Source organism: Myiozetetes cayanensis, unplaced genomic scaffold (assembly GCF_022539395.1).
Source record: "Myiozetetes cayanensis isolate MyiCay16 unplaced genomic scaffold, myiCay2020 scf3, whole genome shotgun sequence".
Taxonomy (NCBI): Eukaryota; Metazoa; Chordata; class Aves; order Passeriformes; family Tyrannidae; genus Myiozetetes; species Myiozetetes cayanensis.
In genome coordinates, this window is record NW_026087521.1 from 13,517,174 (window position 1) to 13,589,262 (window position 72,089).

The following is a 72,089-nucleotide window of genomic DNA, read 5'->3' on the forward strand; positions in this document are numbered from 1 at the left end:
AGCCCTGTGTTACCCCACAGGGATCTCATGGGGGCTGCAGTGGGTGTGTGAATACTCCCGCAGAAAATGAACCCTCCTGTCTCTGAGTGAGCAAGCAGGGCAGGAGAAACCCAGGGAGGCAACCAGGGCAGGCTCTGGGAAGTGTATTATGATGCATTATCTCTGATGCACTACAGGTAATCCCAAAATACAGCACACATTTACATTTGAGCTGCTCTAAACAGGCACAGGCTCCTCTCCCAGAGAGGTTAGCTGAGCCACTGTGGGTTGTCAGGTCTTGGTTGAAGCAGTTCAGCCTTTGAGCTCCTCCCTTCACAGACCTGCTCTCTCTGCAGGTAGCTGGCTGGCATGGGGGAACACTACATTTATGTTCATTTCAGAAACTTGAAATGTTGCTGGAGCAGGGACAGGTGAACTGCCAGGTTCTGGGCTGTGCCAGGCAGGACAGTCCCAGGGTGATGGCCCCCATTTCTCCTGTGACGTTACCTAGCTAATGCACATATCCCACTTCTCCTCTGGGGATGTGTTTTCTCCAGCCAAATATTCCCAACAAATTCCTTACCTAATGATATTTCTTTTCATCATTAGGAATTGCAGGAGAAACCAGGATTTGGCCAGCAGCAGGTCCTGCTGAAAGCTAAAGGGAGAAGGAGATCCCAAGTGGAGAAGGAGATTATCCTTAACCTTCCATTCCAGAGCAGTTTGCTGGCTGGTAGTAACAAAGGGAATGAAATAAGGCTGTTGCCTTTTTCTTTCATTATTTTACTTTTCCAGGTGTGTTGAATAAAGAAAAACATAATTATTTAATGTTAATTCCTCCAAGGCATTAGGGCAACATTGTGTTTGGTTTTAAAAACTCAATCAATATGTAATTTTCAGGTAACTAACTATGTGGATTAAAAACTAGTTCTTTCATTGATCTCAAAATATTGATCACTGGGATTCACCAATGAGCAGGACCATATTTAGCAGTGGTGCCAAAGGACTGAGGTCTTGTTGTCACAATTTGTTTGTTCATCGGTGACCTAGACAATGACATAACACTTCTGTTGATAAAGCCTGTGGAAGACATGTAAATTGAAGAGTAATAGAGCGACAAAGACAGGTTATTGTTATGCAAACCTGACTTGTCTGATCACAGTCCCATGACATCCACTGGCAGGTAACTAAATACCAACTTACACAACACCAGATACAGACACGTAGACTCTCTTGGCAAGCAGTAAACCAGAGACAGATTTAGGAGTAATCATAGATGATCATTTCAGCATAAGTTGCCAGTCAGGCAGTCGCTGAAAAGGCTGCTTACACAACCTTTTCATATATAAAATGAAGTTATCAGGAAGAAACAGAGCAAGGATCCCTGTACACAGAGTTTAAGAAAGATCTTAGTGCATGAACAATCACTATTAGAATGTCCTTAGTATTAATGAACATTTCCTGTGTGTAAACTGTATATGTATATATATATACACATATAGTTATTTGCATGTGATCCCTGTACAGTCAGTATATGTAAAATACCCATGGCCAGTGCTCACTTGATGCCCAGCAAACACGACAGAGGCACCTGCACTGAAACTTCTGGTTTCAATATACCCTTGAAACAAGTGACCAGAAGTATTCTGGAGTCTGGTTGTAGCCCAGAGTCCCTTGTTGAACAGAAGAATTTTTTCAGAGTCCAAGAATTAGCACTGTGCAAATTAGGCTATCTCTGCCACAGTGTCTGGTGGGGTTGCCTCTTTTATTATGTCAAGATTTCCTGTTCATGGAAGTCCCTGAGAAGCATCACCAGGTGACAAGCCTCCCACAAGGTGGTCTGTCACTTGGTAACTGTTCCTCTTTAATTCAAACCTGAGGAACAGATTTGTCCTAATGGCTCACTGTTTTTCTTATCCCAAGGTACTCCACTGTAGAATCTTACCAGCATTATGCCACTCATCACTGAGCACTGTACTGCAAGATAACAAAGACAACACGAGAAAAAGAATCCATTTCACAAGTTCCCTGAGTTGTCTGGAGTCAGATTTTCCAAATTTTCAAAAGACCTTTGATCTTGTGGACAAAAACACAGTAAGACCAAGGGAGAAATTACAGTGGAAAGAATGAATTTAAGCTCCTGAGGAAGATTCTGACTGACATAAGTACAAGAGAAAGTTACTTTTTTGAAGTCCTTTGAAAGAATCAACAGGTGTGTGGATAAGGGAGACCCTTCTAAAACAACCTATTTTAATTTCAAAAAAAGGCATTCAACAAAGTTTCTAATCAAGCCTAGAGGGAAGCTAAGATGTTTTGAGACATGAGGGGACATCCTTACATGGATACAACTTTGATCAAAGGATAGAAAATAATAGGAAAATTACTCAGCTTTCTCAGAGAGTGTGAAACTCAGTGATCTATGCTGGAGCTCATGCTGCTTAACATGTTGCTAAACAGCATAGAGAAGGATGGGTAAGTAGGTGACAGCTTGCTGGAGATGCTGAGTTACTCAGGGTAATAAAGGTGGGAGCTAATTGTGAAAAATTGCAAAAGGACCTTATGAAACACAGTGACTGCAAATTAAAATAGATTAAATTCAGCATAAACTGATGTGTACAGGAGAAAATAATCCTAACCTTGCATGAAGTGACATGTTATGATTCATCTACTACCTCTTAAATAGAAAATCCTGGGGTTATAAAAAATAGCTTCATAAAAATGTCAGTACAAAGCTCAATAGCACTAAAACCAACGAAACAAAACCAAACCCAGACAATTCAAATGTTAGTGAAGAACAAAGACTGTAACACAGAGCTTTTCCATTGTAGGAAAATGATACATGGCTGCTTGATGGTAGAGGTCCTTCCCAAAGTCCATGTGTTTTAAGAGAGTAGTGAACAAAAAAAGTGAGTTGGAAAAGAACCAGAGGCAGCCTTAGCTGACACACAGCTCGACAGCCTTGTTTTTGCTGAGCTGTTGTAAGAACCATCCCAGTGACAGCACCTGTGTCTAATCAATTGACTTGGGAAGGAATTATTATTTACAATCATACCAAACCCCACAAATTCACTCCTCCTCTCATGCTGGTTTACAGCACACCACATTATCAATAAGCATATGTGTTCTTGTCTCTTTAGGCATCACTGCATTGAAACTACTGAAACTCTTCCCAGGTCTTGCCTAACCCAGCATGAGCTGTGAAAGACCAGGGATTAATCACCTACATGCTTTCTTGAAACAAAACAGCCATGGCAATAGTCTCCACAGCTGTAAGCAGAGCTGGAGCTGAATTAGGCTCAGCAAACCCACCAAAAATGCATTTTTTCCTTTGGGGTCCAGGATGGCAGTGGGACAGGTATTTCCAGTGGTGTGGGACTTGCCCAGCCCTCACCCAGACCCAGCATTCTACTGAGTCTTTATCTCCAGAACTTTGTCTTGCTACTTTGTATGCCAGTGCAGCCTCTGTCTGATGGGAAGATCTGTGAGCAACCTGCTGGAACCTGGGTGGGACTGCTCAGCCAAGAAGCACCTGCAGAAAACAAGCTGAGGTGCTTGAATATTAAGCAGTGCTTCACTTCTTACTGTAAAGGTTCTAAGCATATATTTTCTTATACGGCTTTTACAAGGAAACCAGTTTTCAAGAGAACAAATTCTTATTTTTGCCAGATTCTCTGGTGTCTATTCACATTTTCATGGTCACAGCTCAGGACACAAAAGGCAGCAAAGGGTTACCTTTCTCATTTGATTTTAGTGCACAAATCTATTTGCTTTTGTCAGAAGGTGTAAGGATTGCAAAACCTTGTACAGAGGTGAAATCTTTCTTTTGATCTTCTGGAGATTTACAGTAGCAATAAAAACAAATAATGGCCTTCCAGCAGCAGTGCTGGAGGTGAGACTGCAAAACCCACAGTGTGTGGGAAGAACAGGAGCTTTAATGAAGTTTGTCATTGGCATTTGGTTTAACAAGTAGCTACAAGCCTTGAAAAATGGATTAAGGTTAGACTGGGGCACAGTAACAGACCACTGCTTTGTTATCACAGGGACTCGGCAACACTGTTTTGGTTGAACAGATTCAATGTTTTCACAGCAGATTATAGGATAGACTTGAACCTGCTCAGCCGAGACAGAAATGGCAGGGAGGCACCCCCACCAGAGGGAGATTAGTTGTCATGCTCTGACCTTTCTGTGACTTACAGACATATCTCTAACCAAAGCCATTTCACCCAGAGATTATCCTATTAAATTGCTGGGGTATGTCATCCTTCTGACACGACCAACAACAAACCACAATTCCTTACGCTTAAAATTGGGTAGCATCTTTTGGAATAGGGAAGAATTCCTTGAAAGAGAAGAGTACACCAGCCTTGTTCTTCACAGCCAGAAAGCTGAGGAAAGCACATCCCAAATGCTCTGAGCAAAGTTTTTTTTCTTCTCCCAGTTGTAGGAAAGGGAAGGAAGTTTGAGACTGAAGTTCTTCCCTTCACCTTAGAAGACGCAGTTTGTCTGACATGTGCACTATTTTTTTAATATTCTGGTGATATGAATACTCAGCCATTATAAAATAAGTTTCCTTATCTCCTTTTGTATAAACTAGCTGATGTGAAAGCTTTAAATAGTTACACTAACAACCTAATGACAAAGAAGTAAAAATGTCCAGCCCTCAGATCCTTTATATACCTTTCATATACCCACCTGAATTTCTCAAGTGCTGTAATGATAAAAAATTCTGAAGTAATTTTCAACCTTTTATAATCACATGGCTATATACAATATATAATATGCTTACTCGCACAAGCATTGAAACAATTACCAAAAATCAGATCTTCAGATCTCATAGTCCTCAAGATTATCCAACGAACCACTAGAAAGTGTAAATAGTTACATGTATTAATAAATTAGAGCACGCTTGTGCAAATTTATCTAGTAAATTTGTGAAACAGCTTGATTTGATTTATATATAAACTGAACCGTTGTGGGGGGAAGAAGAGTTACAGAACCCAAATTTACGGGTTTTTTGGCTCAAATACAAACAAACAATAAACTTGCCCATCTGCTGAGATTTATAAGAAGGAAGTAAAAAACTTGCTGGAGGCATGATGGTTCCTTAAGAGCCATCCTTTATGAGACTTCTCAGCTCCAGCCAGGAGCAGGAGAGAGGACTGCCATTTTGACCCCAGGAAACCTAACTTGAAAGTTCTTCAAATTGTGTTCAAAAAGAAGTTAGGAGTCCTCAGACAAAGATTAGTAAGGAAATTATATGGAACAAAATACGCTACTTTAGAAGAATCTTGCTAACTACCCTCCCCCAGCCTCTGAATTGCTCTGGATTATGTTATAGCAGGCATCAGGGTACCTTTCAGCAAAATACTGTGCCACGGAAAGATACTTTTTAGGAATGCTCTAGTGCTAAGTGCTTTTCATCTTTTACCATGAATTAAAAGCAAATACCTTTAAATACCTCTGAAGGTGTTTAAAAATCATCAACAAAGTCAGCTGTGCTGCTGGTAAAACAGGAAAAAAACCCCAAAGAATGCAACATCCATGGTTAACAACTGTGATTTCAGCAAGCCTGACTTTACAAAGCATCTTTAATCTCAGTGTTTCCTTATTTTTGATCATCAGGCTATTTAGAAGGCATGCAGCTCTCCTCATAAAGTCCACCAGGTTTAAGGTAAGAGGATGACCTTTCACTCAGGTGTTTGCAAATTTGACATTGATGATGTGCAGCTACAGGATCCTGGTGGGGCTCTCATGGACAAGGAAACCCCAAGGTTACCAGATAGAGATGCAATTACCATTGTTCAAATGCACCCTCACAGTCCCTGCCTTGAGCAGCTCAACACAGCCACTATTTAATTTTTACAGTGGAATTGGAGGACATAAATCTCTTCCTATGAGTCTCTTGCCTTCTATGCAGTCTGAGGCCTGGAGTTTCCCTGCTGACTCCTTGCAGTAACCTGGGAGCCACCACTGCACACTCACACAGGTAATTACTTTTAACTTGCACAAAGGGTGACCAGAGTGAGAAAATCTGGAGCATTGTAGCTGGTGGGTTTTACCAGCATGGAAAGGAGCCTGCCTGACACTTGGGCTGTGCATGTTCTCCGTAGATAATATAACAGGCTTTAAATTCAAATGCTAAAAGGCTACAAGGGCACCTTTCTACAGTACAGCATGAGCTGAAGGGACCAGCAACAAATGATGACAAATAACAGATGATAAATTACAGGAGGTGCCTTATACACCCACACTGACAAGTCGTGCAAGGTACCTGCTACGATTTGAAGTCATGCAGGAGTTAAAAGTGTGACTTCCTCTAATTATGAAAATCCCATCCAAAGGGACATGAGATGCTCTCTCTGCCGAAGAGCTGACATTATTTTTCACGGATACTAAAATGAACTGAAGGCTGCAACACTGATGATTAATTTGCTTTTAAACAAGCATTTTTAGGGACTTTAGAGGTAAAGTTTAAACAACAAATCTTCTTTATTTGAGAGAAGATTATGTTAAATACAGAGGATAATTCCTTATATCAAATTCAATTACAAGTGCTTCAGTTTTAAGCACATACAGACAAGACGCTGAAGCACAGATGTGCTCACTCCAAAAAAAAAAAAAAAAAAAAGAAAAGCAGAAAGAAAAAAAGCAGTGCCCAGTTTCCCTTCTCTTCTCTTCTCTAGAACTGAGCTGGTTGCAAATTCAATCACTGTGCCCCAAACTGCCTCCAAGCCAGCGGAGCAGCTCTCCTCAGAGGGCTGCAGTGACAGCACAGCTCTGCTCTGCTCTGCGTTTGGCAACAAAGAGCACAGGAATGACATCTGATGCCCAACATCACAACTTTAAGACACAGTCAGATGGCTATTATTTTCACTGCCAGAACTAAACTTTATTTCCATGTGTGTTACATACCGGTATTTGAAGCCAAGTACATTAAACTTACTTTAACAGAGGATTTAAGTGAGGAATATTTATTCTTCCCTAAACAAGAAGGAATGTAAAAACCTATAAGAAAAGAACTGTTTAAGCTTTGATTTGATTTTGGCAAACCAAACAGTTAAGTATTCTTCTGTTCTCTCCTCAGATCTTTCAAAGTACCAAAAAAAGCATCTTTTTATAATCATGCAGCTGAAGAAAAAAATAGTATTACAAAATCCATTTCTTATGCTAAATATGGTTACAAATCAGAGTATTAAACACAAAATTCCCAATTCTTATTTTTAAATACAAATACTGTATTATATTATGAAATGGGGATAATTAAAATATATCAATGACTACAAATCTAGTAATTTAAAGCAAACAAACATGCTGTTTGCTTTCATGTGGAAGAATTAGGATATTGTATGGTTCAAGCACTGCAGTAATTTCTGTCATCTCCTTGATGCCCAGAATGTCAAACCACCAAACACAGAGACAAGTATTCAAGTCTGAATAGCACCAGGTGTTTTTCTTTTTTTTTCTCTTTTCTCTTTTAGAGATATTAACATTTAATAAAATGAGTGACGTTACAACTTTCTGAAAGTGACATGCACAAGTAGAGAATTTCATTTGAGTTTCCAACTAATAAGCTGAAAGTTTTAGACAATACTGAACAATTACTAATGTATTTCATGGTACACAAGAAAACAGTGCTTCCACAGTATATCCTCAGTTCTCAAGTACAAAAATATCAGTTATGGGTAGTCAATAGTTATCAAAATTTTTATTGGTACAGAATGAAAGCAGCATTTACTTTATTGTTTTTTAAACCATACATCATAAAATTCCCTAGTACACATGTGGAGGAGTGAAATAAACTCTGTACTATTTACCTGCTACTGATCCTAGAGTGAAACACCTGCTACTGATCCTAGGTCCAGATTCAAAATCTTTCCTGGCAAAAACCAAACTATATAATTAATAGCAAAGGGAAGGCAGTTCCTCAGTGTGAAAGGTCAGCATTTAGAGTCTTACTAAAACACTATTTTTGAAACAATACATCACTTAAATGTATAATTACATACACTACAAGTGAGAAACAGGTTTTTATTAACAAAAACTATTGAGACTGGGCATAAATATCTTAACCACAAACCCTAGAAATATTATGGATGCTTTGATGTGGCCATTTTTGGTGAGAGGATAAGAATAATGAAGTATGGCTTTTCAAGCTTCCTCTAAAAGCACATTTTATAAAATTTTGTAGGTTTAAATTATTTTAGAGGACCTCTAACATTTTTCAGTAACACTGTTTACTAATTAGAAGCGTTAATTACATCAATATATTAAGCCATTGGCTGATAGCTGATCACCAGCATAACAGGAGCTGTTTGCTTTTGCTGTAGTTTTTTGTTTCTAAGTAAGGGAGGTACTTTTCTAGTGAGAGCCATCCTACAGTACTATCAAACATTTCAGAGGTTACTACATAGCTTCTCAAATAAAATCCTCAACAGTTTTTTTTTTTTTCCAGCAGATTCTTATATCAAGCATAGGCAGAGAGCAAATACAATCAAGTGCAGACAGTTCAAAACTATCTCTCAAACACACTGTTTTACTGCTACCCTCTGCAGAAAAAAAGCCCCTCCTGGCCCCAAAGAGATGGGGCGAGAAGGGGAAACAGGTCTGCCATTCATGTAGGAGTTTGGCTAGTATAGACTTTTATTAAAGTTGTTAACAAAAATAGTTAAACATTTTTACAATTTAACATCCAGTCTGACAAAAGGCAAATCAATGAAAAAAATACAAAAAAGTAAAAAAGTGCACTACCCAGTCCAGTATTTTGCTTTAAAGTCATGTCACTTACAGCATATGAAAAATAAACCCAGAAGTGTAATTACTTTAAAATACACCGCTTCCATATTTCAGTATTTTACACATATATTCTATAGTGGAAGAGGAGATCTCTTAAAAACTTTACTCTTAAAATATTGAGGTGCATATACCAAGTGGGATAGACTTGGCAAGTTAAGTTGCAGTAGAGAATCCTTTCAAATTTGGCATTTCACTTACAAACCTTACTGTGCCAGCAAGATCTGTAGTACCTAAACCTTCTAGTAAGAACAGTAATTTTGTTTAATGCAGATTTACTAATACAGACAACTACAAGAAATGGTGAGGTCAGCAACTCTACGGGATCTTAAGGAGATACGAGTCCTGATTTAGTTGTCAAATGGAACAATGTCACAACAAACTTTAAGGCCATGTTTTATTTGCTGATTAATGGACAAAAGGCAATGGATTTTCCCCCCCACTAAATATTTTCTTGAAAGTCTGTGCTCATAAAAATCATGAAAAGTTGGAAAGACTTAATTATTGAAACTTTAAATATATTTTACACAATCTTGTTTGTACAAAAATACAAGTTAAATATAAACATAAAGCAATCATGATAATTTTATGTAAATCCATTTTGTGATATTCTGTTATATATAAAAAAGTTTCTCAGCTCTGTCTCATTTGTGAAAAGATCAATACCAGATTGAATCACTACTGGCAAAGGGCCCTAAAAAGCACACTTTAGCATTAAATATGTTTTACAATGTAAGTACCGTTTCCTGATTTCATCTTCTAAAGACTGGCAAAAGATAGGGCAGTATGTCCATAAACCAACAAATAATTTGGCTACAATGTCATAAAACACAAACACACAAATCTGTACAATAAACCAGTAGGTATGCAGTACGAACTTGTTACACACACACATACACAGACATGGAATGGAACTTAGTGAGACGCTGTTTGTAATTCACTGTTCTTCAGCCTGGCATTTTGTCTTACTTCATCAAATGAATATGACTTTGTTACCTTTCCATTCTTAAATACAGTGTGAAGGAGGTCCTGCAAGAAACACCATTGTTTTAGCAAGAGCAATTTGGCAAATGACGAAACAACACAAGTTACGCAAACTCAAAAGTGAACACACAAATCAAGGCTGGTAAGACTAGAGCTTGAACTATCAAGATAATCTTTATAGCTTGTTCCGACATTTTTCACTGATGCTTAGCCAGAACAAGGGACTTGGGCCATCCTGGGCACAGACAACAGCTTTATGCTGGGTAATCCCTTGACTCAAATATCTACACCTGGTCAAAGCCAAATACACACTAAATATACCTTGCTACAGTAGTTTGTAAGAAAAATGACACTCAACCAATCAAATACAAACTGATTTTTTACAATTTTATATTAAATGAAGTATTTTTCCCCACTAGAAAAAGAAAAAAAGATTAAATATCTTTCTTCACAGTGCCTTTTGCTCATATATACTTTGTAAAACAGCACACTGGGAGAGCAATAAGCACAGTGTGGCACCCAAAAGTCAGCACAACAGCAACACAGAGCAATCCCTGTGCTTGGTGACCTACTGCAAGGACCTGGAGCCTTAGGGAAATGGCCCCACAAAAGACATTTCCCTGACATTCCCAGGGAGCCCCAGAACCTGTACCACACAAATGACCCTTTCTAACACCCCAAGACCAAAAAAATTTTAATGAATGATTTCACCTGTCAAAAATGAAGGGACTATATATTGCCTCATCTCAGAGCCAAAGTCTCATGGTTTGTGTTAAAGAGATTTCTCATCATTAGGTCCTATCCCCTCCCACCCTGCCCTACTCTCTCTCTGAATGTTCATCACAAACCTATGTACATGCATGTGTATATATAATTTTGAAACTCTTTTTTCTTAGATCTTTGCATCCAGAGCACAATATCTACAGCATGTATAACTCAGTTTTTTTTAACTTCAAATTTCTCAGAGATCTCTGTTTTATCCTTACTGTTACATAAAACAGTGTGCCTACTAGCACAGAAACAGGCTTCTGTATACCAGAGAACTCTAGAAACTTCCAGCTTCTAAAAGCCAAAGTGCAACTTGACAACTTATTTTCAGTCCTTTTTAATTTGGGAATAAAGTCAACATGCAGTTAAACATTTCAATGTTGCACACTGAAAAGGCAAGAGATACCAAGTTGAAAGCCTGAGATTGGCATACAGTTTGTGTTTATTTCACTGAAATAGCCTTTTATTTTGCAATTGTTAAGAAGTCACAGGGAAACTGCATTCCTGGTTTAAATCTACAAGTTTGAAAACTGAGCAATTACTCTGTGTACAGAGCATTAACCCCTGAAGGAACTATTTAAAGTCTCAGTGGGGAAGTAGAAACAAATTTTAGTTACATCTGTCCCTCTTCCACCTCCAGCTACTCAAATGGTGCAATATAGCCCAAACAAAACTACTTGGCCAGCATACAGTCTGCAACATTGAGACATCAATTTTGGGGAAACAGCAGCAATATTCTCTTGTTTCTGAAGACAAACGAAAGATAAAGATATCTAATTGTAAAGCATGAATATTCTACTGGCATTGTAACATTCTGCTGGTTACCGAATTTGGCACTGGGGACACTTTTGAGGTAATAAGATGGGAGTTGAACAAAAAGACAATCAGAAATAAATTTTTTAGTTATAACCTGCTTTTTTCTCAGTCTATTTTTGCATTACGAATGATGTAACACATTTCTAAAATTCATACCTGTCCATACTCTTCAAGATCTCCCTTGCCCTCTTCAAGTGTCACATACTCTCCAGTCGGCGTCCTATGCAACGACAGCCGTCCTTTCTTCGACCTTTTGTTGGGATCGGCCACGGGATCCTTGAAGACATTTACCTAAAATGAAAAGAATATTGTTTTTAAACAGAAAGGGCTCTGTGGGACTTGTGTACCTAAAGCAGATAGCAGTAATGTAACAGGAAATGTCAAACAGGTTTTCAGGTGGGGAGGCCTGTGTTGAAAGCATAATGGTTCAAGTTGTACAAAGACATACCCCAAGACCGTTGGTCACCACGTAACTACATTTGAAGGAACAGTTTAAGAGATCTCTTGTTAGTTTCTGCAACAAAGCTCCACCAGATCCAAAGGCAATATTCTCAATACTCCATTTATTCTTCTTCATTCCCTCCACAATCTAATAAGAAAAAGAAAATCATGATCGAGCATACTTTTAGGCCACGCCATTTTTCCATAAAAATATTATACTACTTAAACAAAATGCTTTTACAGACAATTAAGCCAACTAACATTCAGTTTCCAGGAGATGTATATAATAATTCAATCAAATACCTGGCACGCTGTTTGCATTATTATTTACAGTTTCTGCATGGCATAATTACAGAAACCTTTTGCTGTAACACTGTTATCATGCCAGCAAATATACTTCCCAAACTAGGGTGGCACAGTAATGCAATGCCCAGAGAAACAGAGCTCTAAAGAAAATAAAAGACTTCATGAGAGTACTTCAGAGCCTTCCAATTTCTCAGAATTGTGGGAAGACTTCAAAGCAGGGCATGTATCCCAAAGCAATGCAGCCATCTTGCTCATCAACTCCAGAAAGTTATTACCCACTCTGACCAATGACTTGTACGGAGCAGCTCTCTTGAAGACACATTGTCTAGAATTATGTTAGTGATTTCGAAGATGGGAAATGAAAATATTTCAAGCTGCTCTAATTTTGCTTTGCCACCTTCTCAGGCAGGTACAGATCAATGTAAACTGCACTGCAAACAACAGTCAAGGTAAAAATTACGGTATCATTTCCCCTTACCCTCATTCTATCCAGACAAACATGACATCCTCTAGCCTGGAGTAATGGGTGCTTGTTTAGTCATGCTCATAAATGGCCAAGATTTATTTCCCTGATCTGTTACCTTTACAGCAGCCTGAAATTATGGTTATAACCCCAATATAGAGTTCAAACACTCTCTTCTCCATACTAACAAAAGCAGGTGAAAAAACCATAGTGGGTGAGATAGCAATACACCATCTACCCAGAAAAAAGGAAAGTGAGAAACAGAATGGAAGGACATAGTTTATAGGGAACAGTGAAGAGTTTTAAAAAGCAGTGTCATTAGAAATCTGTGTCAATCGAAATATTTTGTGTAGTCTCAGCCTCTTGCATCAAGAAGAAATGCCAGAGTAACACTGAACAGGACTGTTTTACAAGCTACTGATGTCAAGCTGCTTAGGGACAGCTAAGGACCATAAAAAAAAAAAAAAGCAACTCCAACTTCAGACCATGGTACACTGGAAGTGTAAACAAAAGAACATACTACTATTTTGTTTATCCACTAAGTCACATGTAGACTGCCTTCAGAGTTACTCTCAGAGTGAATGCCTGGCAGAGGCCAATCAACAGGAGAGGTGGACAGCAGAGTCATAACCTTTTGAGGGCATGCCCTAAACACCTTCTCACTATGTTTCTACCAGATATTTCTCCCCAGCTGAGATCTTATCAACGAGTTTCCATCATTCCAGTAGTACCAGTTTACTCGGCCTCACTCAATAAGTCAAGCAAAATGAATCTCAAGCTCTACCACCATGACTTCTACTTAAGAGAAACCTTTGGAAGCTTTGTATCCTGAACAAATGGCCAATCAAATATGTGGTAATCTTGTGGATTTTAGCAGTAGACATCATATCCTTTCAGTAACCATGTGCAAAAGGAAATTCTATTTTCAAGTGATTAGATTCTCCTGGAAGCAGTTAAAAGAGTACTCGGGGAAGATAAAGGATTAAAATTAATTAATACTCCTTGTAGCATCTCTTAAGCAACTGAAGATGACAAAGGAATGGTAAAAAAAGGGATTTTGTATACCCTCTACTTAAGCATCATGCCCCATAAGAAACAAGACTTAGTTGGGCCTGGATATGGAATTTTCTTATCTACACTGTCTTTTGAAGAGGTAAATGTAGGTAAACTCCACCTGGACTCTGAACAAGTTCTGTCCAGACACTGACCAAGCCTGAAGCCATGTGAACTGCTGGCCAAACCTGAGCCAATATCTTCTGCTCATTTCATTATACAGTTTTACAGCTCAGGTCTGACACTGAACTTGCTTGAACATGCCTACAAAAGGTAGCATGAACTACATATATAAAAACCCTACTCCAAGGCATGTGATTCCTAGACTTCATGTCCACTGCAGGTTAACTTGCAGGTTAACAGATTTTAGTGCAAGTACAGCATAGCTGGTCCATGGCTGCTTAACCTTTCTTGAAGAAATGTGAACCCCCTCTCAACTTCGCATTCCTGCTCTCATTTACAGACGGTTTGTTCATCTTGTGCTACAGGCGTAAATCCTCACCCTGGGTGAAGATCTGGCTTCTAATTTTCCTCTCTCTCAAGGGCATTTCCTTACTCAGACTGATCTTTGTCTGGTCAGGGGTCAAGAGAAATCAGGACTAAGCTGAAAGACAGCTCTGACTGTACCAATGACTCACAGCAAAGCCCAGGTAACAGCTTCCTTAGGTACAGGGAAGAGATGGGAAACAGCAGTAATAGGGAAGAAGGAGGAGATTTGAAACAAGTGGAGCCTCTCCCAAAGGGAGAAACAATAAAGAAGAATTTCTTGTCTCACACTTTCAAACCTATATAGAGAGAACAATTCAGGTGTCAAGGTTTTGACCAGCTTCCTCTGACCATTATGAGCATGATTAATACATCAACTGTGACTTCAGATTAGAGGATTTTGTTTGTATAAAAATTTAAAGATATCTGGAAATTGAATGTTCAAAGAAAATCCTTTGAAAGTGTAGTATATTGTGGAGTTAGCAGATTGGAATGATTTTAAAAAGTGAAAATGCAAAGAAAGTCAGAAAAGTTTCCTTACCTGTTCTACCAGCATCCCCTATTAAAACAAAGAATTTTAAAATCCAGTTTATACTCTGAGTTGTTTTCTATATTGTTGTTTCATACTTTGGATAGCTAAGTGAGACTCTGGATAGCTAATTGTTCATTACTCATTCTAGATTTCCCTATTATACCCATTTCCTTTCCTCTGATCTGTAACAATAAATCATGTCTAGAATCTAACACTGATGCGGAGTAATTAGAGTAACAACTTGCACAGGTTAAAAGGGGGAGGGAAAAAACATGGCCACAACAACACATTTGTTTTGTTTATGTAAACTCCTTTCAGAAAAGAATGAATTATACTTCAAGGGCTGGTTTGGGTTTAGTGGGTTGTGGGTTGTTTTGGGGGGTTTGTTTGTGTTTGTTTTGTTTGTTGTTTTGGTTTTTAAAATGGTAAACAATTACCCAATCTTCTGAAAGTCAGCATGGTAACCTTGGTTTTGCTGACACAAGAGGATGAAGAGACCCATGAAATGTAAATACAACTAAAATTAGGTTACAAGATCATGGTCATTTTGCTCCAACAAAAGTTGCTGCTGTCAAATGAGAAGTGTCTCCTTCCTTCCTGCCTGTTTCTACCAGCTCAAAATAACAGTTTATTTTCTCCTGTATAGTGCTGGCAAGTACTAGCCCCCCCTTTTGGGACAAATTAGTTCACTAAATTTAACTAAACAAAAAGTGGTCACTTTTGGATGAGTCATTTTGCTGCCACATGTGTGGTCTAAATTAGTTTAATGACCAGCGGTTCAATGACCAGCAGCTGCCATGAGGCACAGCAAGATTACAGAGTCAGAAGAGATGAGAAGGTGCCACCAGGCAGCAGGGAGATATGTCTGCTCTGTATGTCTTGTGGAACTGGATCTTCTACTCTCTTCTACAACATCTTACAGGTAGACTTCTCATAATCAGTTGCAGCTTGATGAGGAAAACAGGTAAACAGGCAGATCACCTGAATAAAGAATTGCTCATCGTGTCTCTTATCCTCCCCCAACAGCTGTTGCAATTATTTTCCTAATCTATTTTGAACATGGAGAGTAGAGCATTTTTCACTCTAATGCAAATATTTTAAATACTAGTTTTAATATTTTGACTAGAATCAATGCTATATGAGCATCCTTGAATTTTGTCCAGTATAACCTACAAAAAGTAACCCGAGTTCCCTACAAGAAATTAGTTTCTTCTCTTTCTGTCCTGTGACAACTCATGAACATCACAACCACAACACAGTTTGCCAAGCACCAGCATCAGTCCTGTTAAACCATTGCTGAGAAAAAGTTTAAATAAAGTAAAATAAAATTTACTTTAAAGGGTGTTGGAGGCAGAAGAAAACTGCAGTGCGTGACTGCTCTACAGTTGGCATATCAGGTTACAATCTCAGTATTAACTGCTCTCTAAAGATCCAAGTGACAAATCTGAGTTCTGTCACTGAGGTTACATTATGTGCCCATGCTAGATACACAAATAGTTTTAGACTAACTAAAAACCAAACCTGGTATATCTCTTACTCCTAATTTTGAGGAGCAGTAAAAGTCAGCTTTGTTAAGAAGAATCTAAGGATGTGTCAAGTCCTAGAAAGCTAGGACAAGTGTCAGTAAATTCAAGTAAAATTAATCTTAAATTTATCCAACTTATATTTCTGGTTTTTAGCTCTAATACAGCTGGAGAAGAATTATCAAGGATGAATCTGATAAAGTCAAGTCTTCTTCCTTCTACATGCCCTTTATCATCTGTAGTCACTGCAGTCTGTACCTTTGTAACCATATTGTATTACCTAAGATCTACATCTAGTCAATAGTGGAGAATTTATGACTAGTTTCAAAGACATAGCATCTCCTAAATAATCAATTTTTGTCTTGGTGACATTGCAATTTTGACTCAGACTACAGCCTAATCTGTTACACATATTTTTTGGCTTTTCAGTCATCCTTATTCCACTGGTTGCCAAATCAATGAACTCACTTTCCTTAACCTTGGTTTTAAAAAGTCTCTTTCAAAACTACACCTTCAAAATTTGAGAGCAAACACATATCAGATGGTACATAACTAATGAGCCAAACCAGTTAATTACTCTTGCTGTAGCACAGTGATCATGCACAGTGTGCCTTAGACATCAGTGAAAGGACCAAACACAGATTTTGATCTCAATTAGACTTGACAAGCATGATGAAAGCAAACAAAAGGAGAAACGGTGGAAAGAGAAGGGTTACAGCCAGGGGATTAGAAAATTCCTTTTAGGGATTTTTTTATGCATCTTAATAATTTCCTGTGAGTTTTAATGAATTTGTTTTACACATTATGATAACGCTGCCAGTGTCTGGAATGAAGGGCAGGGATGGGGTCAGCAGTCTCTGCTGCAACATCTGACTAGTCATAACAGAGTCCAGATTAAATACCCACGTTGCCAGTGTAACCCTGACACATGAAGAGGATCTCCTACCTCTTGCAACGTGTTGATATCCACACCATCCCCTTGAATAACTCTGAGATATGGTGGCAACAACTTGTAGCCTTTTGAATTTTCTGTAATGGGAAACTTCTTCCCCAAGATCTCCAAGACCTATTGAAAACAAAAAGGAGACAGTTCAAAATGAAAATAAAAATCTGCCATTCCAATAAAGAAATACAATTTCCACATTTGAATCATTCTCTCTCTAAAAAAATAAAATAAATCCATAAATATACCCACCTAATCATGGTCTAAATCTACCCACATAAATAAAACACATGCCAGTCATTGTGGTGGAAGCCCTTGAAGCAGTCACAGACCATATGGTCTTTATGAACTTGTACCCAAAAGCTAATCAGGACCATGCTTCCCTTCTTTCTCCCTTTGCTTGCTGTGAATTTTTGTTATTAAATGTGTCAGTTGATGATTCTGCTCTTCTTTTGACCTCCTTTAAGACAATGGATGAGGTTTTCAGTTTTCTGTGATTTTGTAAGCCATGAATACTTAAAATGAAACACTTCAGTTAGGAGCTTTTCTTATCAGCTCCAGTAAAGGTCATTCACAATTCCTATTTGTGACACATCACTTGCCCCAAAGGAAAAATAAAAGTGTTAAAGCTGTATAGATCCAATTTGATAGAGTACCAATGTACCTAAAATTGCCCCTGCTTTCTTATTAGGACAGTGCTGACAGCTACTCAAATTCAGAGGTATCAACAGCTTTTATTATGAAACTGCAACAATCACTGTGCTCTCTAAAGAGCAATAAGGCAAGAAGTGTTTTTCAGCTTGGAGGTTGTGTGCCACTGACTTAAATGCACATCTTAAAAAAGGGAGAAGAGCACTAAACTTGCATTTGTAGCACAAAACAGTGATTTAATACAGGATGCCAAGATACCTAAACTTGGTGGTAAGAAGTTCTATTGACCTGCATTTGTTAATAATCAAATGTTTCCCATTGTATTTATCATTAAGTGATGAAAATTTCTCTTTATAGAAGCATTCCAGCAACATTACATCAGCAAAACTGGTAACAATGCAAGAATGTATTATGCAAGAATGGGTTCAGTGAAAAATACTAAACTATTTAGATTGCAGAAGAGTTTCTATATCTATGCTGAGGTGAACTAAACATTTACATTTTTCATAAATCCAAATTAGCCAGCATCCAATATATACGATGCGTATCAAGTTACAGCATTATGTTTCTATGTTTGCTAGCCAGTCATTACAAAACAAATAACTGCCCTCCCAATCTTGTATACAAATGACTTCAAGAAAGGATTACCTTTAAAACAGTGTCAAGGGGATTCCCAGAATCTGGTCTAATAATAAGTGGTGCCTCTGGACTCCGGGCTTCAATTATATGTCTTAGGTCATCACCCCATATTTTTTCACAAGCGTTGTAAATGTCGTAGCTGTCACTAACCACAGATACAGGCACTGAAGAAAACTGTGTTACTATGTGTTCAAAAGCATCTTTTTCATGATCTTTCCCCCAAGCTGTTATGGTACTGCAAAGGCAATTGAAAAATTCATATTAGAGTGGCACTTGTACATAAAATCATACATTCTGTATTTCCTGCCAGAAACAGTTCAAGATAATGATAAGCAACGTGATTACAAGATAGCATAAACTATGTGCTTATCAGCTCTGTGTTGCATGGATAATAAGTCTATATAATAAATAAACAGCACCCTGAATTTATCTTTGGCACTTCAGACAAACACTTGGCACATGAAATTTCTTTCACATGTAAATGTGATCTTTTATTTTATTAACATTTGCAGAGAGTTTCTCTTTTAAGTCTGAAATTCAGACAGTTAGGGAACTACAGATGCAAGAACAGAACATCTGCTCTGGCAACTTCACACTACAAAATGAGAAGTTAAGAATGAAGCACCATATGTTAGAAAAATCCTAAGAAGAAAACAGAATTTATTTTCATTTTTAATAGTGATATAAACCCATTATTGTCACTCATATAAACATTCTTCCAGAGGAACCTCAGGGCATTACCCTTGGTACAAGGGTACAGGCAAGCACATAAACCAGAGTTGCTGAGAGCAGTAATAAGTTACTGAATGCCAGTTGATCTGCAGTAGCTGTTCTGTACGTGGCTGTCTCAGACCAGCTGACATAACTGACTTTAGTAACCTGCACACTAAGACCTAAAAATGCTCTCAAGCACAGCATAAGAGTCAGTGGCATTGAACTTATACCTTAAAATTCCATCATTAACTACTGTGTGGACAAGCCTCAGATCACGGTAGTGAGGAGACGACACAAAACAAACTTGGCTGCACAGAGGTTGAGGCAGTTCCAGGAATAGCCCTGCTGCCATGCCAAAGGAAAGCACCACACTCACATCACCACCTCGCATTGGAGATTGTGGAATAGTATAACAATTCTGGAAAAATTTAGGTCTCTTGTATGAGACCCTTTTTGTGTATTAACTTGGAAAGGGTGACTGCAGTCCGCATGTGGCAATGCAAACTTTATGGAGGGCAGTTTAAGCTGTCTGCTCTAATGTCACCCCTTCAATATGCTGAACAAAAGACGTTTGATCTCGACTCCATGTGTTTGCTTTCATTACAAAAAATTTTATAGTTGCTTGGGCCATCATTTTTTTAATTTAACTGTAGTATTAAGCTAAGCTGAGAGAAGAAACTTCAGACAAAATTTGTCACTTCTACTGATCAAGCAGGAGTTCTAGAACGGCACTAAGGCAATGGTACTCAAAGTTCTGTGAAGCAGTGCTCCTTTAAAGGTGATCACTACCCTACAAGGACTATTCAGGTAAGCCTTTCTATTACCTGTCCTGCAATCCTAAGTCAATGCTATTAAACTGGCTTTTGTGCTCAATACAAAAACCACAACCTTCTTTTATATTCTGCTCATTTCAGTGTGTAGCTTTGCAATTGAAAACCAAGGATTTGCATTCACTCCTAACCTGGTACAGCATTTGGATATAAAAATAATAGGAGTTCTCCATCTCAAACGTCTGAGATCAGTTCCTTACTCTTAAAAACTCATTCACAATTCTTAGTGAGAGATCAAGGATTTACCATTGGTTGAAGTGGTTATGCTGATGGGAAGCTTAAGAGCAACTTCTTCTGGAGGGAGAATATGATCTGTGAGAGTTCAGAATTGCAACTTACATGTTTTTTGAATTTATGATTTTATGTTTAAAACCAAACTTGAAGTTCATAATTTGAATCCTCAATATCTACAACCTATAAGCCTTCAAGTCTATTTTAAAAAGAATAATCCAAATTTACTTAGACCTGATAACAAGGTTATAGTTAAAACATTTAAAACACATTTGTAGTTAAGACCAATCATGCCTAGAACAATGCAGAGGCATCAGTACTCAACTGCAGCCTCTACAGCTGGATGAATCATGGTTAATACTATATGGTATACTTCTGGATACAAAGATGGATAAGAAATAAAATGCATTTTGTTAAGCTGTTTTTAGAAAGGCTTAGCCTAGTATCTTACCTGTGTTCAGCAGCTGGAACAGAATATCCTGGAACTGGATCTTTTGTACCATAGTACTTTTTAATTAACGCAATTCCTGCTACAGTGTCTGTTCCTTTGAAGTTCACCAAATGAGCTGAAGCTCCTATACCTGCAGTCTGAAAAAGATGTAACTTTCAGTTTCCACATCAAATACAGGAACCTAAATGCAGTCACCCCCTAGCACCAGTCTGCAGTCAGCAAAACTCTGACTTAGTTCTTGTTTCACCAATACTCTCTTCATGCATTTACACAGGGAAGACACAGGCAAAAGCTCTCCCAGTCTAGTGCTCACGGTCCAGACACTTACCTACCCACCCCCACCCCAGATCTCCCCCCTCCACAACCGGTCCTCAGTGCTCTGTGCATTCACAACTTCAGTGCAGAACAGGGACACAGATACCTGCTACAATCCGTCATAGTTAAGAACAATTAGAAATTTCAAATTATTAGACAAGCAGTCTTACCTCTTGTGAAGAAACTCCTCTGTAGCCGAAGTCATGCAGTTTATACTCCAGTCCTTCTAAGCTGCCAGAAGTCTCTAGCAAATATTTGGCCAAAATCTTTTTCTGCTCTCTAGAGTTTGTAGCCACTGTGATTGGATACCATGACTGCACAAGAATAGTCTAAAACAAAACCCATCACAATATTAGGTGTATGTTTTCTTAGAACTTAACAATGCCCACTTGGCATTTTAGCAGGCACAAAAAGGTCTATTTATTTTCATTCCCTGTTCAGAAAGTACTGATTCCTCCAGTAGTTTGCTTTGGGGCTTAAGCAATTAGCCCTTACAAGGTAGATGAGGTATTGACCTTCTCAGGAGTTATCACTCCCAAACTACTGACACACAGTTCCTCCATCCTCCTTTTTAGTGGACAAAAGTACTGGTGAATTTCCTGTAAAATTATTACAGTCTCCTGCCAGGTGGCAAAAAAGGTCTGTGTAAGAGGACAACAAAAATGAATCCAGGCTTACTAAAAGCAGAAAATGAAAGTTGCCAGAGATTTCCCTTAAAGCAATAAGGGATTCAGCCTTTAATTTAAGTGCATTAATATTTACTTAGAAAAAACATATTAAATTTCCAAAACTGACCTCAATCCAATTTGTAAGCCAGTAGCACTCTGGATCTGTGTTTTCTACTGTGAAAAGAACATTTCCTCTGGGAATTACAGAGCCCTCAGGAACAGCCTTTATTTCTATAGGAAGATGGCCATCATATTTCTGTGTAAGAAACAATAATATTGTTAGACAATAGGAAAGATTACCTCTCTTTTTTATTTGACTGCAATGAATAAAAGTCAGTTCTATGAGTTTACTGATAAAGCTTTCTTCTTCTTCATTTCTTTCAATCCTAAAAATAATAAACCCACTAGCCCAAATAAACGAGAAAATCCACTTTTGTCAAAAAAGGAGGAAAATCCTGTAACCTAAAACAGTCTCTTTATCAAAACAAATGATGGTTATCAGTTGTATTCCTTGTGCAAACTGAGCCAGGAAGGCTTAAGCATTCTATTTAAATAAAATAGTTCTACCCACAGGACAAGAATATTTGCTACTCAGTTTTCTTCAGTGCCAGCTAAAAAAAAGTGTAGTTACTATCTAGACCTCCAAAATGTCTCCAGTTTTGCTTAGTATAGATGTGTGCTTTGTTAATTTATTACAGCAGGATCCATTTAATAACAATTTTAAAGACTATTTTTCATCCCAATTATTCACTAAACATGGAATCTCATATTGAAGTGTCATTCTTTTGTCAGTCTCTCATCCCTGAAGGACTAAACATTGTATGAAATATGCCTTTTGGAAAGGAGTAACTTGCAAACAGCAACTCTATTAGAGTAATTATAACTTTCTGAAAGAGTTCTGTGAGCTAAACTGGCAATATTGATAATGTTTTGGATGGCAATATTTTTTGACAGAAAGTTTCTCATGAGATATTCTTTAAAGGCAATAAAAATTGCACCAATTCAGAGAAATTACAGATTCATAAGTAGCATCAAAACATATTCTCCAGTGCCCAAAACACATCAGAAATCTCTTCTACACTGGAGTTTAAAAGTCTATCTGAAAGTGTAATAACCTAAAGCATATTGTGTTTATACCACACAGGGTTTAGTTGTCAGGCTTGGAGATATGTGGATTAACAAAGGACAAAAAAGCCTTCAAAAAGGCTCAAAATAATTTATTCATGAATCAGTGAAGACAAAAGTATAGTTAAGTGAAAAAACCCCAAAACAGATTTCAAAGTTACTGTAGGTGTTGATTTTGTCCACTGAAAAAAGCAATGTGGTCATTCCACAGCATTGTATTATAGCCCTTTGCAAAAATTTTAGATAGAATCAACTTGTACAGTTTGGGGCTTACATCTCTATCACTCATCAGTTCCTGCCAACTCCAGCCTTTAGACCACCCCGTTATTCTCCGTGAAATCTGTTCCTTTCTTCCACCCCTTCACCCTGTCAGTATTTACCCATTCATCTCCCCTCAGTACAAACTGATACATGAACATTTCAGATTCATTTTGGCACTTCACTCACACAGCCATTGCACCCTCCATTTTACCCAACACATCTGAGGCAACTGAGCTAGAGAGCAAACAGTGGCAGGTATGTGAACACACACTGGAATTCAGTGAGCAGAAGCAGGGACTCTGTGTGCATTTAAGGGCATACCAAGACCCAAAGGGTACATAACACTTCCAGTTTGAGAGCCACTGGCATCTGAGATCAAGATGTGACAATCATATTTGGGGTTTATATTTACATATATATACACATACATATGATTTTAATAACCAAATCTGACAAAGGAATAAACAATGCATACAGGAGTATGCAGGAAGGCTTATTTTGACTAAATCGAAAGAGGAATGGACTTAGTTAAACCATGTTAAAACTCAGTGAGGACAGACATGCAGCATTAAAAGTTTATTAATTCAGTTTATCCATGGAGGAATCAAGCTTACTTTAAATACAGATGAGAGCAGTTCACAACATATAATGTAGCCTAAACACAAATATGAATCGAACTCACATTTGTAGTTTCTTGAAATGGATGCAAGTCCTCTACAAACCTCTTCATAACTCCCTCTTAGAAAACTGGGAGCTTATTTACCTTGCTGCCATTTGAAACATTTAGTTGAAATTCACTCTTGACTTGCACAGCTATGGTCCACCCCAGTGGCAAGATGACATCCAGATATAATCATAGACAGATGCCACCATAAAGATACATACAACCAGGGTATCCAGGGAAAAAATAAATGCAAAGGACTAAAAAAATGTGCCTTCAAAGGCTAAAAATATCCATTCACCAGAACCCACAATGAAACTTAGCATTTAATTAATCTGCAGAGATTAGAGTAGCTCTGATGAATGCTATTAGTCTGAATCTGCTGCTTTTACAGAGAAGAGATGTTTGCAATTAGTTGAAGTCTGACACCTTCTTAAACTAAAAGGAAAGAGGATAATTGTGGAAAGACTTAATTTGGAAGGTTTTGTGTGTGAGAAGTGCTCAAGTCTTGTATTTCATAATAAACTTCAGCTTTCATATCTCTGAAAAATTTAGGAAACAATTGAACAAAACACGTATTTACTGGAACTATTTATACACCCAAGAAGTTGTAATGCTTTCTGCATTAGAATAAAAATTGTTATGATTAGTTACAGAAAGAAATGTAAATGATGCAAGCAACCACTAAGTGCTATATTACACATGGAGACTTGCCAACAAGCCCCCACTTACATGAGCTGGCTGATGGCAGCCATAAATCCTTATTACCTGCAAAGCCGTATTTGGCATCTGAAAGGACGAAAATTACTTTTCTCTAAAGAATTACAATTATATGATTATTCTTTGACAGCTGCTACTCCCTGTACACAAAACATAAAAAGCTAAATTTATCCAGTCTTTACTATCAAGATTAAAAGGAGAGACTGTTGTATTTATTCTACAGTTGATTCAGAAATCCTTCATGATGATCTCAAACTATTTCGTGATTTTTTTTTTTACCTCCAGAATATAGTTCCATCCCTTTTCATTGAAGACATCATCTTGAAAATGCTCCCTATATACTTCTTTGGCTTCCTTGATTTTCTCTTTGGTCACCACTTTACCTGTAGTTTCAGAAATAGATGAAAGCTTAGAAACTTACAATGTTTGTCAGTTGATAAACTAAATAACAAAATGGTTCAGGCACAGCAAAGTCACCTTGCCTTCAACAAAGACACGAAGAACGTGCCAAATGCTGTATTTAATTTATTATATAGATTAGGATGCTCAAGAAAGCTACAGGGTAAAATACACTTGTGGTTTGCAGGTGACTCAGAACAATTTGAGATTATTATTCTTTTATGACGGTCAAAACACTGTCAAGAGGCTTGGTAGTAGTGCTTTTCCCAGAGGTATGTTTTGATAGTGCAAGTTGACACAAGGGTTAATTCACACTGCTCCAGGGAGAATCCCCATGGAGAGGTGTTACAACCAATCTTTGACTGACCACTTTGTGACAGGAGCCAACAGACAAAGCACATGATTTGAATAAGCATTGCCACTGCTCTAGGGCAAAACATCTACCTTAGAGAACAATCCTCAGATTGCTAAAGACAAAAGAAATAAAATTATCAAGTGTTTTGATCATAAGGGAATTTCAATCTTTGGCAGGATTGGCAGAGATATTTATTGGCTCAAGATAAAGATAAGTAAGCCATATGACTAAAGTTTTCCTTTTAAAGATTGGCAGAAGGCAACCAGCATTCAGGTCAGAACAGGTGATACTTGTACATAATGCAAAAAAGCAAACAGCGCCAAGGAATTTTCAGATGATACTCTTAAAATTAGCACTGTTAAAATCACTTTCACATGTAGCTGCCATATTCCATGATCTAAGCTGGGGGGCATCCAAAATGTAAGGAAAATTAAAATCATTACTGGTTTACACAGTAAACAAACCAGCAAATACAGACTGAAGTTTATGTTCAAAATGCAAAATGTGTTTTCCATTGATAGTTCTATCAGCTTGTGAATCTATACATAGTTTTGCTTTATTTCCATTTATTTCAATTTAGCCCACTGAAGTTGCGATATGAACAACTCTTCATTTTTAATAAACTATTGGCATAAATAAAGGTAGTAGAGAGGCATCTGAATTACAAAGGGAATACAATTCTATGAGGGTGGACAACTTATTTTCAGAATCACATAAATAAGATCTTGTGTGCGTCACTACTTATGGTGTACCAAGATAACCTGGAATTGTTTTAAATACAAGACTACAGGTTTCAGAAAAAATAAGATATTTATTTACAGGTAAAGTTTTACTGAATTTTGAGACAGTTACCTTTTAAATATTTATTCAGAATGTACTGCAAACCATAAAAAACAGTTTCTTCATATTTCACTTTCCTTAGTTTGGAATTTTCAGTCTTCTTTTCACGACATTCAAAGTAGGAATATACTTTGCTTGTGTTAGGTGGATATTGCTTGTAGTGTGTAACCTACATTAAGAAAAACTTCTGTAAGACCTCAAAGCATCACTACAAAGCACAACAGAAATCATATTTGGACATTAAAGCTTAAGAATAACTCACAGCTCTTCAGGACTGTTAATATTTATCCTTTCACATTCTAGTACCATAAGTATTTAGGAAATTTCCACAGTTTTAGCCTCCTTCCATTTTCAGTTCAAAAGACAGTCTTCCATATGGTATTCTTTACATCTTTATCAAGTCTTTTCCCCCTAGAGTAATTTTCACAGTTAGCTCTTCCCCTTCCCCTGATGACTTTGCTTTGATGAACTGGGAAAAACACAAGCTAGGATTTTAGAAGCAGCACTGAACATTGATGTGCCAGGTCAGTTTTTGCTCTCCCACACTTTGGCCAAGGCTAATAGCTACAGGAAGCACAAAATTCCATGACACTACCAAATACCTGCTTGATTGAAGTTTTGAAGGCTACAATCCCATAGTTCAAATAAAACCTAGACTCAAGAAGGCATTGACAACAGCCTTCACCCAAGCATCTCATTCAACATGAGCAGACTGGGTCTCTCAAACCATGCTTACAAACCTGTTGCTGTCAGTAGTGCTGTTAAAATCTACCCAAGGTTTGTACCTCCCCACAATGTTTGCTCGATGGATTTCTTTGCCAAAATTGAAACACTTCCCATTCAACACAAAGGAAGCATGAAAAGTTGCTGCCTGTGTGTATTACATGGAAACTGATCATACAAACACAGAATGCTATTCTGGATTCAACTGTAACAGCTTTTCTTAGCTCCTGATTTTAAATCTAGCCAGAAATTTACTTTGAGTAATAACAGCATTTGAAATAAGTACACTCTAGACATTTAAAAACTGAAACTCACAAAATTTTATCTCCTAATGTGTAAAAAGCAAACTCCATGCAAAATCCATAACTCCATATTAAACAAAAAGAATACACAATGACAATCAATATTTAGACTACAGAACACATAAATCAGTGTAAGGCATCCCCAAAGTTGAAGCTATCGAAAGTTTTCTCAAATTATGATGAAAAGTCTCTGAACAAGTCTATACATTCCATAAGGAAAAGCTGTTCCTATGGCTCAGTACAACACAGTCATACATCAGAACAAAACTCAAAGTAGTGTGAAAGTCATGTCTGAATTTTTTTCAAAACCCTATCTTTACAGGTTAGTATATGAGTTCATTATATGTTTCTTGCTGTTATTTACTCCAAATAACCTTAAAAATTTCCAATATCACAAGGAATTGGAAGAAGGATAGTTTTACTTCTCCCTTCTCGTCCTGCTCTTTTAAATGCACCTGACATTCTCAAAATAAAATATTTGAAGGTTTCCCATACCTGTGTTGCTAAAACTGTAGGTTAAAGAAGTTTAAAATTTCAGTTTTCCTTTTCCTCTCAACTATCATATACATTCAGTATTTCACTCAGTTTGGACAATGAGCTAGACCACTCAACTGAATTTTTTGGTTCTCCTACACCAGCACAAAGCTCTTATGGTTGTGCTTCCAATGCTGCAAGGAAACATTCGAATAATGACAAGGTCAATTTTCAGATCATTCTATTGTCTTTACTTGCACGAGGTTTTCAAGGCCAATCAAATAAAACCCAAGCTTGTCATTGCAAGTTTTCTGCCCTCACTTCAAACAAAGCATTGCACCACAGGCATTTAATGGAGCACAAATCTATTCTGTTACAATTCCACAGCCACTCAAGAGTCGAATGCTTAGGAGTAGTAATGTCAGACTCGAAGACAAAACCTGGCTTTTAGATTTAGTTCTAGCTATTAAAAAATGTCTTGCTTCACAAATTATAACATGTCCTTTCCTAGTTCTGTGCAGAACTTCCAAGGAAGTACATCAAACTGCCAGCTCACAGAAAACTCTCTGCATGGTACCATCACGTTTAAAGGAAAATAAAAAACCCCGTACAAAAGAAAACAAACACACATCCCCCATCGCCCTTTCTTTACTATGGAGCAGACAAAAATAGGCTCCATTTGACAAGTCTTTCTAACTAATGGGTATAGGAACACACACACACACATACACTGTCTGTAAAACAGAACTTGAGAGCTGAAATCAGGCTGAAGTGCTAACAGATTTATCCTTTATGTAGCATACCTGGGGACACAGCTCCTCCTGACTACCTTGATGACAGTTTCAACCTAAAGTTCCTCAGACATTAAATCACAGGTTTAGCTCATTTTTCTGACATGAGACTAAACCTTAACTTGAAAATACATACTAGCTAGTGTCCAGAAAATAGTTATTTCTAGACATTCAAACATACATGAAAATTTTGTGTAGGACAGAAATGTCATTTTGTTGATTTAGTTGCTTAAAGTACTTGAAGGAGATAATGAACTAATTTTACAAGTTCCATGTGTAGTATTCAATTATATTCCTCACACATTACAATCTATTTAAGCAGTGAAAAATACACATCCCTGACAATTAAACTATTTACACCTGAGCAAGCTTGACACCTGTAATTTTAAATGTGCTTCTTTCGACATTCCACAGAGCTGCTAGTTTTACCTATAGAGCTGAGACGCTCTTTTAAGGACTACTTAGTATTTCAAGGCACAAACACAATCGTAAACGTACCACACAACGTCAGAGCAGCTGATTGTGTCAGCTGTCATTTCTGGACTACTAGGCCATGAGAAAATAATACCCATCTACCACAGTGGTGGTCAGGAGGTTTGGCATGTACTGAAATGCCTCATGGTAAAAAACAGCCTGAAAAAGGACCAAGCTCTGGGAGTGGGAAGAGTTCACAGGAAACAAAAAGAATGCCACTGAAAACAAAACAAACCAACCACCACAACCAAAACCAAAACACAACACAACACTATGAGGCACTTGGACAATGAAAACTATGCTTCAAAAAATGCCTGATCTTTCCTTGTTGTCAGATGAAGCTTTCCATCTTTCTGTATCCTGAAGAAGAGTGGAAAGGACAACAGCGACAATCTACAATATTTGAAATTAAATTTTATGTGACTTACAGATTGAGACAGTATTGATAAATCTGTGCTTTCAGTTAAGGGATGACAGAAGCAGGACTTGTACAGACAGGCTCTTGATAAGTAGGAGTGACCATAAAGTCAATAAGAAACCCCTTCTCTTCAGGAAATATAATAAAAAAAAATCAAATAGAAAACCAAACAAAAGCCTCTTACTGGGATTAGGAGACCCTTATAAGAAAACAATCCTCCCAAATATCTTCAAAGGCCTTTTGATGTTTAGTTCAAAGGCTGTGGTTTAGGTTTTGTCTACAAAACATATGACAAACAGCCTTAGAACAACTACCTACAAGATTATGTACTATGACTGAAATGGAGCACTTTTATTCCTGTTGTGATAGCTCCTTATTAAATTTAATTCAAATAAAGATATACTCTGAACAAAGAATACCTCCACAAGGAGTACATCTATTTAACTAAATCAAGTAGCCATTCGAGAAAAAGCATGAAGCACAACTTGCATTTAGATCAGCCATCCAAAAAACCAGCCCAAGCATTAAGAGTTAATTTTTAAGAAAAAGGAATTAACGAGTGTTCATCACAAGACAGGGATGACTGAGGTAAATGTGGTATTTTTATAAGCTAGATAAGAAAACTTAAGCCATTAAAAAAATAAATATTCTTATAATAGACAAGCTTTGTTGAACAAGATATCGCAATGAAATGACTTTAAAAGGTTATTTAAGTCTATTCAACTCAACCATTTAAAACCATAAGAAAAACAGATGTTACGTGTAGAGGAATCAGGCATGGCCAAAAATCTCCATTGGTGGTTAATTCCTGGTGCTCCCCTGGGTCAGATGCTAACATGAATTGTCTTACTACATAATATTTGCAAACATTGTGGAAAGAGGCCATGGCTTGAAAGACTGCTTTACCTAAACCTTTATGAGATTTAGCCAGTGGAGCAGCTAAAAGCAAAGTTTGCCAATAACCTGATGGAAAACAATGACATGAACCAGTACTTAAGAGCAAAGGGAATGCTCTGTCAGATATGCCTCACATATCTGAGGGAGATGAGACATAACAAACAGCAGTTGTAAGGCAGTGCTGACCCCCTTCAGGAAAAAAACCCAACACAACAGTGACTAGCAGTTATATTCAACAGGAATGCTTTTGTAGCTTTCAGAGCAACCACAGAGGGAGTACACACCACAACGGTGGAAATGAAAACCAAACCAAGAGCCAGTATGGTTAAATGATAAGCTTATTTGAAAAAAGAGGAAACGTCAGAAGAATCAATCTTTAATAACTCTAGAGAAAGGGCATCCAACAATAGCAGGTAAAGTGCAAGACAGTTGTGAGTTAAAAAAAAAAATAATCCAAGAGTCAAGTACAATCTATTTTGATTATATGAACTTCAAATTACTGTAGAGAAAAAAGCCTTAGAGAGACTCCAGGCCCCTTATTAGAATGTATAAGATTAAGATAATGTTTAAGAACCAAAGCGAGGATATTGGGAGATATCTGCTTTTATGAGATGAGAGAGATAAGCTAATGGAGGTTACGACTGAAGGATGACCTTGCACCATTCCTAATGTCTCTGTATTCAAGTTCATCCACCATCTCTTATACGTGTATTGCAAAATAAGAGGACCACTGGTGAGAAAAAAAAAAGTTAAGAGATCAGTCAGAACTAAGAAAACAAAGGAAAGCACATGCAAGCAACTGAATTCCTATGGAAGCTGCACACTATTAGCAGAGACGCTGTAAATGACGAGGACCACATTCATTTAAAAAACAAGGTCAAGTGTGAGCACTAGAACTGAATGTATTCTAATTTTCTCAGAGAAAACACAGTGAGTAAAAACAGTGACACTTTGCAGTAGATTCCTTTATCACTAACTATTTTCATCTGGTTTTGTTGTAGTTTAACCACAACTGGCAACCAAGCCCCACACAGCCACTCACTCATTCTCCCGGTGGGACGGGAGAGAGAACTGGAAGGGTAAAAGTGAAAGCAAAAGTCCTGTGCACATAAGCAAAGCAAAACAAGGAGTTCATTCACCACTTCCCATGGGCAGGCAGGTGTTCAGCCATTCCCAGGAAAGCAGGGCTCCAGCTCATGAAACAGTTACTGGAGAAGACAAATGCAATCACTCCAAACATTCCCTGCTTCTTCACCCAGCTTGATATGCTAAGCATGATGTCATGTGGTATGGAATATCCCTTGTGTCACTTGGGGTCAGCTGTCCCCGTGTCCCCTCCCAACTCCTCGTGCACCCCCAGCCTCCTCACTGGTGGGACGGAGTGTGGGGTAGAAAAGGCCTTGACTCCATGCCAGCACTGCCCAGCAAAATCAAAAATATCCCTAAACTAATCAGCATTGTTTTCAGCACAGATCCAAAACACAGCCCCATACCAGCTAGTAGGAAAAAAATTAACTCTACCTCAGTCAAAACCAGCACAGTTTTGCATCCAAGATTATCACAAAAAAGATGACAAAATGCCTTATGTTTACTGTTTACACATTTGTGACTAGTCAGCTGTACTACTGCACATGCTGCTACACGTTTCCTGTTCCTTAATGAAAAAAGAAATATTTACCCTTTCAGCACTGAAAACTGCAATGATTCTGGAAGGGGTTACTTCTCCATTAATTTGAAAAAAGTTTTAGTACCATAAAGTTGCAGTGTTCCTTTACAGTAATGATGTCTTGGCGTTTGTAACAGGACCATGTGACTGCAAATCAAAACTTGGAAGATAATGAACCTAGATAGAGTGAAGATTCCGTCTTACAAGGAGTGCCGAGCCAGAAGTTTCCGATGATTTTCCACAGATAGAATTACAGGAGGTAAAAGAACACATTCACACCCCCATCGTAAGATTTTAATTTAAAAAGTAAGTATATATATAGGCTGCTGTAAAGAATATTTTGCAGTCGTTAAGTACTAGTCAAAACCAGTAGGCTAAAGAGTACTTATGTCTCTTCCTTGCATACCTCTAGCCTTCTAAATAAAGAATATACAGGCTGTCAGAGCCTAGAATAAATACACACTCACGTGAAGTGTTTCAGAAGTCAGTGCTCTCCTACATCCATGCAGAGTAAAAGAAGTAATTTGAAGTGACAAATACTTAAAATTCAACATGCAAGGCATAGAGAGTTAAAACGTATCTTTTAGGTTTCCTTGAAGCATCCAGAAAGAAATTAATTCTGAAACAGATCTCATTTACAGTCTAGATAGCAAGTCAGCTCCTCCTAAGGGGTAATTGCATGGCAGCTTATTATAGCTATCAGCTTAATTACGAAACATGGCAAGCAACAGTAATAGATCTCATTGGCAAAGGCAAAATAAGCTATTATTACTTAAGCCAACAAAGTTCAGTCAATGGCCTTTCCCTGCTTGCAGCTGATGGTCCATCCAACCCAGGCACAGTACATGCCAGTCACAGGTATCTTCCCACTGAACAACACAGCTTCTGCCAAGCTGATCTTCCCAATAGTTTCAGACCACATATACCCTGGAAGGTTTCTTGCCTTGGCAGAAATAAACAAATATGGGATAAACAGAGCATTGGGGATCAAAAAGAAAGAAAATGGAGCGGTGGTGTGTCAAGGATGTCAGAAGAATGAGGAACTGAAGGGCTTTGACCCTTTGGCTTGGGAAGGGCAGTGAGTGAACAGAACCCTCACTGTCACAAAAGGACAAGGTTCCAGGGACTTCTTGCTATAGACACATCACACAGCACAAACAGTGAGCTTCAAGGAGCCTGCTGATATCCCCTCACTTGCAGCTTTCTAGCAACAAGGACTTCGACTTCAAATACTTCCCTTTTTCAGTAATACCAAGTTACTAGCAGAAAACTTTACTATGATAAATGCCACTGCTATAACTGGACATTCAGACAGAGGTTCCCCAGCTAACACTGCATTGGTGAATCTGTTGGGAGTCTCATGATCCGAAGATTTAAAAAGACTGCTGTTATCTATCAGCAAGTTGCACACACACCATACCATATGCCCATGCCCAGACTCTGAGGAGATGGCATATAATTCCCAGCACACAGGAGGAATTATACTGTTGGGGGATTTGTAGAAGCTTAAGAATATGTAACAAAGTACACAGGAAGAAAAATCTAACTGATGTAAGAACATTTATCTTGTTATCTGGTTTAGAGATAAACTGCACAATTTGAAGCCCAGCCTCAAAATTCTGGAGCACTTTTACAATTTTGTAAGGTCCAGTCTATAATGGAAGCTCAGTACTGGATCCAGTGCACAGTTCACCTACTGGGAACTATTCCCATCTAGAAATATTCAGTATACTAGAAATCAGCATGATCCTCAGCAGTTTTTCAAAAACACTGTTAAGATTTTGAAGCCAAGTATTCTATAATCTCTATGATTTAAGAGGAAATTTCCTATGATGCACACACAGACAGGAAAAGACACTGTAGAGAGAGGAGAGGCTAGATTCACTGTCAACAGACAGCTCCTTGCCTACCAAATTACTTTGTTTCTGAAATTTTATAGGCACTAAACCAGTAACGAATTGTCTTTCCACCCCAAATTTCCAACTGCAGCAAGAGAGAACTGGGACACTGAAGCTAACACTCAAACTAATGAGTTGTGACAGATATGACGCTGAGATACCACAACTTTTTTCTCATGGACAGCTGCCTAAGCTAGGGTTGTACTGTTCACTATGGTTTGCATGTATTTTTTCTTTCTGAGCTGTTTATTTCCAAGTGGTTTTTGTCACCAACATTAGTTTGTATGGATCGGCATCTACTGCAACAGGATAATCACGTAACCTTCTGACCAGATCCATGTTTTTTTCTCTGAGTCTGAATGTTATATACATACAGTACTCCACACAGATGCTACAGCTGTGGATACAGCAAAACTATCATCTTTAAAAAAAAAAAAAAAAGAAAAAAATAAAAACTCAAGATCAATTCTCACTTTTATTTTAATTGCTAGTAAGAGTGTTTGGTAACTCCTGTAAAAAGCTTGATGTTGCAAACTACTAGATATTTTAGTGCAATTTTACTGAAAGTATTCTCACTAAGTGTGTTTCATTGATTAGGAAATGACAGTATCATCCAGGGAGAAGATAAGTGATGTTTGCTCATATTACCTAACAAGAATAAGAGCAGCTACTTGTTTAACCATTGTTCAGAGACGCTGGAGTTCCTAAAATTTGGAAAAAAGCATATAGAAAGACATACAATTTCAATAGCCCTAACGAAGCAGACAATTCCAACTGTTCTAAATATAATACAAAATGCTTCTAGCTGCCACAGAAAACCTCATCCAAATTCATCTTTAAACTGGAAAAAAAAAATACCTCAGGCCTTTATTTGACCTCTTTCTACCACTCCCGGAATGTTACCAAGTCATCTTTCCTATGAAACAGCAAAGAAAATAGAAGCAAATTGGTTTTCTGTCACTCTAGTGCTCCACAGTACCACCAGTCCTCAAGCACAACCAGAGAATTTAGAAAAAGTAGTGTGCAAATTAGATTTGAGGTAGATAATGCTTAAACCCAGGCCTGCAGTATTTAATGTGATTAGTCTCAGTCATGGAAGAAAACTGTATCTTCCATATTTGAATAAGTTAGATATCAAACACTTAAACATAGTTCATAAAGAACCCTGTATCTAGATTAAGCCCTAAATGGAAGTGGCTTTGTGAGCCCTCAGTGATAGCGTTAGGATGCTCTGACTGAGCTGCTCCAAAATTTATCAGCATCTTCCTGTCTTCTAACACACCTTTCTACAAACAGCAAAAATAACTGTTAAGACTTTTTTTACAAAAAGAGCATCTTCATGTAATGTAGAGTAGTAATAATGATGAAGATAATGATAATAATTATAATAATATAGTAGTAATACTAATAATAGTAATAATAATATCATCCCCAGAGGGGGGTGAAGCTGGAAAAGGCACACCAGAGGAGTTCGAAAAGGCACACCGGCAAAAGTCAGCAATCGGAGCACACACTGAGGGGTTTGAACTTTGGTAGTTACTCAGTAACAAGAGCTGGTCACAACGTATCTTTGGCTTTTTCGACTCCTCTACCTAGAAGTACCCTCCTCCCTGAAACTCATCCAAGCGGCCAAATGCTCACAGAGCTAGAACATACTAAATGCTTGACAGTGACAATCAGAACTGCTATTGTTGTTTTGTTTAGGCCACTTTGACATTGCTCAAGGAAATAAGTGAGTTTTTCAGCCTAGGAGACGCGGGGTACATCTGTTCAGCCCGGCTGGGGAGTCGCAAGCTGGCTCTGCCCAGCATCTGGGAGCTGTACATACACGAAGGCTGCGCAGAGGCAGGACTTCGGCCCGGGCACATTCCGGGCACCTTTGCCAGGGAGGCACATCAGGAGCTCCCGGGTCAAGAACCACCGGGTGGGAGCGCGGACAGGGCGCCTGCACTTTGCCACCGCTATCAGGGACGCGATTCCCAAGTAATGAAGGCGGGGCTGTGCAGTGCGATTACCCCGCTCTGAGCGAACACCTCGCCGAGCGAGTGTGACACCGCAGCAGCGGAGCAGACCGCTGGAAAACATGTATTTTGGGCCAGTCGGCTGCCGGGGCGCTCCGCATCCCCTCCGGGCACAAACTGCCGGGCACGAGCAGGGCAGAGCGGCAGGGAAGGAGCGGCCGCCCGGCGGCCTCCCGTGTGCGCCCGCTCCGTGCCCGGCCGGGGGGGCGGGGGTCCGGCGGATGCCTCCCATGTGCCCGCCATGGCCGCGGGACGGCGGAGCCCACCCCACCCGCTTTCACTTTCTTTTCCGGCCCCGCCGGTGCCGCGCGGGGAGCGGCCCGGGGCTGCCCGGGGCGAGGAGGGGCAGCCCCGGCCAGGCCTCCGCTGTCCCCCCCGCGCCGCCCCGAGGCCGGGCACCCTCTGTGGCACCCCGAGGGATCTCCCAGCCACGGCCAGGCGGGCAGGGGGGGGCGGTGGCGGCGGGGCCGGCCTGGCCGGGTGCCCCGCGGATGGAGCGTCCCGGCGGGTCCGGTGCCCGCAGAGGTGACCCCCGCCCGCCCGCCCGGCGTGCCCGCGCCCACCTTGTAGGAATCGGTGGCGAGCAGGATGTTGAACTCGGCGCCCGCCGCAGCGCTCTCCATGTCGCCGAGCCCCGGGAGGCGCCGCCGCCCGCACGGACCGGACCGGACCGGGCTGTGCCGCCGCCGCCGCTCGCGCTCGGGGCGGGGAGCGCGGGCAGCGCGGCCGGGGCGGGGACGCGGCACCGCGGGCGGGGAGGGGGGGGCGGCGGCGGTGCCGCTGATTGGCTGAGCGGTGGTGCCGCTGCGGGAGGTGCCGCGACGTCACCAAGGGGAGGGCGGGGCCGGAGCGCCGGGAGGGCTGTGATTGGTCCCGCCGCCCGGCCGGTGCAGGGGGAGGGGCGGGGGAGCGCCTCGCGCCGCACGTTCCCTTTCATTGGGGTCCGGGCGGGGCCCGCTGGGTGACGTCACCGCGCGGCCGGCGCGCGATCGATCGATGGGGTGGGGGGAGCGTCGCGCGCGTGCGCGGGGGCGGCGGTGCCGGTTTCGATTCTCGGCGGCCGCGGCGCTGACGGGAAAGGGCGGCGGAGGCTCCGCCCGGGCACGGGATCTGAGGGCAGGGCAGCCCCTGCCCCGGTCGGGACCCTCGCACTGGGGTCTATGGCCCTGTGGGAATAGCCCCCCCCAGCCTCCTGGAGCTCTCAGATCCACACCGGTGGCTTCAGTGGGAGAACATGATGCTTTTTGATAGAAAATACTTCTTAGCCCTCTTTTCAGTAGGTGTTGATCAGAGATCACGTATAAAGTTACGTCTGCTTCCCGAAAGCTCTCTTTAATACTCACTCTAATTGTAACTGGTCTTCTAATCCGAGTAAATACTTGGGGTTTTTGAATCGTGTTTATCCATCGTTTGGATTGTTCTGGGGCCGCAGAACATTCTTTTGGCACAAGGAGCGAATACAGACTCACAGGGTGGGTCAGGGTGGAAGGGAGCACAGCAGGTCATCGGGTCCAACCTCCCTGCCCAGGCAGGGTCATCCCGGAGCACGTGGGACAGGACTGTGTGCGGAGGGTTCTGGAATGTCGCCACTGAGGGACACTCCACAGCCTCTGGGCAGTCTGTTTCAGTGCTCCATCGCAGTCATTACATGACTTCTATCAGTCATGGTGCCTCATCCATGATGGGAAAATGGTCATCTCACTCTCTGCTAATTAGGTGTATGGAAAAATAACTATTAACAATGCATTAAATTAACTGCATTTAAAAAAGGTGCTTAGTGAGCTTTTTCTGTAAAACCAGTGGTAAATTAACACTTGGGTTTTTGTTTGATGATACACAAATTTGAAAATTGTATAACTAATAACTGTTTTTTAAGATGATTCAGAAACATTGGTTTTCACCAGTCAGATTTTCATAGAAGTGTGAATATCAAAAATAATTGCAAAGAATAAGATCCATAATGGGATACTAGATATTTTTAACCTGATTCTCTGTAGGTCCTGGTGGATCCATAATTGCACTTTGAGCCACATTCATTTGATTACTCTTGTCAGCCCCTGTTGGCCTCATCATGCTCTTGCTTTATGCCATTTCATGTGAGAAAAACACTGCTTTTATATACATATGTATATCTATCCCAGAGAGACTGTGGAATCTCCTTCACTTCAAGAACCCTCTGGACACAATCCTATGCCGTGTGCTCTGGGATAACCCTGCCTGAGCAGGGAGGTTAGACCAGATGTCCCTGTGGTCCCTTCCAGCCTGATCCATTCTCTGACTGTGAAACTACTTTCCTTCAGGAGGCAAAGGGTTCATATGGAATAGGAAAAAGTCAGTGAAGCAGTTGGAAACATTAAGAGACTACATATATCAGGAGTTTCCTGTACACTTCCTTCCGCCAGCTTGTCTGTGTGCTGGTTTTCAACGAAATTTGGTAGTAGCAATGGTAATTGCTGTTATTGCTATTAACCACCATGAACTTGCAACTAATTCTTGTCTTAGATTTTCCACTTCAGTCTTCTTTTTCTTGTTCAGTCCCATGGACACAAAGTTATCTTTTTACCCTTACTTCCCCATCAGAACAATAAAAAGTTGAAATTTCCATTTCCTGTCTCAGATTTCTCTGTAGTTCTTCCTGGTTTTATGTCTTGTTTGTCACTGCATAGGCAATCCAGTCTGCTCTCTTCCATTGGCAAAACTAGTCTAAAAGTGCTTATTCATTTATAAAACTGCTCTGCCTTTTTCCACATCCTCTTTAAATATAAAATGTTTTTTCTGAAGTTGTCTGGACTTGACTCTTCCTTAATTCCTTCTGAGGGTTCCTTTTGTGGAACATCCCGTCAATGTGACAACATAATTATGGGATAATTTGACATTACCTTTATATAGAAATCTCACATGTTTTGTCTCAAAACTTTCTTCTGTTGTGTCACATCAGAATTTTGCCTCTTAGCACATTCTTTATCTGTGTTATCCATGCTTATCTTTTTCATGGTGAAACTTCTCTGCCACAAAGGACAAGGCTTAAATGCTTTTTGGAAAGCCTGTTGTAATATAACCCTGGTTAGTAAAAAGAATAAAATAATTTTATCAGATCAGTCATCTTAACTTTAGCAAGAAATTAGAAAAGTCAGAAAAATACTACAGGGCTTGGTTTCCTGTTGGTTTTGGTTTGAGGTTTGTTTTTTTTTTTAAGATGACATTTCTCACTACAGAATTCTCCTGATATATCTTCAAACCTTCAGTAGAATAATTAATGATGTTTTGCTCAGACACAATTTTTGTCAGCACCTTCTTCTCCTCCTACTGGCTCTTTCTTGTATCTTATGACATGCCAGAACTTGAATAATGGTTTAATTTAGGTCATATGAACATATCTTAAGCTGTATCTGTAATGAAATATTGTAAAGTTAGAGCACTTCAGAGTATTAATAGAAAATGGTACTATGCTAAACAGAACTATATTAAATCATAGTTTGCTGGTGAGGAGAATATATTTTAAGTCTGGAAAAAATTAGTCTTGCAGCACTAGATGGTGGGAGTACAGTTACAATTGCAGAAGAGAAGTAATCCTAGAAACCTCAAAATACTCAATTCCTGTGCCATATCTGTAATCTATTGTCTGTGAAACCAACTTTGGACTATTAGACTGGCTTGTGGGAGGGCTTAACTTCTCTGTTCTGATGGAACCACATCAAGAAATCATGCTCTTTAAATACAAGTTCAGCTAAATTGTTTTTGATACCATTTAGCCTCTTGACAGAGTTGATATTCTTCAATAGTTATCTACTAACGTTTTGCTTTGGCATGTGAGAGATTTTTAGAGGTACTTGTTTAGTTAATTTTAATACATTCATATTAATCCAGGGACATGCTTTGTTGCCTGGGGATTTCTGATAATAAATGATATTCTGTGTAGCAGAAGCATCCAGTCATCATTTTATGCACATAAAGTCTATACTGTAGTCTACTGCTGTATTTGGAGGAAAACTATCCTACAAATAAGTCCTCAGGCTGGTGTCTTAGGAGGTACACAAGGACAGTCAAATTAAGATGTATATTACATTATATCCCTTTTTCAATCAATACTGCAAAACTTGGTATTTATTTCATCTAGCTGTGAGAGAGTCCCGTCACCATTGCATAGAAGATCTCTGTGACTGAAATTTCTGCACACTCCATGCTTATGTGCAGGGTGTGAGTTTTCCCCTCTAGTGTTTCTGGTCAATTTGGTTGTTAATTCTGAGGCTGAACCAATACCCTGTGCTCCCTTTATCTGGGTGATAATTCCAAGGTATATTGACAAATTAAATGTCAACATTGTTTCTTTACACTGTTATTTTTCTTTTCAGATATGCTGGCAAAAGGGCAGAATTTTAGCTGTACTCCTTTGTGCTTTGGGTTTGGTGCAGCTACTACTTTCAATGTTTGGCAGCAAGTCCCTTGGTGCCTGACAGCCACACTGGTGTAGCTGGAGTTTATCAGGTGTCTGTCACTCTCCACCTCGGTGCACGCAGTTCTTCGCTGTGGAGCTATGAGGAAAACACAGTGGAGCCTGCAGAGGGTTTTTTTCCCCCATGGCTAAACTCCTTTTATCCTTCCTAAAGCTTCCCATCCTACTCCATTCTGCAACATCTCAGTGTTTCCTCCGTTTTCTCGTAGCGTTCTCTCACTTGGATACCTGCCTGGGACTCCAGAGTTAATCAGTGCGTAATTGGTTAAGGTCATCTAAGCAGATTTTAGTGTGCTCGAGAATTTAATTCTCACTGCTAAACCGTGTCCATCAATAGTCCTGTGAAATAGTATTCCAATCACAAGGAATCACATAGAAGTATTTAGATCTTTTGTCTGTGTGTATTTATATGTATGTATAATTCCTAATATTCTGTTGAAATACTGCTTGATGGTCTGTTTACTGAAGTTCCTGTTCAGTCCATGGCATAGCATCTCTTTTGTGAACTCCAGCTATCAAGCAGAGTTTCTATGACTGCAGGACTTCGGTCAGCAAGATTCATATGTCAGCACAGCTAACCTTCAAATGTTTGTTAGTTTTTGTATTTCTCAGCATGACTCACAGCAAGTCAGTTTTCCTTTATACCTTCTTAAGAACTATATCTGGCCATTACATCTTATCTTCAGAAGTCACTGCCTGTATTTCTGCTGGGACTTGGATTGCTGGCTTTCCAGACATACTGTGAGATTTCTTGCCTTGATTTTTAGAAGAGGTGAATTTCAGATTATGATTATGGCTTTGTATCACACTACATAAATTTTTATTTCTTGGCATGCATCGCCTAACCAATGCTGAGGTTTTTGCATGTTCTTCAATTGCTTCATTGTTCAGAGTATTGTGAATCTGAGATAGCTTGAAGATGCTGTCACACATATGGATGAATGACACAGGACACTGAAATTTACTGATACAAAGGCAAGGAAGTGCTGCTCACATGTGTTTGAGTGCATCTGTCTAGGATCAGCTTGGATCAAGAAAGACCTTCTTGAGCAGGAGCTTCCTGAATCTAATATGGCTTTATGAAGTTCCAGTTGCAAGTGTTACACTTCTGGGTTTTCCTGGTTTTGTACTGTGGTCCAGATACACAGTGTATGGAGCTGGCTTGGGTTAGTAGAGCTGATTATTTGTGTTCCAGATAACGTAAAGATGGATAAACTGCTTCCAGATCTGAGCTGACACCAAAAGCTGTTTAACATTGTTTGTGCAGCTCTGTACCTGAGCCAATAAACTTTGTAATAGTAGCCTCTGAGCTATATAGAGTTTGTCCCTGGCACAATTAATGTGCAACTAAAATAACCCTCTGGAACCAGTTAAGTGATGGCTATTGAGTGTGGGATGAAGTGCAGGAAGGGAGCTGACATGAATATTAGACTCGATCACTTGTGCTTTGCCCACACATCAAGGTTCCCAAACATCCAAACAGATGAGTTCCTTTGCTTTTGAATCAAGTAAGCACAGAGTATTTTTTTTGCCTACCAACCCAAATTTCCTCCACTTCATTATGGTGACAAGTATCAGCGTGGGCAAATAAAGTAGAGATCATCATAACGGACAGGAATAAGAGTTAAATATTTCCATTTATTACATTTATTTCAGGATTCAGATGTACTTCTAAATAGTTTCTTAAGCAGTGTTTGGCCAGTGGAGAATTTGTAAAGTTCTGACATCATTGTGAAAATTTTACTGCTGTTTGTCTAGAATAACATTTATAATTTTACCAGTTTTTACTGGTCTGGAGTAAATACTTGGTCCCCTGGAGCTGAGACCATTTCTAGGTCTGTGTTTGTTAATCACCTGATGTGGTTAGGGCTGATTCAAACCAAAGCCTTTGCACTGACACAGTAACAACAGCAACCGCAGTGTCTGCAGGGCATAATTGAGCTTTGTGTGGTGGAGGGATCAGAGACCTGGAGCTAAACTGACTGAGTTTTGGTTAGTATTTCACAATGCACAGTGTGTATTCAAATACGAGGGACAGATGTACAGCTGTGTGTCTAGATGAAAATCCAAGGCTGACAACACTTTTGCAGCACATGAGAAGTTCAACCACGCTGCCACAGTTACATCCGAGGACCAAATGTCACCTGTCCGGTTTAGAAATACAGAAGATGATTTTCTAATGATCTGGGTCTCCATGTTCATTCTATCAAGTTGAAGGTTCTATTTTCTTAAATTGATTTCTACCTCTGTGAGAAGAAAAGGAAAACCCTGGAACCCCTTAGAAACACCAACGGCCCAGAGTTTCTGTTTCCACTGTGTACACAACATGAAAGATTATACATGTTTACTGATTACCATTCACGCTGGTTTTGCAGAAGAGTACCTGAACCAAAGCAAGATAAATCAACACATTTGTAAAAAGCAGTAGAGGGCCAGACACTTAGCATTTTGCTACAGTTTGTATCAGTTACATGAGTTGCAGCTTCACAGTTTACAACATCAACTAGTGTCCTCGCATGAACTTCAGCCTTGAACTGTCTGTTTCTCTGGGCTTGTGTTAACATGCCCAGACACTTTTTACTTTGGCCTGATCCTGTGACATGCAGTGCTTCTCCAGTGAGGATGACCTTATATACTGTGTCTTTAAAGAAAAAAAATTAAATTATTTATGGTCTCTGAAAGAATGGTACGGAGGGCAAACCGTATTGTACAGGCAGTGTTCTGGCCAAAAAATATCACAAGGTTGTAAAATTTGTTGCACTTTAAAGAAACATGATTTTCCCACTTGCATCCTTTCTAAAAGGAACCTGTGAGGTTTGTCAGGCAAAGATCTTGCTCCTGCTGTTCCTGAGGATTATGAATATTTAGGTTATAAAGGGATCAGGACAGTGCCCCAAGCATTGTCCATTCTCATAACAGTACATCACAGATTACAGTTTGACCAGGAGACAAATCAAGACCATTTCAGTCAGTCAGCAAGGGTATTTGTAACTGTGTCTGCAGCTGTGATTCTGCGTAAGGATGGATGCAGGGCTGTTCTGCCAAGTCATCCCAGCTGTAGGGGAGGTGAGGAAGCCCTGCATACAGATGCAGAATCATTTCTGCTCACTCAGAGCTGGTGCATGTAAACTGCTGCTGGACCGAGCCATGTCTTGTGCTTCTCCCGTGCAGAGGTTGAAATACAATTATCCAGGAGAACACCTTTGAAACCAGGAACATCCTTGTGGAAATTTATATTTAGGTTTGTATTTTTTTGCTTCTTAAGGTAAAAATGAAGTGAAAAGAGATGACTTTAGAATATTAGCCTAAGCTGATAGCCAGCAAAAACTGCCTCAGGTGCATAAATTTCAGATGTTAGCAGCCTATTGACTTGAGCAGGATTAAAATTGGTGCATTTGGTGAATAATTGCAATAATGATTAAGTTTTGCGTGTGTGCACTCAGTTGCAGAGCTGGAGATCTTTCTTTTTGATGTCTCAAACACAAATGATTTCTGAAAAAGAAAAAAATGTTGATTTTTTTTTTCAGAAGTGGTCTTACACAATATTTCCATTGCATAGGGTTCCCAAGATCTCTGTGGACTGATTTACAGGAAATGCAGTGTCACTGAAACAGCAGACACACTCCTAGAGCAGTGCCCTGCAATCCTTTCAGTGTAGATGAGATGTAGGTTTCTCCTGCTGTCTTGCAGACCCAATCCATCATCAATGCCCTGGTCAGGGCACTGTGTTGGGAGCACAGTCTGGGAGCCCCCCCATGGCCCTTCCCTGTGGTGCTGCTGCTTAAGCACGTGGGCAGTTTTCTGCTCTCGGTATCCACATGGGGAGAGACTGCAGTTGCATTTTGTGAAGAGCTTAATCCCATTAGCCTGCACGGAGCATGGCCTAGAAATATGCTCTGGATGTAAGCAAAGGAACGCTGACAGGCTGAGGAGAGGCAGGCGCTGAAGCAAACTGATAGACACCAAGAGGTGTTTGGGTTAAACAAATAGGCACCTGCTGCATTATGCAGAGTTTTCTTTGAATGGTATCTTTGGATTTAGGTAGTTTATTTTTTTCATTATTAAATTCTGCTTCACTCACCTTTGTTCTAATTTTAATTTAGTGCTTTGTAATTAAACATGAAGTAAAAACTGTAGATTTGAGCCTAGTGTGGCAGGATGAGGCAGGGATGAACTTTGTACATCAATTTCAGTACAGAGCAGACTGACGGATAAATTAAAAAACCCACATACTACCTTAAATTATGAGGCACTACAAGAAGTGCTGAGAATTGTAAGGAAAAGCTGCCTGTGCCTAGAAGAGAGAGAGATGGCAGGCATTCTATGTAGCAGCTGGTGCTGCTGCATCAGGAATCAGTGTGGGATCCCAGTTTGAGCGATTTGATTTCACCTACCTAACAGATATCTGTAGGGTCTGGCTGTGGCAACATTTGGAGAGTTTGTCAGTCTGATGAGTTGCACTGAGCTGAATTACAGCATGACCCCCTGCACACAGGATTTCCTTGCCAGCTTCTCTCCTCCTACTGGTTTGCCAATCTCCCTGAATTCAGTTCCTGCCTGTAGTATCATTTCTTCCGCAGTGCTTTCAATAAATTAACTAAGTAATTGGAACACACCCCTGAAATCTGCACTTGTTTATAGCTAGTTCTTTCTCTGGGATCATTAGCAAGTTATCTTTTATATTTCTCTGTAAATTTGATCCTGAGTTCTCAAAGTCAGTGAAAAGAGATTTTAGATTGCTAATTTTTAGAGGTATGGGTTTTTTGCCAAAACAACACTGAAGGTGGGATGAAACAACAATTATATCTCTTGCAGAATATACTTTTTAAACATGAATATGAGATAATCTTTAGCAAAAAAATAAAAAAATCTGGCATTTAGCTTATCAGGTCGCAATTAATAATCATTCCACAAATATTTGGGGAAATTTGTGAGCCAGTGAACCCTGTGAGATGAATAGTTTGTGTCAAATTCTTGGTGTCAAATGAAATGTGAACCTTTCCACAGCCCTTGTTAATTTTACCATATTGAACCAGTCTTGTCCTTGCATTTTCATTTAAATTCACTTTGTCTATTCTGTTTAAGGCATCCATTTTGCCACTTCTGGCAGTGGTTTCTTTCTTCTTGCTAGGGAAGCAGAAGGTATCTGATTAATTTTTTTCACAGCAGATATCTCCTTCAATGTTTTACATAGTAATGTTTTCTCTCTTTTATAAACTAATCATAGTAGTGGAAATTAATTCTTATTCCTGTTGAGAGGATTTATTTCTATGTCACTTTATATTTATTAGCGTTTATTTATTGTTCAGTCACCTAACATACACTGCCACAAAGATCTGCAATTGGATTCCAATTAAAAGATTTGAACTGAGAAGACTTGAGATTTAAATAACAATTAACTGATAAGTGTTGTGCAATATTTGCTAATCCCAAAGATCTCTTTTACAAAGAGAGTGGAAATGCAACACTGGAAATTTGAGGGGGAAATGTCTGAGTTTGTAGCTCAAGCAACAATGCTCTATTTACTGCTGAAATACTAAAGAGCTAAAATTTTCTCACAAAGGAAATATTCAGAGGATGGGGAGGGTCAACTAACTATCATGGAGCAATGGAAAAGGGTGGGAGTGAAATTAAAGACTGAAAATAAATTATCTACAAGACAACAGTGGGAATATATGTGTAGAAGAATGGTCGGATATCCTTGTTTATGCAGTGATAGGGTCATCTTCCGCACCCCTCCTGTAAGTCGTGGCCATGGGCAGGTTCTCAGGGGCTCCACTAGATCAGGAAATCCACAGGAGTTGTGTCCCAATTTATGTGTTGAGTCACACTGTGGTACAATGGTGTTCTAGCTGCTGGTTACCAGCATCACTTCTGTCCTTTCAGTGGAGATGCCTGAGGTTATTTAGTATGGGGTGCAAGGCAGGGTTAGGGCAGGGAGGGCAGATATGAAGTTCTGGATACCCATATCACTATGAGAGCTCCAGATGCAGTCAGGAGGTGGTATGGCTACAGATTCAGACCTGGGCATTAGAGGATATCCCTGGATGGAATTGTGTAGTCTCTAAAATCATTGTGTTATTTTGAGCTTGTAAGGGAGGAGATATGTCAGGAAGTGGAAGAAGGTGAGCTGAAGTCTTGGCAAATCCCAAGTCAATTTTTTCTCCCCCATTTCCTGTTTAATCTCAGGCAACTCAAACTCTGTGATAATTCATAGAGCTTTCTAGGTTGGGAGAGACCTTGGAAGAGCTCTAGTCTTACCTGCTGCTCAAAGCAGGTCAATAAGGATTTCAGACAATATTCTTCAGGGCTTTGTTGAGTCAGGTCTTGAAAATTTCCAAGGACATAGGTTCTCCAGTGTCTCTAGAGAATTTGTTGCAATGCTTAATTATCCTTCTAGTCGTTTCTCCCCACCCCTTGTATCCAGCTGGAACCTTCTATAGGCAGTGGAAGGCTGCTATTGAGTGCTCCCTAAACCCTTGTCCAAGCACACAGGGCATGTGTGGTCTAATCACATCGTGTGAGTCAAGATTTCTCTGGAAGTACTTGCCTCAATCCTCTTCCAAGAAGAAGATAGTTCTCCTTTGCTCCCCTCTCCATGCACAACCACCCAGGAAGCCTTGCTGGTGCAGAATAAGGCAAAGGAAGCATATTTGAAAAGGTCAGACAAATTTCCTGGTAACTGGGAAAAGGGAAACGTCACTCCAACTCTTAAAAAAAGGGGGAAACGAAGACCCAGGAAGCTGCAGGCTGGTGAGCCTCACCTCTGTGCCTGGGAAGATCATGGAGCAGATCAATAAAACAATGTTCAGGTGCGTAGAAGGAGGTGACCCAACACAGCCATCATGGCTTCACTAAGGGCAGATCATGCTTGACCAATCTGGTGAATCTGGAAGCTTTGGAACCAGTGGTTGGAGGGTTTCAGGGCTCCTCTCTCTGTGTCAGAAAACTAAATAAAGCTGGGTCTTTGGGGTTTCCTGGAAGCCCAAGCATGCTCTAGCCTAAAAAAAGTGTTGGAAACAAGCAAGATAAGGTTTTATTTTAACATCTCTTTCTATTAAGAAACACTTTAAAGCCTACATGTATTCATGAGGTGTGCTATTTGTAGTTACTCAGTCTTTCCTACCTGTTAAGTCAGAAAATACCCAGAAAATTGCTCGGATAATGCAGCATTGTGGCTCAGATAACGCAAGCTGTTTGGAACCCAGGAAAGAGTGGTTCCTGTCATCACAACAGAGATTATGGAAGACCCTGAATGTTATGCCAACAGCAAAGGAAGATGGCTGAAGTGTCATACATGAATCACTTTTTACCCTCTTACTGTGCACAGACAGTAGTAACCTCTTCATGACTCTTCTTTATGACTCTCTTCTTTGAGTCATTTGATTGAAATACCCATCAGAGGAGGGAATGTAGATTGCAACTGCTGGTGTCCCCCTTGGATACTGTAAGCAATATAAATACCTTTAAGCAATTTCTGCCATCACAATTTCCTGTGAATGTTGACTTCAGGTGAAAATAATTCAGAACACCTCTGACTGAGGAGGTAAGCTCATGATGGTGGGACAAGTCTGTATAAACAACACCTACTGAAATCCCTCTCCATACTTTTTGAGTTTGTGAATTAGTCATAAGAATACAAGATGTACCAATGCTCCTGTGAATACTTCTGCGAATACTGCTGTGATTTATTCATGTATAAAAGACTTCTGTGAAATTTCTGATCTTTAGCTGAGTTATCTAGAAAAACACAGTGAACTCCTGCATAGATTTAATATTCTTGATTATAAGTGCCTAGGGAAAACCTGGACTTCATTTAGCGTTTTCTGAGCAACACCTATCAGTTAACACAGAAGCATCACGACTGAAGTACTTTAATCTTATACAGCTCTGGCCTGCATGACTCTACCTGGCACTCAGTGGCAATCATGACAGTACAGATACTCCAATTTTTATGCTGGAGTATAAGCTCTTACCTGTTTCATATGTACTGATTACATAAAACTTAGTTGTCTAAATAGGGGAGGTTAAGAAGAGTCAAAATACATGGGCCTTGTTTCATTCTCTGTTATGTTGATATAAAATATGCATAAGTATAACGCAATCAGTGGTAATTACTGCAATGTAAAACAGGTGTAAGGATTACAGAATTTAGCAAATTTAAGCTGAAGTTTTCTCCTGGTTTAAGTAGAATCGATTATTGGATGTGAAATCTGATTCAACAGAAGTAAAAGACTTCATTAGCACAACACTTCAAAATGTCCTTTTTTTCTGATCCATTTCTAGTTTTGTTAAATTATAACAATTAAATCCTTCAAGAATCAATACAAATCTGTACCCTTAACAAATTTTTTTTAATGTATTAGATAAAATCAGTTTTTCAAATAACGAATAAACCTGCTGTGTGTTATATTAGTGTGACTGAATATCAAATCAATATCAAGCCTGTCATGTTTAATCTGATTAAGCTCACCAGGACTGGGCTTCCCAGTATTAAAAACACTATCAGGAGAAGCAGGATAATCTTATCTTCTATGAACTAGCCAGTGGACAAGATGAGTGGTATATTTGTTATTAAATGGACTGTATTTTTCCTTAACAAGTATCAGTCACTGTTTACATATGCCATTATCAGAAGGTCTTGCATTACAGAATGAAATGAAAAATGTCCACATCACTGTGTTGTCATGTACAAATTTGTAGAAGCCCAGAAGATAAGGGACTGATCTTGCATATGTCTCAAACACTGATAGGTGGATGGCTGTGGACCCAGCCAAGGATTGTTGGTAATAACCAAGGATTGTTGGTAATAACACACTGTGAGAAGAACAGGATGTGGCTGGAGAAGGGGGCCTTGAGGAGGTAGGGTGGCACTTTTCCCGGTCAGATGTCCTTGTTCTAGTTCCTGGAGATGGGCACAACACAGTCCATTGCAAGCACAGGGATAAGATGAAGGTGAGAGAGAGATGAACATGGACTGTAGGGGGGGGAACAAGACCACCCAAGTACCCCGAATTGTCTGACCCAATTCGAGAAAGGTCTGAAAGAATGGACTGCGCATGATAAATAATTTGCATAGAAAGTAAGAAACCTGTCTCCAGGGTGGGGAAAATGATCTATAAAAAGGTACCCCTACCAAGCCCAGGCACTGTCCCCAGGACCTTGGACACCCCATCAGCTGGACTGATGCTAAAACCAGGACTGGTGATGTCTTTCTCCCTTTCTGACTTTTCTTTCTCTTTCCTCCAGTTCAATTCACCTCTTTCTTTCTCTCTTCCCTTTCATCTAACCTCTTTATCCAAAACTCACTGTTTTGTACTTATATAAGAGGTCAGGGGCTAACATACCAATTTCCATGGCAATGTATGTAATTTACTAATAAAAGTTTGTGAGTTTTTGTGGACCATCTTACTGATGTTATTTCTTTTGACCATGAGCCTCTATGAATCTTGAGTGCTCCCTTGCCCTTAAGGGTGAGAAGTCACAAAATTACCGCAAGATTTTGCTAATGCCGTCAATGTAATTGGATTTTAAAAACATACCTTTCTTGAATCAAGGTTGATTACATACATTCTTTGGTAAATGCCTTTTTATGTAATTCACACACATTTTTTAAATAGATTAATTCTCCAAGAACTGAAATTTTACATTTTTCTATCTCCTGCTGCAGTCAGATCAGAAGCCCAAAGAGATTTGAGATGAAAAGTATTTATACTCTGTGGGGATTTTATTGTGGTTTTACTATCTTACAGACCCTTACAGTTTTCTGGGTTGGTTGCTGCTTTTTTTTTTTAATAAGAAAATTAATCCAGCATTCTGAATAAATTTCCCATCTCTTAACTGGAACAAAGGTCTTCGGGTTATTTTTTACATGTAGTCAAACACTGCTGTATGGTTTTGAAAAGTCACTTCAATTCAGGGAGAATTTCCAAGTATATGAAAAATTTTGATCAATAAGTTCGTAATCAAGAAGAATATGTTTTGTACTTCTGCATCAGTCAATCCTCCTAAGATCTTAGAGCCCTTTGAACACTGAAGGAATGAAGCATGTAAAATATATCAAGTAAGTAACATTATTTTCCTTTAATACATTGGGAAATCAAGGCACACAATTTTGTAACCATTTTTCAAATGGTTAAACCCCACCGCTTTTTTGGGGCAAAGACTTTGTCCCAGGCTCTGGGTTCAAAACAGTTCACAGCATTTAATTGTGTTCAGCCCTTGAATATTCAATTCCATGTAGTCATCTGTAACAGTTACCATTTCTTGTGGAGCCTTTGTCACTGCGTGTACCTCATTCCCTGATCACTCCGATCACTTTGTGTTCCTCCATGGCCCGTATCATAGCTCAGAGAAGGCCCCCACTCAGCAGCTTGCTCCCAGGGCCCATTGGCATGAGCACTGCATTTTACTGCTGTCTGCTGTTATTCCTTCTGGGAGTTATTGTGGTTCTTTTTGCTATCCTTATTCCTGTTCTTTATCCAGTTTAAGTTTAGGGGTTTACTTTTTGCTTCTTTCTTATCCTCAAAGACAGATGTCCCAGACTTCATGCTCCTACAGAAGGAAGACACGGAGCCTAGAAGTGACGTTCTGTGAGGCTATGCTGGAAGAGGGAGCTTGGGTTTTGCTGCCAGAAGGATTTCCTAGCAGCAGTTGCGTAGAAGTAGAATCATGTTGGTTCAATATACAGAACACTGAGTCTTTGGTTACGGGCTTGTCAAAAATTATCTCAGTTAAGATGATCAAGATTCAAACTTTGTCCATGAGTTCATCACGGTGCACATGTGGTTTGGCCTTCATATAAAGCCTGTCACAGTAGAGGGAACCTGGAACCTCAGTCTTGTCGTTCCCATGCAAGTTGAAGAACAGTGGTCTAGGTGAAGCCTGTTCAGTGGAATCAGGAAACAGCTTCCTTCTGTTGTCACCACCATCCTCAGTCTGCATGCCGTGGTTCTTGGCCCCTCAGAAGCCTAACATTGGTGATTGTTTTGCTTTGTATAGTTGCTTCAACCCTAAGACAAGGGACAAAGGCGCATGAGTGCAACAGACTGTGAATGTAAGCATTTTCCAAAACTGTCCCAGCCACTCCTCCTGCTGTAGACCAGCTACAGGCAGTGAAGTGTGCTGGGTTTGTTAGACAGGTGTTTACCCTGGCATCAGCTGACATGGACTTCTGCACAGAAACCAGCTACATCGCATCAGTCACGCTGGCTAAGACCATGCTGCAATAATTGTGTTGATTTGGTACATTGTGATTGCATTTCTACAAGGAAAAGCTTGCTCTGAACAGCATCCACTTTCATTTCCTGCTACTGCTGTGCTTGGTGCCATATGGTGTCCCTGTGAGAATGCTATTGCCATTGCACTTATTCTCCGTATTTGAGAAAAAACAGCACAGCACAGTCTTCCAAGTGTGACTTCTTCCTTTTATGGGCTACAGTATCCCTTCTCCATCTTCCACGAGGCTTGGAAAATGTCTGCCTGTTGTCAGGCCACACTGGCATTCCCAAGAGTCCAAGCAGTCATCAGTGGAACAATTCTAGTGGTATGTTAAAAGAAGGGGGAAAGGTGGTAAGAAATAGGTACTTTCTGGTAAAACAAAGCAAGATAGGAGCCTCTAAATTCTTCACATCAGTGAATGCCAGGATGCACAGACAGCTGTACTCAGCATGAGACCAGTGTATATTTTAGATAACTTCTACCAAAAGCCATTAGAACTTATTCTTCCGATCCCTACCTAAACATAGAATGCATGGTGTTCACCAGGCCCACTGGGAACAGGGTATGGAGGTAAACTCCAACAGCAATGAGAACTCCACAAAGTTTATAGAATCATAATAATTCAGGTTAGGAGGGATCTCAGGAGGTCTCAGAGTTGTCTATGGGATGAGATTGTGTTCCTCAGGGTTTTATCCAGTTGGGCCTTGAAGTTCTGGGAGGATGGAGGATTCACAAATTCTCTGGACAATCTGTTCTAATGCTTAATTTTCCTCATGGTGAAAAAGTTTTTCTTAATGTTGAGTGACTCAATCTTTCTTATTTCAATTTATGCCCATTATCTTTTGCTCTTCTGCCATGGATCACTTAGGACCTTCTCCAGGCTATAGAAACTCATCCTGTCTAAATGGAGCATGTGCAGCAGCCCCTTGATCATCCTGAACCTACGCCACTGAACTTAGTCCAGCTGATCAACATCTCTCTTGTACTGGAGCGCATCAGATTGGGTGTGGTCTAATGACTGCCAAGTGAAATAAGCACTTTACTCATTCTGCTCACAGTGCTTGTGTTAACACACCCCAGGAGGCTGTCAGAATGGCTTGGGTTGGAAGGGACCCATCTGGTTCCAACTCTCCTGCCATGGGCAGGGACACTTTCCACTAGACCAGGTTGCTCACAGCCCTGTCCAGCCCAGCCTTGAACACTTCTAGGGATGGGGTATCCACAACTTCTCTGGGCAACCTGCTCCTCATCACCCTTACATGAGTAAAGAAGATCATCTTCTCCTTCATGTGCCCAGAAATGTGCTCTAAGAAGCCCTGCTAAATGACTTCCTAAGGGGTTGTAGGGAGGCTGATCATACTCCTTTTGAAGATGATGTAACATTTGCCTTTCTCCATTCGTTGGAGACCTTCCCCAACCTTTCAAAAATTACAGTGGCCTCACTACAGTATTGGCCAATTGCCTCAGCACTGTTGGGTGCAGCCTGTGTGCTCCTATGGACTTGAATGGACTGACTTGGTTGTTGGTAGTTCCCTTTGAACCCTGCTTTTCAGCCCAGATGCCTAAGAGACCTTGTAAGTGAAAGCTGAGGCAAAGAAGGCACTACATATCTCAGCTTTTTCTGTATCCACTGTTACTAAATAGCCTATTGCATTTGGCAATGGTTCCATATTTTCTTTTTTCAGCCTTCTACTACTAATTAAGGGTGGAAACTCTCACTGCCCGTCACATCCTCTGTAAGTTTCAACTCTCCTTGAAAGGAACTTGGCTTTCCTAACCCCATCCCTTTGCAGTCTTTCTAAATTCCTCCTTTGTTGCCTATCCCATGTTCCACCTCCTTTATGCTGTTGATTGCACTGGGGCTCAGTCAGGAGTTTGCTATTTACACTGTCCACTCTCCTGATGAGTCTACTTGATATCCTGCATATTGCACTTGTGCTCAGAGGATGCTGCACTTAAGGCCTTGGCAGCTTTCCTGAACAGTTTTACACTTCAGAGATGTTTCCCATGGTATACTCCAAAATTCCCCTGTATGGCTTACTTCCCACTGTGTCACCCTTGCAGCAGATACAAGAGAGGCTGAAATCCCCCAAAAGTACTGAGAAGTCTGTGATCAAGAGTCTCCGATGTTAGAAGATTTTATCCTCTTTCCTACCTTGATCATGTGATCTGTTATTAAGTCCCACCACGACATGATCTCTACTGGCCTGTCTTCTGGTCCTGACCATGTCCTCCACCACCTCTCAACCAGCATTGTCATTTATCCCATAGGAAAGCTCCACACATCCAAACTGTCTCTTCACATAGAAGAGAACTCTCTTGTCCTCTTCCCTACTATCACTCCTGAAAAGTTTCTATCCATCTCTCACTTTTCACCTGTTATACAAACTATGCAACCACATCTCAGTTGTTCCAGTTCTGCATGTAGTACTGTAAGTCTCAAGAGTTTGTTTGTAAAAAAAAAACCAAGAAAAACAAAAGTGGGGTTTTTTTCAGACTGTTGACATATATTTGAGATGAGTGTCCATTTTCCCTGTCTTATTTTTCCTGAACTTTCTCTTTTTTCAAACAATTTGGATCATTTGGTTTCCAGTACCAACCTCTGCTTCCTCATCTTACATTATAATCTTATGGTCACAACCTCCATTTCACAATATTTGTTGTTTAAAGCCCATCTTACCAGGATGGCCAGCCTTTTGACAGAGATGCTCTTGCCCAACTTCATGAAGTGTATCCTGTCACTCCCCAGCAGTCTGCAGATGAACAACAAGTGTGGGAAGTCTTGGCATCCAAAGGCATCATCCACTTTCCTAGAGGACTATCTGAATCAGCAGGAGGTATTCAGCTCATTCACTATTTAGAGTTGGTTATGAAGTCCCAGCAGAGAAATTACGAGTGTTGAGGGTGGACAGGGAGGGGGACCCCAGGCAAGAGGCTTTCCTTTTACCTCTAGTCCTGGAGGCAAGAGGTGCTCCCTCCCCCTCCCCCCACCACGAGGCATCCCATGCTCCCCCCAGAGACCACAGGACACAACAGCAGGCAGGGAGAGCAGGTAGAGAGCATTTATTGCTCTGGGTAATGACTTAAATACCTCTTGGGGGGGATTACAAGGTCTTACAAGATCAGGAGGTCTTACAAACAGCCAATGACAATAAGGGGTTAACAACCAATAGATGAGCTCTCAGTTATCTTTTAGACATTCCAAAGGTACAGGTAAGAGGGAGGAACCTTGGGAAGAAGAAGGGTTTACACAAAGAGTTACAAAGCCGTTTTGGAAGCATGTTCACTTTGACAATATTAAAACTTCTGCATCCTTTTATATACCAAAAACCTACTGCAACAGAGAAAGGCATTTATCATGGTGTCCTTCATATGCTGTGCATAAGCTGACTCTTCCTTTCCCTCACCTTGCCTGTGCTTGCTCAACTCCCTGCTCTGTGATCTGAAGCACAGGCTGCTATTGAGCTGAATGTGTTGAAAGAGCCTTGCAATTCAGTGGCCTCATCCTCTTATAACACAGGTATCTCTCAGGCTTCTCACTCCTCTGCTGACAATGTAGACCTCGGTGTTTGGGGCACTGGAGGGAGCACACATGAGCAGTGCATTGTACTGTGTGTTTCCAGAAATCCTTGGGGATTGACACACATGTTCTCTCCAGAAGGTTCTCAGGTGGAGAGACACTGGCTGCTGCCACGCTGCCATGACTGGTCCTTCTGCCCAGGGCCTAGAGACAGGGACCCCGAATCAGAACTGCTCTGTTGACTCACACCTGGTCTGCCGTGGGAGCACCACTTCCACTAAGGGTATAGGAGCTCACCGTACAGGAACTGGGTAGCAGAGCAGCCACTCCTAATGGAACAGTACAAGGAGTCCAAAGAGAGGCAACAGGTTTGATAAATCCTTTAAGACCATTCAAGAGCATGCTTTGTGAACCTCAAGACCCAGAGTTTCTTTTTTTCTGTGGAGTAACCATTAGAGTCAGTGAGTTTTCTGCCACTAGAACACTTTCTTCAGATTTCTTTTCCAGAGGCCCCAAAGTCACCTTTTGTCCTGGAGGAGCCATTTAGTCTGCAGGGACCCTATGGCAGTTTCTAGATCCTGTGCTGCTAAAGACAGCAATCACACCCAAGTGCAGCAGGTGGATGAGGTTTGTGGTGTGCACTAGAGATGTCTATGCCATTTGGGTGCAGTGCTCACAGAAGGGCTCTTGAGTGAAGACATACCTGACAGCATTCCAGAGCAAAATAGCAATCCCCAAATTCCCATTAGCCACCAGTGAGACATAGCAATTTGACAGCAGATGTCTGGGCCCAGTAGTTCACTCCAGAACACGTAGTAAACACATGCTGCAGACATACCCAGAGAGGAACATATGTTTAGATGAATGTTTGTTTTCCATAACACTGAGAGACCTGACATTCCCTGAAACCTGCTTTGAACTACAGATAAGTCTGTAGAGGGGAAATTAGGCAATGAGTAAAATCTGAGCCAGACCTTTTGCAGCACATGCCTTGTAACAGGATTACAGTCAATCTGCACTCCTTGTACTCCTCAGGTACTAAGCAGAGAAGTATTTACATAAGGTTAGATACTCAATGTCTTAATTTTTGGGGGATGATGGAGATAAGGGCTCCACCTGCACCACTGTTAAGTGTTCTTTTCTAGCAGGACATTGCTTATATGCAGCCATGAAAATACTTTGCTTCTTCTGTGAATGCAGAGGTTCAAATCCCTTGAAGCTGTGGTATGACAGCCTTGTCAGCTAGCAGTCCACAACTCACAGCTTCTTAACTCACCCCAGGAAAATGCAATCTCAGACTAATTGAACAGACAGCTGCAGCCTATCACAAGTTGCAGTACATCACCCTTTGCTGTTTCCAAGGCTTTCAGGAGCAACATAGAAATTTACATGGATTTTAGCCTAGCCCCTATGCATACACTGAAATTAAACAGCCCTTCAGTTTCCAGGTTGTTACATGTATAATGATGTGCAATGAAAATGTAACCAAAGACTTCAAAGTCAAAAGAAAGTTTAAGAAAAAAAAAAGAAAAGAAAGGAAGTACAGAAGGAAGGAGGAAGACAGCTTGTATTTAAAACAATCTTATGCCATTTTATCTATCAACAGTTGCACAGGAGTTCTGAATCAGATTAGTCTTTATACAACTACCCCCAAAATAGTTGGATTTGTTCCAGGTACTTATTATGTGCCAAAGCACCTGCCAGCTGAGAATGGGTTGTAAGAGATCACCTTCATATGTCCTCAAAAAAACTCCATTCCCTTGGCCTTGGGAGAATATGTGCAGCAAAACTTAGTTGAATGTCTGAATGCTGCTTTCATCTGGTGTCTGAGAGGAACAGTTAAAGGTTGAGCATCTTTAAAGGAATTTCAGAAAACAGACATTCATCATTTTGCAGACACTATCTAAATTTACTGCATCTGTCAGATGAAAGATACACGTGTGACAGTAATTACCCTGGGGAAAACATCAGTAATCTGTGAGTCCCTCTGAGACATCCTTGTGGTGCTATTGTAGAAGTTTGCAACTATCAGGAGTAGTGAGATCCATATACAACATAAATAAATATATAAAATATATATTTTTAATATAGATTTGTTTTAATAAATACATCTTTATTCCCCTATCTATACCTGAGATAAATTACACATAGCAATCCAGTGGCAATACTATTGCCATAATAGTAAAAAAAATGCAGCATGTGGCAGGTTAACTGACCTATGTATTTTATTTCTGCCTGATGAGGGGGCAGAACTTGTACTAATGGTGACATTTTCAGTCTGCAGCATCTAATATTACAGTATAATGTATCTGTGACTCAGACCTTCTGGCACACTACATAACTTAGGCTCTATGTGAAATGTTTGCCAATGTTTCATTTTCACATTGGTGTTTGTTCCTTTATCAAGAGATGTATCACTCAGACATCCTGTGTCTGTGATTAAGGGGATCTTTGGCCATCACATCTGCTGACAGCAGAACTGACTGCCTTGGCAATTGTGTAATAGTACAATTTTATTTCCACTTTTGATTTACTCCAAGTAGGATTAGGGATCAGCATTAAAATTAAGTGCCTGTTCACTGCAAACTGCATTCCTTAAGAAGCTGCCATGGCTTTCCTCATTTAAAAGCATATTCTGAAAAGAATCTTTAAGATACCTGGTGCACTTATTATGAACCTCAGTAATATCTGAGCATATTTGAGGGCTTTATAACTGCTACCACAGTTGACATTGTTCTTTATAAATTTAGATCAGTACAAATAAAGCTGTCGGAAGTTATTTAGATCAATGAAAAATGTATAGTGATTGAATTATAACAATCATTGTACCTTCAGATAAAGCAGAACTTGTGTGAAAAATAACCAGGTGTGAAAATTTCTGAGTCAACCAGCACAAGGGAGAAGGATGCAGTCCCGCCAAGTGTTCTAGCTTTGCAGGCTGCCTCTATGCACTTAAACCTCTCTTAATCCTTTCCCAAAATGGGCACAGCTGGAGCAGGCCTGGACAGCTCTTATGTGATATAAGGAGACTGTTTTCTGAGCTCAGAGTATAACTACACAGAGGAATTGTTTAAGACACTTTATGTAAGCATCAGTGGTCCCAGATTTCTGTTTAAAGCATTTAGAGGGTGGTAGCTCCATGAATCTGAATATGGGCACGGCTTTGATTTCCATTCTGCTATCTCAGCAGATTAGCCATTACACACACACAGCAGTTACAGGACTGAAACTCATCCTAAAGTAGGAACACTCCTCAACAGACATCAAGCTAGCAGGTTTCCTCCCTTGCAATGCTCTCTGAGAGATGGACAGTGAGTCCCTTTTCAGACTCCTTCATTTGTCAGCATAAACAAAAAGCTAATCTCTGATAATATTTAGCTCTCCTTCTAAGATGGTTGCTATAGTTCCTAATTAAAGTGAGCCTGCTGCTAATAGGCAGAGTTAACTCTTACATCCATGCTTTTGGGGATATACTGAGCTGCTGAGCTGTGCATCTTTCAGAGGGAGTGCTACAGAGGCATGTTAGTAACCATTTCTCATGCAGGACAATGTTGCATGGATACTTAATGACAGAAAGCTATTTTATGGGGAATCAAATCTCTCAGAATGGCTGTTGGCTGTCCTGTACCAACAGGAGTCCCCACTGAAGTGGTTGCACAAGTCTGTGGTTGCAAGCTGTCCCTCCATCCTGCATGTCCATCCATCCCTGTTACTGCACCTTCTGCAGTGGGTAGATGTTGCCAGACTGTAGCATCTGTTTGCAGTGGTGACCTGCCAAAAATGTTCCAGCCTGCCTTCAGGTAAGTGAAAACTATATGGTGAAAAAACACACCCCTACCAGAGGAGGGACACATGGCAGAAGAACAATGAAGGCCATGGGGTGCACTGTGGTGGAAATCATTACACAAAAAGTGTCAGGAGTCACAAATTGCAGCCCAGAAGAAATAGCTACATGCAGGGCAGCAGAAAGCCATCACATGCTCTGCTTCAATGTTCCCACACTACCCATACCATTGCCAGAGGAGTTTTGAGGGACTGATTGTAACTGCAGCAAAAATAAGGGAAGTTGAGGCTGGGTAGGAGGGAGGATGAAGTTTTGTGCTAAGTGTTTGACTAGCCTGTTTGTGATCTTTTTTCTCTCAATTACCAAATCAGGGATCAGAAGCTTGTGGGGCCTGGCTGTTACCGAGTAAAATTTTCCAATTCTGTACTGTTTTGTCTATGACAACTACATAAAAAATTGGTTTAAATATCTTAGCTGCGTACAAAAGACTGTCCAACATGAGTATCTTTTGCATCTGCAGGAACAGTTTGTACTGACTACTCACAAATGTCTTATCTATGTACAACTTGGTCCCTTCTGCAACCAGCAAAGCAGCAGAACTGCATGAGAATGTCAGGGACACTCCATCCAGGATGTTAATCATCACATACACATTTAGATATACAAAGGAGATGAGCTACAGCAGGACCTACCTGGGAGAATATGTAGAACGGTCTAAAATTCCCATCTGGAGAGGTCCTGTTTGTCAATTACTGAATTATGGACCTGTTTTCAAGGAAGTCTATTGTTTCAAATAGTCCTACTATCTAGTCTGTGCTTATGATAAGCTGAGATGTTCCTCTACCATCCAGGGAATTAATTACTTCAGTGCACAGGGTGAGCAGAGAGGCACAGCCCTGATACCCACCTTTGTCACACTTCTAAATACGGGACAGACTGAGTTTCATACTTAGAACTTAAGTCTGACAGCTCCTGCCACTTCAAGATATTGTCCTATTTGTAGAACTTGGAAATCTCTGTTCTTGAATTACTAACTGAAAGAATTTCTTCAAATTGAACACACTTCCAATTCATTCTGGATCATACAACTTCCCACAAAGAATCATAATATTGTCCAAAGTAATCCATCAGTGTTACATGTAGGCTTTTATTTATCCAAAACTATGACAGCTCTACCATTTTAAGGCAATCCCTGGCCTCTGTCACATTTCCAACAAGACAACCTTGTAGTGAGTTGTAATTGGGTGTAAATTATTATGGCAACCATTACATTAACTTTAAGCTTTTCTTCACCTTGGTATTTGCCATCAGTGGATTTCATTGCATGTTGTCATGCACTGGAGTACAACAGGTATATTCATCAATCAGTCGAGGCTAACAGGGAAAGCAAAATGGCCTCACAAAGCCTCTGGAGATCACACTCTGTTGATTTCTTTTGCAAAGATAAATGGGGGCTGCCTCATGAATCTATTTCTGCTGCTGTCCAGGTCCCCAGAGATACTTGTCTTTCTGAAGTGCTGTTTTCCCCCATCCCCAAGAACTTTCCAGGCCTGCTCCAGACTGGCCACATGGGATGCTGAGCTGCTGAGTTCCTCTAAGCCCTGCCAGATCATAGTGTTCAGAGTCAGTAGTTTTAATACAGACTGTGAGAAATATAGTGACTTTTCAAGAATTGCTTCAGGGAAATGTTTCTGTTAGCAACACTACCTCGTTCAGTCCCCCTTTCCCTCAATAAGGAGAAAAGGGCTGCCCAAGTGCCACTCTTGTGTCAGTTTAGCCTACATTTTACCAAATTATCAGCTGTCAAATTGATGAAGGAGGTCTGAATTGGATGGTAATATGATAGGGGATGGTTTGATACAGAAAAGAGAAGCAGCCACTCCCAGCAACAGCAGTTGTAGAGCTGTACCAGCCTCAGCAGTACTTTGTTGGGTCAGCAGTTGCTGTAATACCACATCTAGTCTCCTCAAGTTAGGGAGGGAGAAAGAGGAAGCCATATTGCTGAGAAAAGGGTTTTGAAATCATAGAGAGAAGTATTTGATAACAGCCTGAGATCAGGGCTCTCTGGATCTGGGGGTTTCACTTCATGTTTGGGTGTCTGGGAAAGAAGAACCATAACTCCCTTGGTGTGTAAGTGAACAGTGCCCAGCTGAGTGCAGCTTTACTCCCAACTAAACACCAATGAAATACCGATGGATAAATAATATCTATTTCCAGTTGAATAGCTGTCTGTGGGAATGGAGCACAGCACTGTTTAGTTTCGACCAGCAATAACCCCAAGCAAATCAGTACCATCTGCTCTCAGCTCAGAGCTTTTCTGATCAACATAAAATAAAATAGATGCAAAAGTTTCAGAAAATAACTGCTACCCCCAGAATTGTCAGGCTAGCACCATATGTCAGTCTTCCTTTCCAGCAATGCCCCCAGGGCTGTGCCCACCATTACTCAGGAGTGACAAGGTCTGGATCTCAGGCCTGAAATGTTCTTGCCCACAGCTTTGGGGTTCCAGCAAAAACAGACCAAGAATTTTGTCATGCTATTAAATTATGTGCAGCCTTGCTAACCTCTGGTGACGAATGGCTCCATCTGAATTTAATGCTGCCAGCCTCTTTGCATCCATATGAAATATAGTTATAATATATCTTAAGGACTTGTCAGGGAAAGAGCTACAGCATTTTTATGCAGGATAACTAACTCCCTGAGGAAGTGGGATGAAATGGAACCATCTCAAAGCTTACTGCAGGAAAAATCATTTGAGGCATTTCAGTGGGAGATGGGTCCCAGAAGGGCCCAAGGACCCACAGCAAACAAAGAGACTTTGTTTCTGCCACACAGATATGCCTGCTGAGGGGTGACAAGCTTCTGGAACTAAATCAGGAGCTGGAACAATGAAATGGCTTGGAAGAAACCAATTTCTTATTTTTCAAATATAGCAGCACCCTCTCCCTTTCTCCTGCTTACAAGTAAACTGGAGTCAGAGCCAGCCCATGCTGCAGGAGCACAGAAACGATGGTGGCAGTGTTGTGTGAGACATGGATTTGTGGTCAGTGGATGTGGACAGCATGGAGCTCAGCATGGGCTGACAGTCCCTGGCAGGAGGCAGGATCATGGAAAAGCTTGAGGGCAGCAGCCAGGTACTACATGGGGCTCAGTGGTATTTCGTGGCTGCTTGTTAGACTGACAGTGAGCAATAGCATGTCCTCTCCTGGAACCCTGGGAAATCACAGTCAGGGTTTTAAGAGTGCATAAAGGTTGTTGCACACAACTTTTCAGGCCTCAAGTCTCAAAGATAGGAAAAAATTAAGAACTGTTTTAACTCATCCCATCAAGCTAGTGACACTTAATGCTTTTCCTTTACAACAACTCATGGTTTCTCAACTCCTTGTTGATGTTCATGCTCCGTCTGCTCACTTAAGTACTTAAAATGTGGCACCTTTGTTTAATACATGTCCTTGCACAAAAGCAACCTCCACACTTGTTCCCTGACACTACCAGGATCTGCCTTCAGTCTGGTGCTACTCCTGCCATCCACTCGGATACAGAGGGGTGTGAGCTGCCATCCTCCTCCATGTGTGCTCCTGGCTGGCTAAAGCCTGCCCAGATGCCTGTGCCCACGGAGCCTCCAGCCATGAGCAGCCTTTCCCATTTCACCATTTGTAGTATCCACCACCAAACCAAGCTGAAGTGGAGAAGCTCCCACATGTTCTAACTGGGAAGCCAGAGGGAATTTAGGGAGTAAAAGAGTGGTTTTTGCTTTGAAGCCCTTCTCAGACACAGCAGGCTGTGTTCAAAGAGGGTAAGATGCACTTGTTGAATAAACATCATGCATAGAGGGATTTCCCCACCTGTACTGCAATATTAGGGTTTTTTCTGCGCTGTAGGCAGACAGCTTTTAAGTGAGAATGAATATTTGTCTCCAGGTGATATGGGAAAAAAATTTAATTTAATCTTAATATAATCCCATCAGGGATGGGATTAATATAATCCTCATCAGGGATTGATTTAAAGCATAGGCACTGGGTTTAGCTGCATGGAGTTTTTAAGTGCCTCCTGATATTCAAGAAATTCCCCCATTCCAAGGTCAGCACATCAGCAGGGATCCAGTTGGCTTTTACTTCCTGTCCTGAGAGATGCCCTTTCAAAGTCCATGTTGTCAGAGACATGACCAACCTCCCATTCAGCATTTTGCTCTCTAAGTGATCTAAACCCCAAAGTTAGATGTAATCTTGACATGTCTGGCAGTCAGAATCTGTTAGGACCTGCCAGAGTCTGGCAGTCTGATCTGGGATTATGTGCAAGATGGGAAAAGGTGCAGAAGCAGAGATGGCAGAGGAAGGAGCAGCAGGAGCTGTTTGACAGATGATGTAAGCAAAGTCATTGCTTAGCTTTTTGGAGATGCAGAATTCTCTTCCGTGGCATTGAAGGTGCTTATCCTAAAGTAGTAAAATCCCAAATATGAAACCTGGGGATGCAACAATCATTCACTGAGTTTTTGGGAGAGCATACCTTGACTCAATCCTGGAATAAAGTTGATTGCAATCTGCAAAAAATAAAGTCATACTATATCCACTGTACTGAAGATGCTGTTGTGTATCCCGTGCTTCTAAGAGTTTGTAGGCAACGCTGAGCACTTTCCTGCTGCTGAGGCTACATTTGTTCTCTGGGCTGGAGCCCCTCTGGCATGGTTCAGCTTGTGTCCATACAGCCAGACTCTCCAATCGCCAAAACAGATGGCTGCACCCAAACAGCCTGCAAGGACCCAGGCTCCAGCCAGTCTGTGCCTTGGATGGACATGGTAGGGGCTGCCCAGACCCCACCATGCCAAGGATCTTCCTGGTGATTTATTTGCTGATCATGAGCTGGTGTCAAGCCTCAGTTCTGGCTCCTTTTTGCTCTTGGCTTTAGACTAAAGCCTCAGGTGTCATATGGAGAAGGCTGCTCTGGCTGGGAAGGAGGTGGTGTGAGAGGTGGGGTGCCATGGGATGTGCTGCCCCTCTGTGCTCAGCTGTACCGACTGTGGCACCTGCTGCTGCACAGGCTGCCCTACAGCCAGGGAAAAGCTGGCTTAGGAGCGTCATTGCTGCCCAAAAACCACAGCAGGGATGGCAGAGGGGCTGTTTGCTGGCATAAATGTACGATGGCTGATTTGGAGAGGGGGCACCTTCAGGTCTTGGGGGTTAAACCATTCTCTGGAGGTGTAATGCTCTCCCAACTGCCCCTCGAGCATGTGGCTCTCTGAGCCCTTATGAAGGACACACAGGACCACGGCTGAGGGACGGACGAAAGAGGAAGTTTATTTGGGGATGGGGGTTTATATGGGTTTCAGGGGGATTGGAAAGGGACCAATTACAAGGTCAAGGTACCACAGAAAAACCCAATCAGGTAAAGAGTTAATAGCCAATAGAAAGAGGTGAACAAAAGCCAATGGGAAGACCTCAGGATATCCTCCCAGGACATTCCTGCATAAGGGTCCTTCACAGGGGGTGTTGGGAAGGAGACAGTGACTTTGCAAAATACAGAAAAGCCATCTTAAGATCTGTTTAAACAACATTAAAAACTTCTGTTTCTATAACCCTTGAGTTGTTTTCTTCTTTTCCTTCACCAGTCCATCTCTGGCAGGATTTCTTCCCCCTATATAGGGCAAATCCATTCCTACATAAATGTGTGCATGGGGTGAATGATTTATGGTAGGAATGGTTTTCCAAAGAGGAAGAGAAAGGATGTGCTGGAGCACATAAAGGCAGAATTGTCCTGAACAGGACTGTTGAATTTTTACAGGCATTTGGGGCATGATGGCAATAGTGTCCAGCTCAAGTGACTGCACAGACAAGCTCCTTCAGCTGGGGACAGAGCAGGTACCAAGGGAGAAGCCACAAACACCAGCAGTTGGAAGGGAGGACTGGAATGAAGAGGAAGAGAAAAGGAAAGCCTGTACAAGGGATCAGACTTGTACAAGGTATTGAGGGTGTCTGTAAATGAGTCTGGAGGAGCACAGGATGGTATGAGGCAGTGTAAGATTTTGGGTAGGGCAAAAGAGAAGGTGAGATTAAAGATAATTACTAATTCATCCCCCAACAAAGCTGTATGATTTTCCCCTTATCCCTGAACCAAGGCCTGCTTCTCCCCTCCCTGTCCTGCCGCACTACTTTGGCCCATTTCTAACTCTTTTTGTCCCCTTCCTCCTCCCCCCATCCCGTACCTGTGCGCTCTCTCTGCGTGAGTTGAGCATTTACCAAATATATCAGGCAGCAGCAGCCTGGGAATACATTGGCTAGAGTGGGGTCTGTAGCCCTCTCTAGAACCTACCCAAGTCTTATTTCACTGTATTTCACTGTTGGGCTAGTCATGGTCAATGTGTCTGCCAGCACTGGGCATGACAACAGTGCACTGAAAGAGGACACACAGAACTGGAAGGTCACTGTGCCTGTGCAGTGGCCCTCAGTTGGGATTTCCCAGAGTGCCATCAAGTTTGCAGAGACAAGTGTTTGGCAGCTTGGGCTGAGCATGAAAAGGAGCAGGTAGGAGTCAGTTGCAAGGTCACAATACTTTGGATGCCCTGTGATGTCATTTGTGAGAGAAGTGGTGAGAATTCATTGCATAACCACGTGCTTCAGACCTCCAGCACGTTCGAGCAAAGCAGATACTTTGAAAACACATGAACTAAAGAGCAATGTCAAGACAAATGGGAAGTGTTGAGCATTTTGCAAAATGCTCTCCCAGATTCTCAGAGACCTTTTAGAGGTACATGGACAGAAACTTGCCAGGAGAGTCTTTTTGTCCCTTTTTACAAACCCAGCTTTCAAAATTAGTGATAACACCTTTTACAGTGTGTGGGAGCTTTGATTAGCACTCCAACCAGGCAGAGGCTCAGATGAGGGAAGAAAACCTTTGGGGTCAAGGGGGGCCTGAGAAAGAACACATTTCCCAAAATACATCAAGTTTTGTTTTATCACAGCAAGATTGTGAATTGACATATTTCCCTTCCCAGAGCAGAGATACCACAAAGGCACGCAAAGGGTTTGTGGCAGAAAGTGTTTCTGCTTGGCCATCTGGGCTCCAGTGCCTGAGAGGGGATTTGGCTAACCCTGAGCACAGTGCCATCTGCCAGATCCATCCATTTCTCCTTCACTGTCTGTGTAATACTCCTTTTATGTACCCACAGCAAATGGCAGACCACCTGTGTGTTTTATCTTTTAAAAAGAACCCCCAACTCGTCTGGCTCTGAAATACAGGATTAGTTGAGAAAAGTTTTCTTCTGGACACAACGTTATTTTAATAATGTCCAAAGTTGAAGTTGTACACAGAGCCACGTCTGTATTTAATTTATGCTGAAGGCATGGATAGCTCATGCAAGAACACATGATTGTGCATTTTTTTATAAGCTCAGTGTTTGTTTTACTGCAGTGCCAGAAACCCAGAGTCAAGATTAGGATGCAATTGTGCTAGGTGCTGTACAGACATGATGAGGAAAAGCCATTTTACACTGACATACAGCTTGAAATCAGAGGACTGTCTGTAGCTAGAAGTGCCAGTGATTATTTCCACTCAGTCCGAATGGTTTCGCCTCCCTTTTGAGAGTATCTGTCTTTATATTGCAGTGCCAATCTCATCTCAGATTTTCCAGGCTCCAGGGAGAGATGAAGTGTGTTATTTGTCATGCTGAAGGGAACATGAGCTGCGTTTCAGACGAAAGGGCTATTCAAGGGAAATGACACCACCAGTACACCCTTTGCTGCAGAATAAGCAAACTCACATTGCCACTTGAAATTAAAAGAGTGAAGCATCTCAAATCGCCCAAACTCCTAAACATGGGAAAACTAGCCAAGTTCTGGTTTCTTACACACATTTTGCTTGGATCTGTGAGGGAGGACTGTTTTTTGGAGTGTTTCCTCTGGAGCTAGCCAGAGTTTTGTTTCAAAAAAATTATCAGTGTTTGCTGACATATATCTTACATTCATCACAGCTATTTACTGATTCTCCGTGATTGATGGGATAGCAAATGATAAATGTTAAATGGAAAACACTTCACAATTTGTCAAGGTGACCGCAAAATACTTAACATTTCAGAGCAATCAGTGTGTTTGGAAACATCCCCTCCTTTGCCCTTGTATTTCTTTTTTCTCCCATCCCTTGTGGTGTGTGCCATGGGAGTCTCTGCCTAGGCCTTGGCCATAGCTTTGGCAGCTGTGATCATGGTACAACTTCTCCAGTGATGGGCTTGGATGCCAATAGACTAAATATAAATTTGGGATTTTTTTTTTTTTTTTTTTTTTTTAAGGAGAAGGAGGGAAACTGGTGATAGCTCCGATTATAATCCAGTGTTCCTAGTAACCGGTGCAAGAATATTTTATCCCATGTCTCTTTAGATGGTAATTGTACCTGTACACATGGACTAAATTTGCTTTATGCGCAGAGCAAATTTAGCAGACCTTGGCCATGTGAACAGAACCATCAGGGTCACGATGAGGCTGTCCTGAGGGAGGTGTTTCAACAACTCTGAGAAATCTGCTAAAGAAATTTGATGGTTCTGGGGTTGTTTGCCAGCTGCTCATCCACCTACTCCTGTTATTTGACTTTTCTTTCCTCAGTCCATTCCTTCATAACGCACACACTTTGTGTCCTGCCTGCCCACTGCTTTCCAGAAGGAAAGAGGCCAGACAACTTCTCGTTGTGGGAGGACTCTGTGCCTGCAAGGTAGTGGCACCACTGAGCAAACCCCAGTGACTAGTTAGGATGTTGTGCAGTCAAGGGGCTGAACTGCCTCTGGCTGTTGAGGTGTTATGACCTGACATAATTCCCCTCGCCTTGCTGCTTACTCATTAAGCTGTGTTTTAATCCTGTCGCTTAGACCAGAGAGCATGTCTTTTAGAGACAGTTGACTTAGTAAGTAACAAGAAGGTTGGCAAGCTACCAAGGGAAGTTGAACAAAAAGGTGATTTTCATTCTCCAAAGGCTAACGAGCTGAATGCTGACAAGGTGCCAAGCGCTTCCTAGCTCTCATGGATCTGAACTCAGATTTCACAGCCCTTCTGAGGAATTTAGGAGTCGCTGTTAAGCCTATTAAACCCCCCTGATGTTTTTAACAACAGCTTAGATTTTATCATCTAAAAAAAAAACCTCACAGGTCCTCTGGATTTAGTCCATCTTATCTCAACAGCTGAAAGAGAGCTTGGCTGAAAAGTATAAGGACACCCTTTTTTTTTCTTTCTATCAGTGTATTAAGTTATTCTACTTGCTTCAGCCCAAAGCAGGAAATGCTCTGACATATTCTTGAGTATTTGTTCTGGAGCGGTGCAGAGAGTTACTGCTCTGGCACTGTGGACACTGCTGTCCCTGGGCAGGGGCAGCAGAACTTGTGCAATGAGCTCCTCAGCCATCCTGCAGGTGTATTAGTGTGAGTGGTGCCACTGGCACTGATGACAGCTCAGGTTTAAGTGAAGAGGGGACAGGCTACTCTTCAGCTGCCTGCCCCATGGGCCAGGAGCTGAGGATTAGGGGAGACACCTGCAAGAGATACTATAGGAACACAGAATCACAGCATAGGCGAGGTTTGAAGGCACCTCTGGAGATCACCCAGTCCACCTATCCTGGTCAGCACAGGGTCAGCTGCTGCAAACTGCTGCAGGCTGTATCCTAAGCACACTTTTGAAGATTTTCAGCAATGGAAACCCCACATGCTCTCTGGGCAACCTGCACAGCTTTCTGAGCAGCTTCACAGTAAAAAAAGTGAAGAGGGTTTTTTTATGTTCAAGTGTAATATTTTGCATTTCAGATTGTGTGCATTTACTCTTCTCCTATGACAGACCACCAAAGAGAAGAGTGTCTCTGTTGTCTTTACTCTCTCCATCAGGTGTTTATTTGTACACGTTGACAAGATTTTCCTGAGCCTTCTCTTCCTCTACTGCAAAGTCACAGCTTTTTCATGCATCATATCCTCCAGTCCTTTAGTAATTTTCATGGCCCTTTGCTGGACTGACTTCATTATGTCCATGCCTGTCTTGTACAGGGAAGCCCAGAATGAGCACAAGACACCAGTCCTGAGCAGAGAGGAAGGATCACCTCCCTCAATCTATTGGAGATGCTCTGCCTAATGTAGCCCAGGAGGCTGGTGGCCTCCTTTGCTGCAAAGGCACATTGCTGGCCCATGGCCAGCTTGTCCACCAGGACCCCTAGGTCCTTTCCTGTAAAGCTGCTTTCCAGAGAGTTGACCCCCAGTCTGCTCTGATGCCTGAAATTATTCCTGCCCAGGTGATGGAATTGGTGCCTCATGAGGTTCCTGTCGGCCTATTTCTCCAGCCTGCGCATGTGCTGACCTCTGATGTCAGCAAAACACTCAGGGGCATCAACCACTTCTCCAGGTTGCTGATAAGGCACTCTCTCCTGTTGTCCAGGGCATTAATGAACATATTTGACAGTATTGACTCCTGGGGTACTTAACCAGTGAATGGCCTCTGTTTGGACTTTGTGCCACTGATCCCCACCTCACTGTGCATTTATCTGTTTGTACTTCACTGTTTTGTCTATAAGAATGTTTTGGGACACTGCATCTAAAGCCCTTTATTTGAACCCATAAACTTTCAGGTGGCTAATTATAGGCAGTGGATAAAGGCAGACCTTTATCCACTATCCCTGTTCTTGCACAGGAAGGATAAACCCCCTCTCTGCTTTCCCAGCATGCCCTTCCTGGAGAGCCAGTGTCCATCCGTGTCTCATCCCAGTACCATCTTCTGCTGGGGACTGCTCTCCTTTCATACCATGTCTTCAAAAGCCCAGAAATATTTCTGCCTATGTGTGGCTTCACTGTAATAAACTTTTGTAATGGGACCATATCTGATCGCTGCTCTTGGGCTGCCTACCTCATCCTTGGAAGAAGGTTTGGCAAACTGGTATCTTGGGTATCTGAAACTGTCCCAAGTTTTGTGACACATACAGAATGAGGGATGGTCCTATCGCTCCCTGGTAGATAGAACATGGAGGAGCTGGATTATTTCCCTCCTTCTACCTTTGGTTTCCTGATCACAATAGATAACACTATTCTACAAGATCACAGAAAGACAGTAATAACTTCCTGGCCCTCCACAACTGTTGTGAAAAAAATATTTATTGAAACAATAATAAGGAGCACCATGGGACAAACGTCTGAGAGGAAAAGAACCTGTTACGGGTGTTAGAGTGCAGCAAATGGAACCTCTGTCAGCTGGGGAGGGATGAGCTTCAGCAGTGGTAGAAACTCTGCCTAGAGATCAGTTTGAGTCAGATAAAAAAATATGTTTCCTAGTAAGATGTGAAGGATAAAATAAAGCTGTATTGTTTCCATTATAAAATCATTATTGACATGAGTTTTAGAATAACTTTACAGGTGATGAAACAGGGAGCAGAAATTTGAGAGTTGGCATAACAGATAATTCTTCCTTATGGGGGACTCCTTGTAAAAGCTCCAGAGAAAACAGGATAAAATATAACTCATGGGATTCTCTGGAAGAAGTTGGCTTTTCAGGAAGGGGTTCAGGTTTTCTTGGTTTTATTTCCCCATAGGCCACTTTAGGGCTGTATCCAGTGCTCCTTGCAGACAGGTAACTGAACAGATACGTGGGAGCACAATGGTGGGCTCCAAAAACTGCCACTTTCATAATGGGTTTCTCCTGACTTCCATCTGCAGGAAACATGGCATTTCTGCTTAGTTTCTGTTCCCTTGGCTTCCCAAGTCAGTGGGTCACTTTGAGGGATTTGCTGATGGAGATCTTCTGAATTGCAGCATATGCTATGAACCCAGTGTTTCATGGGAATGTCTTGGATATGGCTACAAGATGCATTATTGCCACATAAACGGAATCTGACTTTGTAGCGCGTCTGCTGCTTTTGGGTTACTGTTTATGCCTATAGTCAACAGTAAAACAGTAAATTTTGGGAGCTCTCAGACTTGGTGCCCTCGGGAAGATGAAGCATTAGGGTATTATGGCAGTCAGCACTTGTCCTGTCAGGTGAGAAACAGCAAGGTCATTCCTGACCTCTTCTGAGCTACTGTGCTGGGTATGTGTGGGAAATCACCTTTATTTCATAGGGTTTCACTGCCCATCATCTCACTGATGCTGGCTATGCTTTCTGCCTGTTATCAGCACTTCTGCTATGAGAGGGCAAAAAGCAACTTTTGCAGCAGCCAGAGCACAACCTATGTTTTGTAGTCAAGGGCCTTCATTCAACATCTCTATTTAAGAGGGTAAACACAAAGCAAGCAAATACCAGTTGTTTTCTGTTCTGTAGAGCAGAATGTTTCACCAACATCTGTTCTAAGACTGCTGGGTAGTGTATAACAGTATAGTCACTGCAGACCAGCAAATATATTTTGAATCTCCATAATCTGTCAGAGAGAAAGCCCAGTGGAGGACAGTTAAAAAGAACATTATTAAATGAAGCTGGATGCACATATTTAATGGCAGAACTATTAAAAAAATCCTTTTCTTTTTACCTTCTGCTCACTTACATCCCCTCTCCATCTTCTTCCCAAAAATCTGCCAAAGCATTGCCAGGTTTTCATGAGAAATGTTTCCACCATGAAATTTAATACTGGCTATTACAATATACATGTTAAAGGCTCATCTCCACAAATTTGTTTAATCAGCATGAGAAATGTGCCCCATATGGCAAAGAGAAAGGTGGGGGAGAAGACTGGCTTAGGTAAACTTTCCCCAAACCTACTGTAAAACTCATCTGAAAAGGATGTTTACATTTCATTCAGAGCATGGTTTGACCAATGTAAAACACAGAAGCAGCCATAACTGATCAAAATGAATCTCAAGAATGGCTTTTCAAACAACACACTGTGATCAGATCAATTCATGCACATGGAAGGAGAACCTCGGGGAGTACAGGAGAGTTTTAAGCTTGGGGTTTGCAAACATTTCCTGATATTTTCTTCCCTGTAGTTAGAAAGGTGGGGAAAACCAGTCATAAAGAACAACAGAAAACCACGCTAATTTCTTTGGGGATTTTGTTTTGCTTCTATTTTTAGAAGTCTGATGACCTTCAAATGTTTTAAGCAAAATGTTTACATGAATATTTTAGGAGTACTGCTTTTTACTACTGTCAAATCCAATTGTGCTTCAAGAACTGCAGAGTCATAGGCACATCTTGCTCTAAAAGAGTAGAGTAGGATTTCAGTCCTAGTCTGAGGAACTGAGCAAACAGGCCTGACAACTTATTCTAGCAACAATTGGGTAAACAACCTAAGTGGTACATAAACGTTATCACATGCAGGAATGACACGTGGTAAGACTCTACTAGAATGTTTGCTGCATTCCAGTGTTTCCAAGTCTGTTGTGTTTACTTATGCATTATACACATTTGCATTTATGCAATGCATTCACATGCACAGAGGGGTATCTGGATAGATACACACACTGCTGCCTGCTGTGTTTCTTCTATGTAATAAGGCTATTTACATTTTCTGTCTCTGCACTCTTGGGAGAAGCAGCCAGTCTGAGAAGAGCTGGTGTTGGTACAGGTG

General features: G+C 40.8%; 1 protein-coding gene across 2 annotated transcripts; it reads right to left on the reverse strand.

The window, feature by feature from the left end:
* Positions 1-6,843: 6,843 nt before the first annotated feature.
* NAMPT (nicotinamide phosphoribosyltransferase) lies at positions 6,844-36,328 on the reverse strand. 2 transcript variants are annotated; one of them, XM_050325095.1, is made up of 12 exons: positions 36,172-36,328; positions 25,957-26,113; positions 24,630-24,733; positions 21,711-21,839; positions 21,086-21,244; positions 20,601-20,737; positions 18,384-18,609; positions 17,088-17,207; positions 14,628-14,645; positions 11,786-11,926; positions 11,494-11,628; positions 6,844-9,798 (listed from the first exon to the last, which is right to left on the reverse strand). In XM_050325095.1, the coding sequence occupies exons 1-12, from the start codon at positions 36,229-36,231 to the stop codon at positions 9,685-9,687; spliced, it is 1,500 nt and encodes a 499-aa protein (XP_050181052.1). In that variant the 5' UTR covers positions 36,232-36,328; the 3' UTR covers positions 6,844-9,684. The 2 variants fall into 2 exon arrangements, with proteins under 2 accessions (XP_050181052.1, XP_050181053.1); XM_050325096.1 differs by lacking the exon at positions 14,628-14,645 and having other exon boundaries at positions 36,172-36,317.
* Between the last annotated feature and the right edge of the window lie 35,761 nt (positions 36,329-72,089).

Coding starts and splice junctions, on each gene's coding strand:
- NAMPT (XM_050325095.1), bottom strand. CDS start 36,231: ATGGAGAGCGCTGCGGCGGGCGCCGAGTTCAACATCCTGCTCGCCACC. Junction 21,245..21,710: donor GGCTTACAAATTGGATTGAG/GTCAGTTTTGGA, acceptor GTTTTGTTTTAG/ACTATTCTTGTGCAGTCATG. Junction 18,610..20,600: donor GTTCCAGCTGCTGAACACAG/GTAAGATACTAG, acceptor TTGCCTTTGCAG/TACCATAACAGCTTGGGGGA.